The sequence below is a fragment of the Sorex fumeus genome, unplaced genomic scaffold (assembly GCF_029834395.1).
Source record: "Sorex fumeus unplaced genomic scaffold, SorFum_2.1 ptg000086l, whole genome shotgun sequence".
In the NCBI taxonomy this organism is placed as follows: Eukaryota; Metazoa; Chordata; class Mammalia; order Eulipotyphla; family Soricidae; genus Sorex; species Sorex fumeus.
The window spans coordinates 38,184,239-38,256,327 of record NW_026606143.1 but is presented as its reverse complement, the minus strand read 5'-3'; the positions used below and the strand labels follow the sequence as shown (position 1 = coordinate 38,256,327).

General features: G+C 47.3%; 1 protein-coding gene across 1 annotated transcript; it reads right to left on the bottom strand.

Annotated features, from left to right (window-relative positions):
* Nucleotides 1-28,384: 28,384 nt before the first annotated feature.
* On the bottom strand, nt 28,385-45,768 carry GEMIN8 (gem nuclear organelle associated protein 8). The gene is made up of 4 exons (XM_056131247.1): nt 45,697-45,768; nt 36,340-36,382; nt 35,365-35,830; nt 28,385-28,902 (listed from the first exon to the last, which is right to left on the bottom strand). The coding sequence occupies exons 2-4, from the start codon at nt 36,349-36,351 to the stop codon at nt 28,643-28,645; spliced, it is 738 nt and encodes a 245-aa protein (XP_055987222.1). The 5' UTR covers nt 36,352-36,382; nt 45,697-45,768; the 3' UTR covers nt 28,385-28,642.
* Nucleotides 45,769-72,089: the final 26,321 nt, after the last annotated feature.

Here is a 72,089-nt window from a genome sequence, read left to right as displayed (position 1 = left end):
AGTTAAAGCAGTGTTCCATCAAAGAAGACACGGGTGACCGACCCCAAGCACACTGCCATCTTAGGGAGTTCAGCCTGCTTTTTCAACCCAGTCCTACAGAGACATGAGGCAAAAGTTAGCTAGTCCTTCTCCCTTGGTTCCTAAGTGGCATATATGACAAAGCCTAAATAATAATGGCTTCAAAAAGAAGTTCTGTTCTCTGTCACAAAATGTAACAGTTTTAGGGCCCACTCCAGGCTGCTATGGTGGCTCTGTGGTGACCAAGTTCTTATACTTTCAAGCAAATGATTTCCATCCCAAGGTTTCTTCATGATTCAGGAAGATATATGAAAAGAAGGAACATAGGATATCCTGGAGAACCACACCAGGAGATCATAGACCTTTATTGACAAGGCTCATTAACTTTGGTCATTGGAATGAAGTGGCGTATGCCAACTATCACCAATGGGGAAAAAATGAAAGAACACAGGCTGGAGAGTTCAATGAGCTGAGCACATGCTTTGCAGAGCTTGATCTGGAATTGTGTGGTCCCGTCAGCACCACTGGGAGTGACCACTTAGGCACTAGGCTGGGAGTATCTCCTGAGCACTGCCAGGTGTGTCCCAAAAAAGAAAGGAAGAAAGGAAGAAAGGAAGGAAGGAAGGAAGGATGAAGGAAGGATGGAAGGAAGGAAGGATGGAAGGAAGGAAGGAAAGGAAGGAGGAAAAGAAAGAGAGAGGGTGACTCTTAACTTTAAGATGACCCCTGACAAAAGACAGATTCAACACTGCTGCTTAGTTTACTGTACAAAATACAGTCACGTGATCATATTAGCTGTGAGGGAGAATGGGAACTATTGTCTTGGACGACTTTGTGTGTGTGTTTATATTTTGGGGAATCACACTCAGTGGGCTTAGATGTCACTTTTAGCAGTTCTAGCATGGGGACACATTAACTGATCATGTTTTTACCCTGAATAATCCATCATTCTGATACTCAACATGAAGGGGAGACTAGACATTAGGCAACAATTTGCAACTTTCCTTCACTCTCTAAGCTTATGAGTTTTCAGGGATAATATAAAGTAAAAGAAATAAAAGATGCAAAAGCATAGCATATAATAAGTACTTTATCAATACTTCCTTCTCTAGCCTTTCCTAACACACATTCAGAGTCGTGGTTTCATCTGTACAAACAACATTAACAAGGAACTTCTGTCTATATTATTTTCCAAACCTGAGTCTCAAGTTTTATTCACTTATATTTGTTTGTTTGATTTTGCTTTTTGGGTCATGTCCAGCGATGCACAGGAGTTACTCCTCGCTCATGCACTCAGGAATTACTCCTGGTGGTGCTCAAGGGACCATATGGGATGCTGGGAATCATCCGAGGTTGGCCACGTGCAAGGCAAACGCCCTACCTGCTGTGCTATCACTCCAGCCCCTATTCACTTATATTTAAAAGAGTTGATTAATTCTAGATAAAGAAAGGTTTGTATGTGGCCCTCTTTAAGTGAATATCGTTTGGCTTTAAAAAAAAAGGTTAAGGATTATACGGCCAGATCTGCGATGTTTAGAAATCCATGCAGCATGATAGTGTCTGATTGTGATGTGCTGTGCTGGATGGGTAGGTGAAGAACTGTGTATGTAAATTCTCAGGCCAAACAACAGGAAAAAGGTGAAGGACATGAGCTAATGGTAAGAATTCTTGATTTGACTCTGACCTTGCCTCATACTAGCAGCTTTGCTTTTAGCATCATACCCTTCAGTACAAATGAAATACAAAAAGGGTGTACCCCAGAGTTGTGGGGAAGATGAAACGAATCATAGAGCCCAACTGCCTGGCTGGAAATGTGGCGTATGTTAGGTGCTCAAAAGACAGTGTATGTTTTAAAGTAACAAAATAGGAGACTAACACCCAAGAGTGGCCGAGATTAGTACCAGGAATTTTACTCCATGGCTTGGAGGCCAGCCACACATGCTAGGGGAAAAGGGAGCTCAGATAGAGAAGGGAACACCAAATAAAGAGTGTTGGGAGGATCCTCCAAGGATGGGAGAAGCATGCTGAAAGTAGACTATAGACCAAAACATGATTGTCACCTATTGCCTCTTTTGCAAACCACAACACCCAATAAGAGAGAGAGAAGAAAGGGAATGCCCTGCCACAGAGGCAGGGTGGGATTGGGGGGTTAGGGGGGTGGGAGGGATACTGGGATCCGTGATGGTGGCAAATGGGCACTGGTGGAGGGATGGGTATTTGATCATTGTATAATTGAAACCCAAGCACAAAAATGTGTAAGTCTGCAACTGTACCTCATGATGTCTTACTAATAAAAAATTTTTTAAAAAAATTTTAAAGGTGTATGTTTTATGAAGGGGAAGAGGAATCATTCTTCACATGAGAGAGAATTTTTTGTCCATGTTTTAAAGAGTGATAAGCAGAATTCTAGGATTTTTATATGGCGCGCATGCCCTTTAAGAGGAGAGGTTCTTCAAATCCCTGTAGAACCTGGATGCATGATAGATTCCTTCCATGATTAGGTCCAGCAAGGGACAAAGGGAAAGGAACTGTGCAGATATGATTAAGTTCCATAATCAGTTGTCTTTGAGTTCATGAAAGGGGAATGATTCCAGGAGGGCCTGACCTAATCGAGTGAGCTCTTTCCAAGAATTCTCTTTGCAGGCCTTAAGGAAGAAATGGCAATACTGTGGAGTGAGCCTTGGCAGGGAGTGGCAAGCAGCCTAGAGTGGATAAAAGTGGTCCTTAACTCTGATAGACCAAAGGAAAGCCAAGCCTTTCATTTATAAGGGTAATAACCAAGTTTCGCCAAGAGCCAAGAGCTAGTGAGTTTGGAAGAGGACTCCAAGAAGCCTAAGGCCGCAGTACACGTGACAACTTGATTTCAGCCTTGTGAGTTCTGGCCCATAGAACCTGAGGTCATAATCTGTGTTGATAATGGTACTTGATTATTACACTGCTCTAGAAGGAGCACAGCTGGATTCTTTCAGATCAGAGTAAGCAAATTGTGGATTTGTCCTTATGCCCAATCCAGCCCACAGCTGACTGTGTTAGAAAAAGGTGTTATTGGTCCAATGCCATGCATATTTGTCCACATATTTCTGCCAAAAACAAATGTTCTTGGGCACTGTAGTAGCACTGAGAAGTTGTGGAAACTTAAAACATATTTCTGGGGTACCACCTGAAAATCCTCAGGGCTTACTCCCAATTCTGTGCTCAGGGTTACTTTGACAGTGTTTAGGAGAATATATGCAGTGCCCATAATTAAACCAGGATCAGCCACATGTAATGCAAGGGTCTTATTCATTGTACTATCTTTCCAGCTCCAAATAACAGTTTTTGGGCCTCACCTGACTCCGTGCTCAGGGATCATTCCTGGTAGTACTCAGGAAACCATATGTGATGCCAGGATTTGAACCAGGATCGTGCTCGCATTCACATGCTAGGCAAGTGCCTTAACCTTTGTACCACTCCTCCAAGCCAGCTAACACATGTCCTATTCTTTAAAGGTAAAGGTAAAGGCCCTCCCGTTGATCGTCGATTTGCTCGAGCGGGCCCAGTAACGTCTCCATTGGAGACTTTGTTGTTACTGTGTCTGGCATATCGAATACTCTCGGTAGCTTGCCGGGCTCTCCGAGAGGGGCGGAGGAATCGAACTCGGGTCGGCCATGTTGGCCGACTTGTAAGGCGAACGCCCTACCCGCTGTGCTATCGCTCCAGCCAAAAAAAAATTTTCAGGTCCTGCTCTATAAGGCCTTCAGAGAAATATATCATCACAAGTAGCTTACTTAGCTAGTGAAACTCTAGGGGAGCAGAGAGGTAGGTAAGGGAAGCAAGCATTCATGCAAATCATTAAACTGGGTGTTTTTGTGGATGTGGAGTTTACTTCTGTCAGAAAGTGCTAGAAAGCTGTATAGAACATGCACCTTGAGCTCACTAGAGCAGCATTTCTCAACTGGTGTCATACAAACCCCTATGGACCCTCGGGATATTTCAAGGGAGTCATGCATTGAAAACTGCATAAGTGGGGGAGGAGTTGGATCCACAAGACTAGGAGTCCAACTGGCAGGACAAAGTGACCACAGTAAGGGAATAGGGTCAGAGGGGGCCATGGTTGGAAAATAAACACTGGTTGGAAAACAAACACTGCCCTAGATGAGCAGTAAGGGAACTTAAGGTGTTTATCTATCAACTCCTGTCCATTGTGGGCTGTCACTTCCAAGAACACTTGAGCAAAAAGGTAGAGAAACATTAATGGTACAGAGAGTTGTGAGTCAGTCTTAAGTGGTAAGTCCTGATGGGCAGAGGCAGGCAAGGAGCAGGGTGCTCTACAAGAGGGACAAAGGAGGGAGCTGGAGCAATAGCACAGCGGGTAGGGCATTTGCCCTGCATGCAGCCAACCTGGGTTCGATTCCCAGCATCTCATATGGTCCCTGAGCACTGCCAGGGGTAATACCTGAGTGCAGAACCAGGAGTAACCCCTGTGCATCGCCGGGTGTGACCCAAAAAGCAAAAAAAAAAGAGGGACAAAGGACATATGGACACATCCAGCATCCCTCCACATCCCCATTGCCCACCCGAGAAACCCTGTGCCCAGCATGCTCATCTCCTGCCATATTTAACAATCAGATGTGTAAGATAACATTGGTCTGTCCTTTCTCCCTTGCCACAGGGAGCTTAGGTTTATCGGGTTACACTCATCACAGTGCTCCCAAGTCACTCCCATTCCTCTGTGCTTATCTGTAACCTCTTCTCTGTGCCCTCTTCCCCAAGCAGTCTTTCACCTTTTCTCCCTAATCAGACTGTTAACTTGTAAGGTCATATCCTTCTAGGACACTGAACTTGTATTGTGAGTTAAATATTGTCTTTCCCCTTTCCTTATGTCTTTTGCATAGTTTATATTTTAAAAAGCAATGTCCTTTTTGTATAGACACAGGAAGACAGTTAATATTATGCTCTTGTAACTTGGAAGTTAATTGACTCCGAATAGTATTTTTCACTCTGGGGCATCTGCTTTCTCAACTTACGCCTCAGTTGCTCTTAGTTCCTCGCACCCCAAAAGCAGGGTCCCAAGGAGGGACTGAATTGACCCAGGCAAGCTGTTCACTACCCTGGCATTGAAATGGGCCAGGCCAAAGCACCACAATACTTAGCTATAAGTTAAGAGCATGGTCATGGACAAATGCTATCATGATCCAAAAAGTAACGATGAGATTAGGATCCTGCTAAGGTTAGGAAAGACTAATGTGGCCTGAGATCTATAGCGAGATGGCCCCAAGAGAGCAATCCTATAAGATTAATGTATCTCTTATTGTGTTAATACAAAATGATTAATATTATGAATGTATGTTTGTTGGACTAGGGAGAGGAGAAACACACCATAGTTGGAATTTCAGTCTTGGGAAGGTTGTCTTATGGTATGAGTATTTGTCCTAGAAGAAGCTTCCTCTGAGGGAAGGATTTTGCCTCTGTTGATTGTATGACCACACCTATGTGTAAGCCCCAACCCCTTTGGGATTTAATGAGGCTGTAAGAGTGGGCTGGGGGATGCAGAAGGAGAATGAAGTAGAATGGAAGCAGAAGCAGGAAGGAGAAGTATGAAGGAGCAGAACCCAAGAGGAGGATGAGGGGGATCGGGAGAGGCAGAAGCAGAGGGAGAATCAGAGGAGAATGGAGATGGGAATGGAATAAACTGCAACTAACACCAACTAGCCTGACTCTCATTCCTTCCTCCATCCGCCCATCGCCATTGACCTCCCCGGGGTGGGGAAAATGGCATGAGACCACCGAATATAGATGGCAAGAGAGAGAGAGAGAGCTTCAGTGAAGCCTCATTCGTAATTTATTTTTTGAATACACATCAGATATGCTATTCCTTTTCTGGGAGATAAGGCAAGCTTGGTTCAAGACTTCTTGAATTACGGCTCTTTGAGAGTTGCCTGTTTACACAGATGGCCTGTTTCTCTTTTCTCACCCCTGGGAGAGGAGCTGATGGTGTGGGTGCTGCTCCAGATAGACAGGAGACCATGGCTAAGTTCAAGTTAGTGGGAATGAACTGGAAGTGCATTTGTTGTGGATTTAAAGCCACATTTATCAGTAACAAAGCTGGCATTTCCATATTCATGGGTTGAAATCCTGGATTTATTTTTCAATTGATCTGAATTTGGATGTAGAGGGGGTTGCAGTTGATAAGATTCTTGAACCTATGGCTAACTGTCAAGTCCATAAACTTACTTCCTTCAGTTCTCCACATTACCTAAGCTTTTACTACAAAAGACTAAAAATGCCCAATTTGTGAGTGCACTGTGGTTCTATTTGTTTAGTACATTTGCTTCCCTATATGAAATCAGACTAAGTACAGAGTATTGACTGTTGCATCAGAAATCTGCCTTTCCAGCTAGTACATAATTTTTTTTTCCTGGAAAATGGAGAATATAGTGCTATTTACTGGAAAGTGCTCTTAATGGACTTACACTCTTCATAACCTGGGCAAAATGGCCTCTGTGACTCCAACAAAATACACAATATTATAAGACAAATGATAGACATGCTTGTCAACCTGAAAGAGTGGCTTGCACAGAGAGAGCCATTTACCCAGAGAAAGCAGGACAAGTCAGAGGTAAGAATAGTCACGCCATTTCTGATTTTTTTTTTAGAAACTTGAATTATATCCCCCTTTGCTTAGCACTTCATGCATGGCCACAAGCACCTCTCTTGGCTATGTTATTTCCATTTGGTAACAATAGTTCTATTTTACTTAAAAATAAACATGCTAAAACTATTTCATGAAAGAGACAACATAAATCGGAAAAGACTGACTACACATGGAGACCTAGGAAAGTCAGAACAAAACAGTCATTATGAATGTGATGAAGGCGGGCCCTGAGTGGCATGAGTGGATGAATGGTGGGCAGAAGGGGCATGGCCAGTGTCCCTGTTGAATTATACAGGGTCCCGACTGGGGATTCTCTCACAGGAAGGCTGAAGTCTTCAGCGATCTGACAAGATCAGGAGCCGTTGGAACAGCCTTCAGATCAGTCAAGAAATTAGCAACTGAGGCTGGAGTGAGCACAGTTGGGTAGGGTGTTTGCCTTGCACGCGGCCGACCTGGGTTTAATTCCCAGCAACCCATATGGTCCCCTGAGCACCACCAGGAGTAATTTCTGAGCGCATGAGCCAGGAGTAACCCCTGTGCATCGCTGAGTGTGACACCCCCCCAAAAAAAAGCAAAAAAAAAAAAGAAGAAATTAGCAACCTTTTCTGGAAAAGGCAGGGCAGAGATGGTGTGCTTAGCATGCTTCCCAAAGTCCTCTGCAGACAGACCCCTTCCATTTCCACTGCTCCACACCCTCCTTCTATGTATAGTCTGCCATGAAGTTCAGAACCCAGCTGCCATCTGAGGATTCTGGGTGGAAGGAGAGAGCATAAGGAAGCAAATGACTCCAGGGCGTATGCGTATTCCATCTGTCTTTTGAGACAGGTACTGGGACCCTTTTGCTCAAAATTTCTTTTATTTTTAGGATGTGTTACTTTATTTTTTTACATTTTTTTCAGCGCATATGCTTCCTGAGCTCATGTGCTGCTTGCACCCAAGTGGCCGAGCCCATGTGGTGTCCGAGCACATGTGTCACCCACTTCTCCCCTCTTGAGATGTGTACTTTCATGCTTTTGTGTCTAATGCTAGGATGTGTGTAAGGGCTCTCTCCACCCTTGGAAGCCCGTGTTCTCTCTTGAGTGTGTTTTTCTCTCTCTTTCTCTCTCACTCTCCCCCCCCACCTTAAAAACCCTCCAAAAAAACCATTTTTTTCAAAGACCTTTTTTTTTCCTTTTTAAATATTTTTTAAAAGTTTGATGGGGGGTGGGAGGGATACTGGGATCCGTGGTGGTGGGAAATGGGCACTGGTGGAGGGATGGGCATTTGATCATTGTATAATTGAAACCCAAGCACCAAACATTTGTAAGTCTACAACTGTACCTCACTAATGTCTCACTAATAAAAATTTTTAAAAAAGTTTTTTTAGTGAATCACTGTGACATGATTGAACAAAGGGAGGACAGTGCTGCAGTGTTACCATGAGATACAGTTACAGACTTACAAACTTTCGTGATTACCTTTTAGTCATATAACGATCGAGTACCCATCCCTCTACCAGTGCCCATTCTCCACGACCAATGTTCCCAGTATCCCTCCCACCACCCCCACCCCATCCCTCCTGCCTCTGTGGCAGGCACATTCTCTTTTACTCTCTCCTTTTGAGTGTTATGGTTCACAATATGTGTACTAAGTGGCCATCAGGTTCGGTCCATAGTCTACGTTCAGTACCCATCTCCCATCCTGAGCGGCTCAAAACTTCTTAGGCAGAGCATAGTAACAGACCTACAGCTAACTACAAGGGAGGCTGGGAAATGTACTCTTTCCACATTTTCAACTAAAATCCACGGTTTCAATTACTATGGAAGAAGGGGCATTGAATATACAGTCTCTGCCAGTAATGAGCCAGAAATTGATCACTAGGATGTGTTCTCCATGTGTTGTTCTCAAATGCTTGTCCTTGCAACCAGTGCCAACCCACAATAAAGTATTCAGTAAGCTCTGTTGAAACGTAAACAAATGTGTGCCATGTGGCGACTTTTTATTGTTGTTTTGAAAGGACTGTTCATGGGAACGTCTAGAGAGCTCCCAAAGACATTGTTTACTTCTCCCTCCCTCAGACACATGGGAACACCCTGCCGTGCCTATGCCTGACTGCCTGAGACTGCTTTGCCAGAGAATATGGGGCCACGTTTTCTCTAGTGTCTCATTCTAGAAGCCCACAGTGGGAAACAGAGCCTCCCTGAGAGTCCCTGTGTGGGGTCTGGAGTAATTAGAAATGGTTTGGGCTGCAAATCAAGAGGCTTAAAATATGGAGTGAATCATATTTAACAAAAAGGATGGAACTAGACAGCTCATTCTTTGAGTCACAACGGACTAGATGTGGCAAAAGTATTCTATTCTCTCAAGGATGGTCCTTTGCTGTCTCTCAGGGAGGGACAATCTTGCCAGAACCATTTATCTTAATAACTCATTGGACAGAAGTGGGGCACATGGTGCCCTCTAAACGACTCCATCTGACAAAGGGCAGAATTGCCATGGCCAATGCAGAACATTCAGGATTCATTTCCTGTTACCCAGTTACCTGACCTATATCCTGTCAGGCTGTCACCCCACGTTTATTTGTATCCTCTCCTTGCATCAGATTCTTTGGGGGCAGTGATTGGAGGTTCACAAAGGATACAAAATGCATCTAGGTACATATAAATGGCCCCTGACAACTGTCTCCCACAAGGAACCACTTTCTCTGGGCTACGATAAGCTATGAGAGGCTCACTGTTTGATTTATCTCCTTTGCCAATAGTAATGGTGCTTATGCAAGCGAGCACCGATCAGTTCTTTGAAGGGTGAAGCTTCAGGAGCTCCAAACCTCCAAGATGACTCTTATTTTCTCTCAGAATCGCATCCGTTTCCCCAGGAGAGTAGATGGCCAGGCAGGAGTGGAGTGACAGGGAGACTAATCACGCATCAAACTCATCCTTGGGGATCAGTATCCCCAAAGAGACCACAGCTCTATTAGACTTTGTATCCTCAGCACCCAGCACATTACAGGTACTCAACAAAAGGCATTCAGGAAAGCTAAAGGACCTCTTCCAGGGGAGTAAAGATGCATCAGATACATCAAGATACTTGAATAATGACCTTTGCTTTCACAAGTCAGAAACCAGACACACCAGCTAAGGCGGAGACAACTAAACCAATCTTTGAGTCTCTGAGGATTAAGAGTCATTTTGCTTTCCTAATACTGAGCATGGAAGGAAAGGACAGAATCTGAAAAATGTTCAAGAGAGAAAGAATTGTCTCCAGAGCTTTAAGGCCCAACTGAAAACTGGTTAAACTGGCTTGTACACTCCCTCAAACTGTTGTACTCAGCATAAAAACAACCTGAGACATACAGCCTCCTCTGAAAGTTCTGGCTTTCAACACAGCTTGGAGGCTATTGTCTATACCTGGCAGAAACTTAGATACTTCACTAAGATGCTCAGAGAATTATAGAGATTTGGCATACAATTTTCCTCTCTGAAGATAACCCCGTTTAATGGGCATGACATATGATGTGGAGCATCTTTCACATGTCTCTTTGCCACTTATGTATCATCTTTGCTGAGAAATTTTACATCTAGGTACATGAGACTATTTTACCCCTGTAGTATTTCATCTGGTTTTTGTCATTGGGGGTGAGACTGGGCTCAAGAAATGAGAAAAGATGCTCTTCTGAAAGAGATTACTTAGCAAAAACTTAGTAGAATTTCTTTATTTTATTTGTGAAGAGGTTGGGCCAACCCAGGCAGTGCTCAGGAATTACTCCTTGCTCTGTGCTCAGAACTCACTCCTAGAGATCCTCAAGAGACGAACTAGGGTTCTGGGGAGCAAGTCAGGGTCAGCTGTATGCAAGGCAAGTGCCTTGATCCCATACTATCTTTCTGGTACCATAATTTCTTCTTTAAATGTCTGCAAGAACTCACCAGTGAGTCTATCTGGGCGTGATGCTCTTTACTTAGTGAAGAGTACTACATAGTTTTCATTATTAATTTTTATATATAGATTTGGCATCATCAATTCATCTATCTCTTCTTGGGTGAGTTTTGGAAGATTGAGTCTTTCAAAGAATTGGTGTGTTTCAGGGGATTGCCCTGCCACAGAGACAGGGGGGATGTGGGGATGGGGGTGGGAGGGATATTATCCATGGTGGTGGAAAATGGGCACTGGTGGAGGGATGGGTATCTGATCATTGTATAATTGAAACCAAAGCACAAAAAATTGTAAATCTACAACTTTAAAAAAAAATAAAATAAAATAAAGGGAAAAAAAAAAAGAATTGGTGTGTTTAATCCATATTTCCATATTTGCAGGCACACACAGGTTCCTGTGGTTCATAGTATTCATTTTAATACTTTTAATTTCCATGCAATGTATGGAGATGTGTCCGTTCTTTTCTAAATTAGTACTTTGCACCTTTTTTCTTACTTTAGCATTGCTGGTTTGTATTTTCCATTTTTTCTTTTGATTTGTGTGGCTCTAATAAAATATTTTATATGATTTCATTTTTTATTGTTTTTTAAAGCCTTTTGGGTCACATCCGGCGATGCTTAGGGGTTACTCCTGGCTTTGCACTCAGGAATTACTCCTGGCAGTACTCGGGGGGACCATATGGGATGCTGGGGATCGAACCCAGGTCGGCCACATGCAAGGCAAACGCCCTACCCACTGTACTATCGCTCCAGCCCTATGACTTCATTTTCTTTCTTAGCTTATCAGCTATACATTTTTAGTGGCAGACATTGGGATTAAAATATGTTCACAACTAACCCCAAGTGCACATTAAAATAACTATATACTACGTTTTTGGGTAGGGTGAGTGCCTTGTAACAAAAAATGAAAACAAAAACAAACAAAACTTCAATAAGTCCTTGGTCTTATTAATTTAACTTATATATAAGCATACAAGTATATAAACATAATTATGTATACATGCATACAAAATTAGATTATTGCTACTGTTGTGAACAAACTGTTACCTGGTATATTAAAAGTAAACTAATCCTTTGGCATATTGCTGCACCTGGTTCTGTGCTCACCATATGTGATGTTGACAAGTAAACCATTGTAAGAGCCTCAGTATTCAAGGCAAGTGCCTTACCCTCTATACTATTTGCCACCCTGATGTAAAATTGGTTGTGTATATCGTTCCACTGATTTGCCTTGTGCTAACTCATCTGGTACTGCTCTGATCACTCATCTAGTCCAAGAAAAAGCAAGAGGGATGGAGGATTTCTTCCTGATTTTCTACATATGGAGGGCCTGAGACCATAGAATTTGTACTAGAAGATAGCACAGGTGGTAAGCTCTCTGCTATCAGTCTCGGCAATAACAGAATTTGCTACCAAAAGAAAAGGCAACAAAAACAACGAAGGGATTACATCTAGCTACATCAAAAAAGCTTCTTTACAGTAGAAAATCAGCAGTAAAATGAAAATAGAATAGAATTGGAGAAAATATTTTCAAATTACAATATAATCTGTGGTTAATATTTCAAATATATAAAGGCCACATAATCCTCAATAGCAAAAACACAATGTAATTAAAATAAAGGCAGGATATCTGAATAGGCATTTTCCTAGCCAACATATTTATGAAATTATTATTACTATACTAACCAAAGCGGAACTCTCTGAGACCTTGGACTCCAGGCTCGGCAGACCCAGGGACAGAGCTTCTCTGCTTGCTCCCACTAACCACAGGTGACAAAGGGATTCTAATCAGGAGCCCCACCCTACCCTGCCCTGTCTGCTTCCATCAACCACCCAGGGATCGAATTGCGCACAGGAGACCCACCCTACCCAGATAAGTACCCCACTGGCAGACTTCCACTACTACTTCCACTTCCACACTACTTCCACTACCCAGCCGTCGCCACACTCCAGGACGCTTTCCAGATCTGCGCGGCTGCGACACATCATAAGACGCTAAATACCCATCTTCCGGAATTGTCTTACCGTATTTGATAGGGTTCAAATATGGTAACACCTACAAGGGTGATTAGAGGTCGCCCCAAAAGCCTCTATCCCTCTCGGAAAGACTGGCAAGCTACCGTGAGTATTCCGCCCGCATGGAAGAGCCTGGCAAGCTATCCATTGTGTATTCGATATGCCAAAACCAGTAACTACAACTGGTCTCATTCACCTGACCCTGAAGGCCTCACCAACATGGCAGCACTGAGAAGGATGAGAAAGGAGAGGCCGACAAAATCTCAAGGCCAACCTAGGCTGCCACAATGAAGGAAGACAAAAATGATCATCTGTACTTTCAATGCACGTACGCTAGCATCAGATGCATCCATCGAGGACCTGATGGTACAAGCGCGAATGATCAAGTACGACATCATTGGTCTGACCGAGACAAGAAGGCACGAATCTCACCATGCCGTTTTCGACACTGGAGAAGAATTGTTCCTCGGAACATGCGATAAAAGAGGTGTTGGAGGCGTCGGTGTCCTTGTCAACACAAACTTGGCCAAGAGCATTGATTCATTTGAATGCCTAACAACCCCAATCGGACGTTTACATTTGAATAGATGTGGCTCACTGCCTGCAGTTTCTATCTTCGTTGTCTACACACCAACATCTCATTATGATGAAAGAGAAATCGAGAAGTTCTACATGGAGCTAGAGAAGTTCTATAAAGAAGACCACACCTTCTACAAGATCATTGTGGGTGATTTTAATGCCAAGATAGGACCGAGAAGATCAGCTGAAGAACTTCACATCGAGACCCATGGCCTAGAATGGAATGAACAGGGTGAGAGACTGTCTGAGTTCATCATGTCGACCAAGACCATTTATGGTAACTCAGAGTTCCAAAAGGCAGAATCTAAACGATGGACATGGGAGTCTCCCGGTGGACGATTCCACAACGAAATAGACCACATCATATTCAATCGACGGTTTTGCCTGACCGATGTCGCTGTTGTCCCAAAATTTCGAACGGGATCAGACCACCGTCACCTTCGTGCAAAATTCTACTTCACAGAGCGGGGAGAAAGGGCTGCAAAGTTCAAAAAGAGAACTCCCAGAATGACCACCAACTGGGAACTCTTTGGTACTATTGCGGCAACATGGGAAGATGCCATTGTTGACAACATTGACGAGGAATACGATCGACTGGTTCAGCACCTCCATGAATGTGCGAGGAACGCCAAGAGAGAGATAGCCACAAAAAATCGCCTATCTTTGAAAACTCTTGAGCTAATTCACCAGCGTGGTTTGGCGCATGCCTCAGGCAACCACAAGCTAACGTCTGAGCTTGCAAAGCAGTGCAGAGATGAGATCAAGGAAGACCTCAAAGAGAGAAGAGCAGAAGTACTGGTAGATGCGGCAGAAGCCGGGAAAAGTATTCGTAACGCCCACCTGTCCTTCGCCAACTACAAGACCAAGATGACTGCCCTCCGACGTCCTGATGGATCCATCACATCCTCCAGAAGGGCAATGGAGAAGATTATCCATGACTTCTACTCAAATCTCTTCGATAGCCATGTCCACTTGCCGACATACCAAATTCCACAGGATGGATAGGTCATTCCCAACGTTCTCCCTTCCGAAATCCAACACGCCATTTTGTCGGTAAAGAAACAAAGAGCACCCGGCCCAGACAAGGTCAGACCTGAACACCTGAAGAACCTGCCGTCAGTACTCATCAATACACTGGCTCGGCTCTTCACTCGCTACCTGTCTGAATGCAAGGTTCCGTCCCAATGGAAAACCAGCAGGACTGTACTACTGTTCAAGAGGGGAGACATCCATGACATTGGCAACTATCGCCCGATCTGCCTATTGTCTGTCATCTACAAGTTGTTCACTCGAGTCATCTTAAATAGGATTGGCAGAACACTAGATGAAGGACAACCATGTGAGCAAGCCGGGTTCCGCAAAGGATTCAGCACCATCGACCATATCCACACAATAACCAAGCTCATTGAGGTTTCTCGGGAGTTCAAGATGCTGTTCTGTTTAACGTTCATTGATTTAAAGAAGGCCTTTGATTCTGTTGAGACGGAAGCGGTCATTGAAGCCCTAGCCAATCAGGGCATTCAAGCCCAATACATCAGGATCCTCCGTGAGCTGTATTGCGGATTCACTACCAGGATCTCACCATTCTACAAAGAAGTGATCGTTGATGTCAAGAGAGGGGTTCGGCAGGGTGATACCATTTCACCGAAACTCTTCAGTGCCACCCTCGAGAACATCATGCGACGACTGGAATGGGAAGGAATGGGAGTGAAGATAGATGGTCGGCAACTACACCACCTCCGCTTTGCTGATGACATTGTTTTAATAACACCAAACATCAGCCAAGTGGCACAAATGCTGGCCGACTTTGACCGTGAGTGTGGAAAGGTAGGACTACAGCTGAATCTTACGAAGACAATGTTTATGAGAAACAGCCTCGTTCCTGACACCCCATTCGCTCTCAACGGAACAACCATCTCCGAATGCAACAGCTATGTGTACCTAGGTCGAGAGGTCAACATGACAAATGACCTGGCACCCGAGCTGCGCAGGAGGAAGAGAGCGGCTTGGAACGCCTTCAAGAACATTGAAGAAATAGCTAAGAGGATGAAGAACCTCCGGCTCCGGGCACATCTCTCTGATTCCATTGTTCTTCCTGCATTAACATATGCCTCAGAGACCTGGGCCCTACGCAAACAGGATGAGAACGCTAGTCAGGTCTCCTAAAGAAGAATAGAAAGAGCTATGCTTGGAATATCACGTTTCACTCAAATGAGAGAAAGAATCCGGAGTTCTGACATCCGTCGATGATCAAGAATCAGGGACGCTGTCTCATTTGCCAAGGTGTCGAAAATCAGATGGGCTGGTCACGTAATGAGATTTAAAGACGACCGTTGGACTAGAGCTGTTACTGACTGGATTCCACAGGATGTCAAAAGACCGCGTGGCCGCCCACCTACCAGATGGTCAGACTTCTTCGTCAAGATCATGAACGATCGGTTTGAGGCCCTTCATGTTCCCGGAGTGAACAGATGCCATTGGGCTACACTAGCACGCGACAGGGACAAATGGAGACGTTACTGGCGCCCGCTCGAGCAAATCGATGACTAACGGGAAGTTAAGTGATTAAGTGATTAAGTGATTAAGTGACTAACCAAAGACCTGGGAATGTGGCTCAGAGGCAGAGCATTTGCCTTGTATGAGTGTTATTGTGAGCTAAACCTCCACCATAAAAAATCCACCACAAATTAAACTATCACTATTAGGGAAATGCAAATCAAAAACAACAAGGAGATACTACCCCACACCCATGAGAACGGCTGTCTTCAAAAGTACAAGAGATAAGCAAGGGGGGGCAAGGCTGTGGAGTATGGGGACCCCCTATGTGGAGGATGGGAATGGAAATTGCTGCAGTCACTCTGGAAAACAGCAGAAAAGTTGCCTAAGAAACCAAAGGTAGAACCACTCTAGGACGAGCAATGAAGAAAGTGAAATCACTATCTTGAAAAGATGGGTTCTCCCTGTGCTCATAGCAGCAAGCATTCCAATAACTAAAACATGGAAACAACCTAAGTGCCACTGATGGATAAAGATAAAGAAAATATGATACCCAGAGGAATATTACTCAGCCATAAGAGAAGGAAGTCCTGTCGTTCGTAACAACCTGAATCTTGATTGAGGTCATTGGGCCAAGTGAAATAAATAGTTATGATCTCAGTTATATGTAGAACCTGAATTTTGTAGTACTGAGGATTGAACATAGGTTTCATGCATACACGGCATGTATTTTATTACATGCTGAGCCATGTCTCCGGCCCTTATACGAGAATCTACCATTGCCAATGAAAAACAAACTAGATACAGAGAATATATTGATGAATGCCAGAGGTGGGGTTGAGGGGTAGGTGAAATAAATGACAAGGGTCCAATGGTACAAACTTTGTATTATGAGACTCAGGGTGAGATATATAGAGTAGTGGCTATATTTTATAATACCGCATTGCTTATTCGAAAGTTGTTAAACCTTAAGGGTTCTATAGTTGTAAAGGATAATGATCACACCAGATAAGAACTGCATGCTGAAAGTAGGCAAAGGAACAAACATGATAACCACTCAGTATCTATATTGCAAAGCATAATGTCCAAAAGGAGAGAAGGGGACAGAGAGAGAGAGAGAGAGAGAGAGAGAGAGAGAGAGAGAGAGAGAGAGAGAAAGTGCCTGCCATAGACAAAGGAGGTGGGGTGGCAGGAGAGAAACTGAGGACATTAGTGTTGGGACATGTACACTGGTGGAGGGATGGGTTTGGGAACAGTGTATGACTGAAACCCAATCATGAACAGCTTTGTAACTGTGTATCTCATGGTGTTTTAATTTTTAAAATAAGAGTTCTCATCAGGCCAAAAGACAGTCTAGCACGTAAGGGACTTGCCTTACATGCTAGTGCTTTGGCTGACCCCACTTTGATTCCCAGCTTTGCATATGGTCCCCTGAGTATTGACAGGAATACTCCTGAGCAGAGAGCCATGAACAGCCCTTGAGGGCGACCCATTGCTGGGTGCAACTCAACATCCAAAAAAAGAAAATAAAAGTTCTCATCAGAAGTAAAGTTTGTAGTTATAGTGGTAATGGATGAACTTATTGTGGTGATTATATCATTATACACACATATCAAATTCTGTTATATACTTAAAACAGAAACAGTGCATGTATATTACATTTATAAGCATTTTATTTTTGTTGCTTTACTTATTTGGGGTACTTTGGGCCACAACTGGCAGTGTTCAGGAGTTACACCTGGTAGTATTTGTGGGACCATATGTGGTACCAAGGAACCACTGAACCCAGGTGCAAAGAAAAAAGTTGGAATTTTGCTTGCAAAAGAGGTAGCCAGATAAGTTAATAAGACAGACCGTTAAATGATGGGAATTGGTTTTCACTTTATAAAGAGCCCAGATTTTCAAATGATAATATTTGAGAATTGTTTTTAAGCATCTGATTAGGCCTTATTCTTTTTGCCAAAGTGTCATAAATGGTACTTATTCTCTCAGCCTCTGCATCACTAATCACCATTTCGTGGGCTGTGCCACTTCCCAAAGAACCATTTTTGGAACTCGGCATAAGGAAAGTAATCAGACTTCTTGATTTTTCTTTAGGGCAGGCTAACTCTGAGTTCCTCTTGCACCGAGATGCACAGCTCTAGAAGCTCATTCGTGGGCATACAAAGCCTAAGTGAATTCACATGCCTATTGAGTCTATTTTCTTTCAAGTCCACCCTTCCACTGGTTAGCAGCCCCGCTCTTTCAGACAAGTAGTCATCTTGCACGTCTGACCTTGCAGGAGCGGGGGTAGATGTCTGCATACTAATGAAGGAAGAGAAGTTCTTCACAGAGTTCTCCGATTGTTCTTTTCTCTTTGATAACCTCCATCCAGAAGCCCTAAAAGCAGCTGGGAGAACAGAACTTTTCGGTACAGGTGGGTTAAATGTTCCAAAAGACTGAGCCTAGAGGAATGAATTCCTAGGCAAAGCATCGTGAACGACTCAAGGGATTCAAAAACAACTTTCAGAGGTGGGGAGACAGCACCAAGCGCTGGAGCACATAATTTGCCTATAGGAAGCCCAGTGGGAGCCACAGTACCACCTGGTTTCCTGAGTACCACCGGAAGCAATCCCCAAGCACAGCACCAGAAATAGCCATGGAGACTGCTGGTTGTTGTCCCAAACTAAAATATATAAATATGTATGTATATGTAAAACTATATGCACGTACACACATACATATGAATATCGAGCTCTAGAATTAGAATCTTATTAAGATATAAGCACCATAGGATTTCACTCATAGGTGTGAGGTACATAAGGAATCGAACAAGGCAGAATCTCCTACCCCCATGCCAGGTTGTCTTCACCGGGGCCCCCTCGGAGGGGAGGGGGTTGAGTTTCCCTCCCCACCCCAAGCAGAACCTCAACAGCTGAAAACCTCCAGAACACAGCAACAACCATGGTCAAGGCCACTCTCCACACGCTCGGACAAGTCTCACCCACGAAGGAACCGGCAGAGGAACCCAGGTATGTGGGGCCGGTGGCTGAACTCTCCAAGACTGCTCAGATCGGAACTGGGCCTCCTACACCCAGATCCCCAGTTTTCCAGTAGCTTGGCAGTCACACCCACAAACTGGCCCCAGCGCCATGTAATCTCATCAATGGCTAAGATCCAGAGACTATAAAACAGAGAAAGCTCCCAGAAGAGAGTGACACAGTTTTTTTTGGAGCACACGGCCTCTTATACTGATGTACCTAAAGCAGCACACATGTGTCTGGTTTCAACATACTTGCTTGTATTATCTTATATAAGGGCCTAAAGGGCCCCAGAATGAAATCAACAACATTTACACACTTCCCTCTTATTGTGGTCGGAAGATGCTTGCTGGTTGGGTGGGTGTTTGAATACTATTTGTAATGAACTATTGTGTAATGAACTTTATGAAAATAAAATGTCTAAAAATTGTAAGAAAAAATAAAGAAACTGGACAAATAGGTGAAGTGAATAAAAAATAAATAAAATTGGTAATTTCGAAGGTCTGGTTCCACTGTTACTGAGAATTCATCAATTGAGAGACATGGTGAAGGGTCTACAAAGAGTTTTACTGGCAACACCAGCAGGTTGGAAGATGGTGGACTCATGTCCCCATCTTGTCACAGGATAGTCACAAGAAGAGGGCTTTGTTTTTAAATGTATTGAATCACTATGAATTATAAAGTTACAAAACTATCTGTGACGGGGTCCCAATGTTCAAGCACCTGTTCCTTCACCAGTGTTCACTTCCCTCCACCAAAGTCCCCAGCTTCCCTCAGAATGCCTTTCTGACAGGCAGGTTTGTTTTCTTTTTTCCCTTTAGGCACGTTGGTTCACAATACTGTTACTGATGGGTCATCATGCATATCACTTTACCTCTTTTCAGAACCCAAATTGAGCTTTCATATGATGCAGCAATTCCACTTATGGGATTATACCTTAAGGGGCCCCCAACACGATGCAGAAAAGCCTTTTGCACTCCTTACGTTCACTGCAGCACTGCTCACAATAGCCCAAATCTGGAAACAACCCAACTGCCCAAGAACAGATGAGTGGCTGAACAATGATATGTATACACAAAGGAGTACTATGCGGCCATTAGGAAAGATGTCATGCCATTTGCTGTTACATGAATGGATCTGGAAAGCACCATGCTGAGTGAAAAGATGCAATTTAAAAAATTTTTTTTATTAGTGAAACACCATGAGGTACAGTTGTAGACTTACAAATTTTTGTGCTTGGGTCTCAGTTATACAATAATCAAGTACCCATCCCTTCACCAGTGCCCATTTTCCACCACCACGGGTCCCAATATCCCTCCCACTCCCCATCCCCCCCAAAGATGAGATTTTTTTAATAGGGAAAGAGCAGGAAAGAAAGGGTGGGCCGCAGACCAGTGGAAACCAAAATGCACAATAAAACATCTTATGGGCTGGTTCCCTGAGGCACATTCTAGCTTATCTACAAACCTAAACTAAGTAAGGATTAGACTTTTGAAAAGGACAAAAATGAGAAAAACTTTCCTAAATATAGACTTTTAGGACAAAGGTAAACTGAAGTCAAATTATCTTTAGGCTTTGTAGCAAGGACAGTTATCCTTGTGGAACTTTGAGCTTTGACCTGGATTCACCTTTGTATCTATATGACAAAAATTAGTGGTCAGCAGGAAAATAGGGGGGACATCTGTTTCATGGGGGAGCTCTGGCTAGTAGACACAGATTGCCAGCGATATGTGCCTAAAAGTGAGATGCTCCCTGGTAAGTAAAAATGACCACATGCAGAGATAGATAAATGGGACTATCTTAAACTAAGAGACTTCTGCACCTCAAAAGAAACAGTGACCAAAATACAAAGACAGTCTACAGAATGGAAAGGATATTCGCCGAACACACATCTGACAAGGAGCTGATATCAAGAATATATAAAGTACTGGTTGAACTCCACAAGAAGAAAATATCCAACCCCTAAAAAAATGGGGCAATGAAATGAACAGAAACTTTCTCAAAGAAGAAATCCGAATGGCAAAAAAGCACATGAGAAAATGTTCTACATCATTAATCATCAGGGAGATGCAGATCAAAACCACAATGAGATACCATCTCACACTTCAGAGACTGGCCCACATCCAAAAGAACAAAAGCAACCAATGCTGGCACGGATGTGGCGAGAAAGGGACACTCCTTCACTGTTGGTGGGAATGCCGACTGGTTCAGCCCTTTTGGAAAACAGTATAGACAATTCTCAAAAAATTAGAAATTGAGCTCCCATTTGACCCAGCAATACCACTCCTGGGAATATATCCCAGAGAGGCAAAAATGTATAGTCGAAGTGACATCTGCACTTGTTTGTTCATTACAGAACTCTTTACAATAGCCAGAATCTGGAAAAAACCTGAGTGCCCAAGAACTGATGACTGGTTAAAGAAACTTTGGTACATCTACATAATGGAGTACTATGTAGCTGTTAGAAAAGATGAAGCCATAAAATTTACATACAAGTGGTACTATATGGGAAGTATCATGCTAAGCGAAATGAGTCAGAAAGAGAGGGATAGACATAAAATGATTGCATTCATCTGGGGGCATAAAGTAACAAAATAGGAGATTAATACCCAAGAATAGCCGAGATCAGTACCAGGAGGATTACTCCATGGCTTAGAGGCCAGCCGGGCATTCTAGGGGAAAGGGCAGCTCAGATAGAGAAGGGAGCACCAAATAAAGGGTGTTTGGAGGATCCTCCCAGGAGGGGAGATGCATGCTGAAAGCAGACTATGGACTGAACATGATTGCCACTCAATGCCTCTTTTGTAGACCACAACACCCAAAAGGAGAGAGAGAACAAAAGGGTATGCCCTGACACAGAGGCAGGGTGGGAAGGGGGGGATGGGTGTGGGAGGGATACTGGGATCCCTGGTGGTGGAAAATGGGCACTGGTGGAGGGATGGGTATTTGATCATTGTATAATTGAAACCCAAGCACCAAACATTTGTAAGTCTACAACTATACCTCATGGTGTTTCACTAATAAAAATTTTTAAAAAAATGACCACATGCCACCCAAGCAGAAAAGTGCAGTTGGTGTTTGATTAACAATACAAAGTGCAAACACTTCCAAAAAGGATATGTACAGAAGATGTTTCAATAATGGTCAACATCCTGTCTGAATTTGACAAAAGCACCCAAGATGGAAGGTGTCAGCATTTTCTTCAGGACGAAAAAGAAATATATAAATGCTGACACTGCTTTGAACAGTAGGCTTGCATGAAAATAGCCAAATGCAGACCAAGAGTGGGAAGAAAAGTCCCTTACCTTTGCCAATTCCTCCGTTGGCAACCTCTGCTTTATGCTGCGTTTCAGGCCTTGGTTCTTTTCCTTCACCCCAACAAACTACTTCTGTGAGCATCTCTTGCAAGGCAAGGCAGGTCTATTTTCATCACCTTCCCTCCATCGGGCTATTCGAGTCTTCCTCCTTCCTGCTGGAAGTCTTAGGTTCAGAGTACCAACCTGAGGATTTTTCTCTCTTTCTGAAATTTCGCTATTTTGCTGCTTTTGCTCCTCGCTTGCATGGGCTTCGAGAAGTGGGTACCATTCTCTGTTACTCTGTATATCAAACATTTATCCCCTGGATTCTTGCAGAACTGTTTATCTTTGATTTTCTGTATGTCCAAAATGGCATGTCCAAAAATCGTTTCTTTGCAAATTTCTCCTGCTTGGAGTTCTTTGAGCTTCCCGACTCTGTGCTTGGGTGTCTGTCATAAACTTCAGACAATTTCCATCATCCCTGTTTCAAATACTTTTCCTGTTCCTTTCTCTCTTCTGGGATTCCCATCACATGCGTATTTCACCTTCAGTAGTTCGCTCCCCATCTCCAGATATTTGCTTCAGCTTTCTCGAATACCTTTATTCTGTTTGCTTTCTGATGTTGAGGGATTCAATTTGCTCTGGCCTCTAGGCAGAGTTTAGCCCTCATAACCCTCAGCTGTGTCCTGTCTACTAATAAGCTCATCGAACACAAACTTTGTTTTGTTGCAGTGCTTCTGATAAATTCTTTTTGGTGTTTTCTAAAGATTTCTGCACCTCTGTTTCCATTGTCCGTCTGTTCCTGCATGCCTATTTTACCTATTAGAGTGCTTAGCATTTTAATTATAGTTCTTTCAATTACTCAGTCTGATAATTGTAATATCCCTGCCATGTCTGGATCTGATGATTGCTTTGTCTCTATAAATTATTTTTTTCTTTTATGCCTTTTGGTAGGCTGTGTAATTTTGCCTTCATAGCTGCACATGATGTCCTGGATCAAAGGAACTGCTATTAGCAGGCTTTTAGTAACCAGGTGATCAAGCCGATGGTGGGAAGCCTGGAATAGTCCTACAATTAGTTCCGTTTTGACAGCATCCTGGGCCTCTCTACATTGCTTCTTATTGCTCCCACTGTTTTGAAGAATTCCTCTAGCTTTACGAGAATCCATTTCGATTAAGAAGATTAAACATCTATAACGATCATTTGAACTGAGCCTAAGGGAATCTGTGAAGCAGACAGTCATGAGGAAATGAACCCCCAAAATTGCAGATTAGTTAACACAGCAAGGAGATTGAAAGTTGGGGGGCTTCTGCCATTGGAATGACCCTCTCACCCCCTCACACTTCCAGCTGCGGTTTGCTAGGCTGTGATCACACCCCAGCAGCTGAGGCTCCAGCTTATAATGTCAAAGGCTTCCTTTCCCTCTTTCCCCTGCTGTTAATCTGAGGGAGTTTTTCACCACTATTTCTTGTGGGAATCTGGTCGAGTTCCTGAAGTCTTGCAATATTGAGGCTCCCCTTGCCCCCATGACCGGGACTCCCAGGAGTTTATAGCTCTGAGTGGGCAGCCATTTGTCATTTATAGCTCTTGTCCTTCCCCTCACATTTTCTACAGGTTCTGCCCTTGGCTTGCCTATGGGTTACTAGTATTTGCCTGTGTCTTGATCCTCGGGGTGGTGTCTACGTCCTATCCTCTGTTATGTATCCCAGAAGAGTTATTTGTCAGTCTTTAGGTTTTCATTTTTTTTTTTTGGCGGGGGAGGGAGGAGCACACCCAACAGTGAACCATGTGGTGCTGGGGATTGAACCCAGGACTCCTGCATGAGAAGCAAGAGCGCCCCCTATTGAGCTCTCTATCATTCTAAGGCTTTTCACTTGGGAGCTGGAGTAGCAGTTCCTGAACTCAGCATTTTCAACGGTGCCAAAGATGGAACCCAGGGCCTCACATATGCAAAGCGAATGTTCTACCACTGAGCCACACCCTCTGCCCCAACTCAGTGCACTTGGAACCAGAGAAACGTTGTTGGAAACCTCAGCAAACCAACAAAGAAAGGTGGACACGCACACTGCACTGTCTGCACTGTCCTCCCATTGTTCATCAATTTGCTTGAGCGGGCCCAATAACGTCTTCATTGTGAGACTTGTTGTTACTGTGTTTGGCATATCGAATACGCCACGGGGAGCTTGCCAGGCTTTGCCGTGCAGACGAGATACTCTCAGTAGCTTGCTGGGCTCTCTGAGAGGGGTGGAGGAATCGAACCTGGCTCGGCCGGGCCGGCCATGCACAAGGCAAACACCCTACTGCTGTGCTATCACTCCAGCCCACTTACAAAAATCCTTGAAAACTTGGCCTTGTAAAAAGCAGTGGTCTGGATCCCAGCAGACCTCACCTTAATCTACTGCCCGGAAGCCACCTTGTTCAACTGGTGAGAGATGCTATAGGGGAAATGAAGGCAATGGAGGCCTTAAGCAGATGAGGAGCCTTATGGAGAGGGAAAGTAGGAGTGAATGCGAGAAGGGTTTGCATTGCAGGGTAGTAGCTTCCGGTTCTGGTTTGGTGGGTAGGATTGAGACAGTGCTTTTCTTGTTTTTGAGTATTGTTCTTGTTATTTCTGCTGTGCTGGGTCACAGGCCAAGGTACTCAGGGTCCAGGTGATGCTGGGCACGGAAGCCAGGGGCATGGGCTATACCACATGAGGGCACATACCTAGCCCTTAGAGATACCGAACTGCTTTTTGCCATTTGTTTGCTTTTATGGTTTGGGGGCCATACCTGGCAGAGCTCTAGGGGCCACAGCTGGATTGGTGCTCACTCCCAGCAGTGCTCAGGGGACCCTGTGATGCCAGGGATTGCATTATGGGCCTCCTGCATGTAGAACGTGCACAGCAGCGCTCCAAGTCGTTTCCCTGGTTGAGACACTAAGTTTCTGATGGCTTTTTGAGGCTGCTGGCCCCAGGACCACACTTTTGAGTTGCAATCACTGTATCACTGACGTCCCATTGTTCGATTTGCTCAAGCAGGCACCAGTAATGTCTCCATTCGTCCCATCCCTGAGATTTTAGCAGCCTCTCCTTACTCATCCTTCCCAATGCTGCCATATTGGAGGCTCTTTCAGGGTCAGGGGAATGAGACCTGTTATTGTTACTGTTTTTGCATACTGAATACGCCACGGGTAGCTTGCCAGGCTCTATTGTTTGAGTTGCAATAACCAGTAAAAGTAGACCCATGGGGCTGGAACAAAATGAGCGTGGATAAGAGCAGAGAAACGATGTGAAAAATAACAGTGGAGCAGGTCTCGCTCCCCTGAGGTCTTGTGTTGGGACCCCACTAGAGAGGGGAACAGAGAAGCCATGTGGCCGGGTGGCCACAGGGAGAAGGAAGAAGTCCATAATGCCAGTGGGGCATCTGGTGGCTTGGGAACAGGAGTGGAAGAGTGAACACTGCACCTGGAAGGAGCTGCCATTTCTGCCCCACACCTCACATCCACCTCCTTCCTCCAGGCCCCGCTAATCCTAATTTTCCTGCTTGAAAAATGACGGTACTCAGGCCAGGCCTCTGATACCTTACAGGGGTATCAGGATCCAGAGTCCAGCACTGAAAATACTGGAGACTGTCTTTTTCTTTTGGAGTCATGCCTGGCGATGCTCAGGGGTTTCTCCTGGCTCTGCACTCAGGAATTACTCCAGGCGGTGCTCGGGGACCTTATGGGGTGCCAGGAATTGAACCCAGTCGGCCTCTATATGATGCCATCCCTTCATGAACCCATGACTTTAGCCCCAGGCATCAAGCCGTTCCTCCTGCAAGATGGTGCGGGCTGTGAAGAGGAGCTGTAGAACATTACACATGCAGGCGTGCCACCCTGCTGTCTCCCACTCAAAGGCCTCACTCAATTGTATGTAGAAGATGTTCTAGGAAGGCAGATTGCTTGCAGACACTGTTGTTCTATCACATCACTTACCTTGATGCTTCCCAGTGAGGAGTCCTTGAGTCCATGTGGAGCATTCGGGAAGCTGGAGGAAATGCCGGTCCATGCACCTCACCCCAGACGACTGGATCACAATGTGAGGGGAGACCTAAGGACCCTTTCTGCACAAGCTCCCAGGTGGCTCTTCCAGAGGTTGTCTGAAATGTTTTGGACCTCAAAGAGAACTAGTCCATATTTGTCACCTACCAATCTGGAACCGTGGACTCAATTCTGGCTGTACTTTAGGATCACTTGGACTTGCATAAAAATAGCCAGTGCTGGGGCTGGAGCGATAGTAAAATGGTTAGGGTGTTTGCCTTGCACATGACCAACCCAGGTTCGATTCCCAGCATCCCATATGGTTCCCCGAGCACCACCAGGAGTAGTTCCTGAGTGCATGAGCCAGGAGTAACTCCTGTGCATTGCTGGGTGTGACCCCCCCAAAAAAACTGTTCTTGTCCATCGTTTACAACTAATATTGTCAAATGGACCTTTCTCTTAACTGTCCTCCACCCTCCACACACTTGGGGTAATTTTTCTGCATCTGTATTGCAAACCATAATGCCTAAAATGAGAGCAAGAGGGAGAAAGAGAGGTGCCTGCTAGAGGCAGCCATGGGTGCGGGGGTGGTTTGAAGGGGTGGAAAACTGGGGACATTGGTGCTGGGAAATTACACTGGTGGAGGTATGGGTGTTGGAACATTGTATGACTGAAACCTGATCATGAACAGCTTTGCAGTGCTCTATCTCATGGTGATTCAATTAAAAAAAAAAACGGTTAAAAAATAGCCAGTGTGAGGGCCGGAGAGGTACCACAAGGGTTAAGGTGCTTGCCCCCCCCCCACCATGGCCAGCCCCCGTTCTATCTCTGGCTCCATCCCTGGGGCTGCACGAGGTTCTCTGAGTACTGTCCGGAGTGATCCCTGAAATCAGAGGCAGGAAGAGGAACTGAGCATGTTCAGGTGTGCCCGAAGTGAAAATACACTAATAAAAATAGCAAAATCTTGGGACTCCACTGCCAGAAATTTTCACTGCACAGGGCAGGGATGGGATCCTAGTGACCCTAACGTGCAGCCAGGCTGAAGAACAGCAGGAGTCTGGCAAAAGAACTGCCAGTCTGTGTGCCATGCACAGCTGTGCTTCCTGCCTCTTGCTCTTCTGGCCCTGGGGTGCTTAGCTATGCTCTCTCCATGTTGCCAAAGCTATTTATTTGAAGACTATTTAGCCCAAATGCAGCTTCACCAGAACTGCTCCAGGTTCTTTTCTCTCAATTCCCTGAAGCATCTTATTTGCAGTTTTCTTAGCACCGAATTCTCTGCTACCTTCAGCCATCACTTACCTTTTTTGGATATTCTGGGACACAGCGAGCCCCGAGAAGAGTGACTCACTCATGGTCACAAAGCCAGCACTGGGGACCAACTAGGTGGTCTCTCTGGGGAAGGCAAGAGAGTCCTTTGTAAAGAGAAACGTTTCCCTTTCAAATCGCTTCAGAACCTGCCACAATGAGAGGCTTTGGGTTTTGTATTTGTGTCTGAATTGCCTCTATTTTCTATTTAGGCGTATGAGTTTAGAATAAGAAAAGAGAAATCGTCAAGATTTGCAATTTTAGTCATGTCATGTGTCACCCCGGGGGAAGTTAATTCTGATTTTGGTCTCCAATACCCAAGCACAAATTGCAGCTCCAGTAATAAGATGAAAGCTTGGGAAAATAAGCACCTGGGGCTGATGAAAGTAATGTGTTTGTCTCGGGGCTGAGCCGCAGAGCTGGTGTTGGCGGGGCCTGTCAACGCCAAGCCTCTGCAGCCACCTTTGATGGATGTGCTAATCTTGGGGGGGTCACCACGCTGGCCTTGGCAAAGCACTGCGATCACTTATTGAAAAGGAAGCTGGTTTTTATAAATGGACATTCCGTCCACTTTCAGATTTTCATTCTCAAAAAATGTATTTGCTTATCAAAATCATGTTTGTGATGCAGAGTCTGCGCTTCATTCTACCTTTTCTAGAACAGAGACACACAGGTGAGCCGCTGGAGGGGGAGGTGGAACTGGGTGTTCCTGGCTCTCAGTTTTGTTACACCCTAGCTCTGGAGCGATAGCAGGGAACAATGATGTCCGACAAGGGATTTCAGAGCATCATAGACACTGCTAAGCGTCTGCGGAGAGGCCCGAGCTGACCCTTGGCCTGTTCCAGTGAAGAACGTTTTATTGAAACACATCCTTTATCTGTGGCTGAAGTTATGCGTGGCCACAAAGCAGGGCATCTTTAACCCGGGGGCCCTTGGGAGGGCAAGCACTACATACTGGCCTCCCTGGCCTGCTGGCAGCAGGCTTGGCTGTTGGGGGCGCGCTGAGTTCGGGTGCGAGAGGCTGACCTGTGTCTGCAGCGGGGCAGTTCAGCGGGGTGAATAACGATGGGCAGAGACAGGCAGGGAGCTCGGAAACTTTTAATGACCTGGACCCTAAGCTAATGAAAATAAAAACCCACAGAGGCAGACACGGCAGTGTTAGGTGAGGAAAAAATTCCCTTCTGCCGGCAATGGCCCTCCACCCTGCTGACCTGTGAGTGAGCAGAACAGCACCCTTACCCCCAGATCCAGGTCACGCGGCCCCCGTCCCGTTTCTCAGGCCATTCTCTGTGCGGGGAGGGGGACGTGGGGAGAGGGGACGTGGGGAGGTGGGGGAGGGGAGGGACAGCGGGGCCCCTGGGGCGGCACTCAGAACTTGAGCGGGATGACCGGCCAGTACTTGGGCCGCTTGCGGTCGCAATGCTTGTCAAAGCTCAATTGCATGGCCGCCTCCATGGCCTGGATCTTGGTGGCGCTGTCCCCGTAGAGGCGCTGCATGTCATCCAGGCGCCGCTCCCACACCCTGTCGTCGGGTGGCCCTGCTGAGCGCTGAGACCAATTGTGGTACAGGTCATGGTCAGCGTTCACGTAGTCTTCCAGGCGCTTCTCCTCCAGCAGCTGCTGCCGCTCTGTGGACAAACGGGTGGGCAAGACAGGGGTTACTGAGATCTGGCGTCCCTCATGGCCGTGAGAGGGGCAGCAGGAAGCCACCCCCTCACCCCTAGCTTTCCCTTCAGGCGCGCTGGACTCGCCGAGAAGCCCAACAGAGTCCAGTGCATGTTGCTGCTGTCTAGTCCGTTAGGAAGCTCGCCTGGTCCCCTGCAGCGAGAATGCATAACCCGAGGTCCCAAGCAAATGCATTTCACCAAGCCTCTCTAATGCAGCCTCTGAATGCAGGAGGCACGTGGCTCCCTCTCCTCTCCTCCCCACGCCTGCCCACCGAGTGCCCTGCTGGGAAGGACCGACTGAACTCAGTCTGTTCAAAATGCCGCCCCCAGCCAGCAGAGATGTACAAACCTTTCCCGCGAGTCACGTGTGGCGAGAAGGAGCCCATCTCACCATCAAAGGGCAGTGGGGGTGGGTGGGGCGGGGAACCCCGATATAATATGGAAATGAGTGAGTGCCAGTATGAGGAAAGACACTGGTGACCAACGGTGCCTGCGCACATGTGGGACACGCCGGGGGCAGGCAGGGAAAGGCAGAGGGCTGGACAATAGTGTGAGGGAGAGGCTTTCTAAGGCATCTGAGGACAGTCCAAGATGCACATCTGTAGTTGCTACTGTGACCAAGAGAAAAGCTACCAGAGGGGAGGGAAGATGGCCATAGGGAACCCAGAGGATGCTATGAATTATTCGTACTGAAAACCAAGTATCAAAAGGAAAGTTCATGTATGGACAGAGACACAATGGTGAATGAATGAGTATGAATGGGCAGATACTGACAGAACAGCCAAACTCCCGCTCTTCAGAGACCAGAGCACTGCAGAGTCTGAAGAAAGGAGTTTTCTACCCCGGGGTAGAGGAGCTGGAGCTAGAGTGGGTTATGCATTTCCATCCTTGGCAACCCATAGGGTCCCTTGAGCACTGCCAGGAGTAACCCCTGAGCATCACCGGGTGTGACCCAAAAAATCAAAATAAATTCATAGATGAATAAAATAACCCTGGGGGGAGACTGCAAGGATTCTGCCTGGCCACGTGGACGTGCTCATCTCTGTCGGCTCTGTGATTTATTACGGAAGGCAGTAATATACAGCCAAGCCAAATGGCTGTCAAACAAAATCTAATATAACTGCTATCTCGTCTTTGGAAAGCGTACAACTGACTCACCGTGAAATGCAGAACTGAGCCAGGATATTGGGCTAACAGGAAAAGAATGAGAAAGCAAGAAGCATCTCTCATGTTCGGTCTGGGCAGCAAGAATGAAATAGCAGGACGCCGTCTGTTCTGTCTTCTGGGAGGGCACATTCTATGCCCCCAGGAGTAATTTTTTCGCAGCTGTGGCATTCCCACATTCACCAGGGCCAGAAGGCTTCCTGTGCCACCTACCTGCCTTGGCCACTTGTCTGATCGGGAGGGCAGCGGCCCATGCTGGGATAGCCGAGCGCTTACGGGGCTCTCACCCAGAAAGCTGGGCTTCCCGGAGCACAGGCCTTCTTGCCCAACTCTCCGGGACTAGGCGGCCTTACCCATAGACCGCGCGCCTTCACAAATGCTTAAGTTCCTCTCTAAAGCGGAGCATGGGGTGAGCTGTTTTCAGGAACATGGGAATGAGAACTGCACCTTTTGAGTTTTGCATCTTGCTCTGGCTTGTCATCTGACAGGGTTCTAATGCTGCTTCTTTCTGCTTCTCTTCTGAGCAAGTTGAGCTGCCAGGTATAGGAAGGATAAAACAAACACCATGTGGGGCCTCGAAGGCGAAGGCTCTGCCCACAGGAGTGCTGCTCTCCCTCAGGGTGGCAAGGTGCCTTCTTCCCGCCCGGGCTGTCTCAAGGAACGTGAGGCCTGGCCCTTTTCCCCCAGCTCCCTGCCTTGCAGGAAGTTTGCGAGGGTCCTGGGGACCTGAGAAATGGGTGTGAGGGCGGAAGAGTGTCTCACTCTCGGGAGGGCCACTGTTACCTTTACTCACCCTGAGGACAGCTGGCTGACACAGAGCAGGTGCTCGGGGCGTGACTGCCCAAGCTGCCTAAAGGCCCTGCTGCACTTTTGTAAAGAGCTGCCTCTTGCAGATGCTGTTAAAGGAAAATGATGACTGGGGTGGTGTTGGGATTGTGAGAAACCGTTAATAGCTTTGTAAACGAGAGAATCTCAAAAAATTAAAAGAGAAGAGAAGAGAAGAGAAGAGAAGAGAAGAGAAGAGAAGAGAAGAGAAGAGAAGAGAAGAGAAGAGAAGAGAAAAGAGAAGAGAAGAGGATCTTGAAACTGAGGCTCGAGCCTCCCAAGGTCTCTGCCTGGGCCATCCTCAGCCAATATGGGAAACACCTGATGGAGGTGGTGACAGTTTCAAGGGTCGGCGGGAGAGCCCCTGGAGAGAAAAGCATCATGGGAAGTGATGCTAGGGTACCCACACCCCAGAAACCCCATGCAGGCCAGCTTGGAGGATGAGGCCATGAGTGTCCCAATGGGTTTCCCTCCGACCCCCTGGTTCTCTGGGGCGGGCCTCGGGAATGCCTGGACCCGCAGGAATGCAGGCACCACCGGCATAACTAGCACGGTTTCTGGCACGCCTTCCAAACTCAACCCAAGGCCTGGCACAGTGATAAGAGTGTCGTGAACCCTGAAGGCCGTGGGCAGCGTGGCCATGTGCCCAAAGCTCTCCCCCTGCTCTCTGGCCATGTCTTCTCATGGATGGCTTGTCCACCTCGCACAGCATCTGCGGCAAACACATGGGGCAGAACTGGCCCCAGCAGCAGAGGCGGCTCAGGCCAACCAGAGGTGCACGCTGAAACCCAAACTCCAAACTGTCCACTTGGGTGGACTCAACTGCACCAAGCCGATGTCTCCCCTCCAGTGTAGCAATATACCGGGCCCCACAGAGAGTAGCACAGCATTACCCCATTGGCCACCATCCTTCCAAGTCCAGAGTGCCTCCTTTCCCTATGACTTCCCCGGGAGCCCTCCTATGACATCTGGCTGGCTGTCTCTCTCCATGACACAGCAGCTGAAATAACCATGGGCCTCACTGTGGACAGCTCTTCTAGGCATCATGTTAAAGCTGATTTGGTTTCTATTCCCATCTGGGCTTAAGCTATTGGGGAACCTGTCCACATTTTGACCCAACAGCGACTCCCCAAACAGAGGCTATAAATATCTGGGTTAAGCCTTGGATAATAGTGACCCTGTTCATTTTTTGGGGGGAAGGGAGGGATGTCTTCCGTTGAAGTATTGGGAATAGAACCCGGCAAATTCCGTGGACAGCTATTTGAACGAAACACAAAGCCTCTTTCTAATCAAACTGTAAACATTTCCCCTAAGGAATAATAGCAAACGCGGTCTTCACAACCACAAGCTTCACAACTGACTACCATCTGTCATTAGTGATGCTACCACTGGGGCTTTGAAGAGTGGGGGAGGGGGGCCTCTATGAAATGATGCCCTGTGACATCATCAGGTGATGCCAATATTCACAGCAATTTTGCATGTCCCAAGTGGTGCTCGGGCGGTTTGGGGGCTCCGCCCGCTGATTCTTGGCCAGTGGGGTCAGCTGTTCAATGTGAGAGTTAGAGGATGTGGTGCTGTGCCCGTGGTCCATGAAGGCCACCTTGGCAGTACTAAGGGGCCTCTGGGGACCATATGTCGTGCTCAGAATCAACCTGGGCTGACAGCATGCAAGGTAAGCACCCTACCCGCCAGACTATCTCTCCAGCCCTATTAATCCTTTGGGTAGAATTTGACCTGAGTGAGGCAAGAGGCAGGAATAGAGGCACTGCTCATTTATAGCCCAAATTCAATTACTTTGATTTTTTCCCTTGTACAGGAATACCGTATTTCATTATTTTACTTCTCCCTCATTCCTAGCAAGCTTTTCTTGAATAACTATGTCAGGTTTATTTGGAATTAGCTGGCAACTCCAAATGGCCTCATCCATAATTATAACTTCTATCGCTGTGAACCACTCTGTGACTAAAAGAGTCACTCTTCTGAACAGGAAAAGCATCTTCTCCTACTTCCTGCTAGGACCACAGACCAAATGCTGTGGGAGTTTCCCTTTCGCAAAGCTGGAATATTGTTTGGAGCAAATGCTGTCAGGACTTGCTGTCAGCAAATTTCTCTCACTTGGGTTCAACTTTTTAATTAGATGATAGTTATTCTGTATGCTTTAGGTAAAAAGGGAAACATTTCTTTCTATACAGATCAAGGAAAGGTCTTCTGGCGGGGAGGAAGAAGTGGACTAGAAGTGTCAATGGTAGAGGGTCTTGGGCATGTAGGTGCAGTGATTTTGTATATCAAAACCATGAATGTCGATGTCATTGTAACCATGTTGCCTAAACTACTGTAAAAATTTAAAACAAAAAGAAATTATGCTATATGTAATAGAAGGCACTGTTTTAAATATAATTTCTTGGACAATATAGCGAACTATGGGAAAAAACCCAAATAGAACTAGTTTACGACCCAGTGATACCACTTTTTGGCATCTATTCCCAAAACAATGGAACATTCATTCAAAGGGATCTAGGTACACCTATGTTCACTGGCACATTTAGTACAATAGTCTAGATACAGAAACCATCTAAATGCCCAACTATGGATGAATGGATCAAGAAGTTGTGGTGTATATACACAATGGAATACTATGCAGCTCTGAGAAAGCACAAAATCATGCACTATGCAGCAATATGGATGGATTGAGAGAATATAATGAGTGCAGTCAGGTAGATACAGGATGCTCTCTTATCTGTGGGACTTAAAGGTACACAGTCAGGGAGTGACAAAGGGAACATAATGGGAGAACTGAGTCATACAACTGAGTTGCAGGGGCAGGGGCTTGAGAGGAAGGAGTGTTGGGGTCCTTGGGAGAGGGAGGTGGGTACACTGGTGATGGGTGGGGTGTTGGAATTATGTGCATGAGAAATCATTATCAATAGCACTCTATAGAGGCCAATAAAAATGAACAATTCCTTAGAGATACTGTCTAATATGATTAAAGTCAGCAGATTAGTCAAAAAAGGATAAGAAAACAACAGGGTGGAAAGTTTACCTAAGAATCTCAGGTTAAAAAGTTGATTGACCAATTCCTGACATCCACTGGAGGAAAATTTAGATAACTGAAGATGAAAACAAAACCTGCCCATTGCCACTCACCTATGTTTCTGTTTAGTAAAAATTCTAGGTAAAATATGTAATTAGATCTCAATTAAAAGAAATGCTAATCCTGGCCACTGATTAGAATAGAGGGGTTGGATAGTATAGTGGGTAGGGAAATAGTCTTGCATGTGGCCAACCTAAGTTTGACCACTGGCACCCCTTATGGCCCACAGAGCCCACCAGGAATATAATGAGCAACATACCCTGGGCACTACAGGGTATGAGCCCAAAACCAAACCAAACCCAAAACCAACCCCACCCCAAACCCTGTGGTTATAATAGAGAAAAACATTTGTATACTTGTAAGAAACACATCAAATGTCAAGACTTTGGTGAACTAAAAGCAATCTGAGATCTTCGTAACAAGTAAGGAATAAAAGAGGAGCCAAGAGAGTAGGGCAGGGTTTGATCCGGGGTGCCCCCTATGGGCTGTCCTGATAGGAGGGGCCCCCATATGGACAGCCAGGAGTAAGTTCTGAGTACAGTCAGGCGAGTCCCCCCAAAAACAAGCCAAAGGAAAAGGAAAAAAAAAGACAAAAGGTCAATTTTCCTGCTTTCTCATGGGATGACCGTCACCCCAATTCTCCAACCCCAGGACAGAGGCTGCTGTGGGTGCGGGCTGAGCCTCGTGTGTGGCCACTGTTTAGGGGTGTCTAGTCCAGGCCGCTTCTCCCTGGAAGGGAGTGGCGTAGTTGAAGATGCACCCTGGTTTGACACACTGAGTTGGGAGCAGCAGTTTCAGGATCCATCCAGCAAGTTTGTTTTTGATTTGGGGGTCACACCTGGCAGTGCTCAGGGCTTCCGCCTGGCTCTCTGCTCAGGAATCACTCCTGGTGGGCTGGAGGGAGCATGTGGGATGTCGGGGATCGAACCTGGGTTGTCTGCATGGCAGGCCAGCGCCCTAGTCTGCTGGACTATCATTCTGACCCCAGGATCTACCAACTTTGATAACAAAACCTCGTCCCTACCTTGGTGCTAAAGGAAGAGGCTCAGGATTTAAAGCCACACAAAGCTTGGGTTGACTGCTAACTACAACCCAGATCCATCACCCTCTGACAGCGTACAACTGTCATTTGTAAAAAGGCTTGTTGGAACAGCTGACAATCAACAAATAGTCCATCGGACCTGTCTGTAGCAATTGAAACAAAACCAGGTCTTGTAGGGTAAACAAGGCCGGCTGTGCCAGTATGGGTTTCCTCAGTTTGGGTATGGCCTGGACTCGTGCGTGCCCACAGCAGGAGTCGGAAAGAGACAGGGCAGAGAGGGGAGGCCGCAGGGTGTACTTACTCCGCTCCTCCTGGTGCTTCTCAGTCTGTGCAAAGTAGTCACGGAGCTCCTGGGTGATTTCCATGTTGCTGACATCGCATTCCACCCCTTCAGAGTCAGATGACGAGGACACCCACACTGATGATGAGGACGATGATGGTGATGACGATGGCGATGATGCCGACAGCTGGGTTTTGCGTTGTGGCCGGGACCGCACCTTGCGTCTGGGTGGGGAGGAGCTGTGCTGGGAGTCCCAGTCCTCCACGGGGTGGCCGCGGTGCTGAGGAAGTTCCCCGTCCTCGGCATCAGACGTGTGGGCCTGAGCTTCAGCGGCCGAGTACCAGAGGGCACTGTAGTAAACCTCCAGGGCCTTCCTGTAGGCGAGCTGGTGGCTTCGCATCCACGTCATAGCCTGATGGTAATGCTTCCAGTACCGTTCATAGGCGGGGTGAGAAGCCCACTTCCTGCTGGGGGCCTCCGACCTGGCCTGCAAAATGAAGGGAGCTGGAGGGGACTGCGAGAGGAATCTGCAGTGTGGAATCAACTGGCCCAGGTGCTTGCCCGGAGAGCTGGCAAACCCTCTAGGAAGAAGGCTAGGGGCAGCGCCAAGGCTGGAGGTACAACAGGCACCCTGCTCTGGAGGCCAGGGAGATGGCCCAGCTCCGAGTGGCATAGGAAGGGACACCCGACCACCGTTTGCTAGAAGCTGCAGCGACAGGTCAGCTGCCGCGACTACATGCTGCGCCCTCTCCTTCTGCTACGGTCAAATGAGAGGCTCCAAGTTAGAAAGACGCTCCCCCCTCGCCTGGCCCCCCCACTACCTGTCGGCTGAGGGCGGCATCTCAGGGCCTGTGACAAAGGAGGCCTCCCGAGGCACCCAAAGTTGCTTCTGCTTTCTGCTGGCGGATGTGTTGTTTTGGTCTGCTCCAGCTCGGAATGAGAACCGTCAGACTAACATGACCCGTTTTTCTCTGACATGGAAAAGAAAAGGCTTACCTTTGCCGACATCTTTGATGGCGAATGTCCAAATGCCGGGGCACTAGCACAGAAGCAACAGGAGAGACATTTGGTGAGCACGGGAGGGGGGGGGGCACATGCAGACAACCAGAGCCTTTCCCTTCCTCCTACCATGCCCCATGGTGCTGTGCGGCCTGACCCTGGCAGTGGGAGGGGCGCTCACAAAGGCAGGGGTGCCCTTGGGGCTAGACAGTGGCTCAAAGGGCCTGGAGTTCCCATTTCAAGGACTTGCTTCCTGATGGGAAAAGGAAAGTGCATAGGAAGACACGTGCACATAGTGTGGAGTTAGTCTAAATGAATAACACAGCGCTGTAAGCATTACTTAGGAAAACGAAACCCTTCCCCCCTGCCTAGTTAAGCCTGGTTTCTTGGAGATTTGAACGCAAGAGAATAGATGCTGCCAACCCACTTGAATTGGGTCTTGCCTAAGAAAGAGGCTTCGAGGGGCTGGAGGTAGGTAGAGCAGGTAGGGCGTTTGCCTTGCACGTGGCTGACCCAGGTTCGATCCCCAGTATCCCATATGGTCCCCTGAGCACCCCCAGGAGTAATCCCTGAGTGCAGAGCCAGGAGTAAACCCTGCACATTGCTGGGTGTGACCCAAAAAGAAAAAAGAAAGAAAGAAAGAGAGAAAGAAAGAAAGGAAGGAAGGAAGGAAGGAAGGAAGGAAGGAAGGAAGGAAGGAAGGTTGGTTTCGGAAACGGTTCTCTCCAGCCTGGCTGTGCCCTGCGCCTTAAGCAGTGCGCCCTCTTCAGGCCAGGCTTTGCACAGCAACCAGCCCAACAGAGATGGGAGCCCTCTGGGCCGGACCACTGCACCTTGGCAGGAGGGGGCTGCCGTGCGTAGTCTTGGTGGACTGCTGGGACTCCTTCCTCCTGCGTGCCTCCTGTCATGTTCAGAGAGAGACAGCAGGAAACAACACCTACAGCCCAGGCTTAAATCTACATCTACCTTCTACCACGGATTTAAAACAGTCAAGCATTTTCTTTCCCAAGTTTTGGGGCCCCATCTGGCAGTGCTCAGGGATCACTCCCGGTGGTTCTCAGAGGACCATGCCAGGCCTTGAGAATGCAAAGCATGTGCTCCAGCTTACTGAGCTCTCTCGGCTGGAAGAGTATTTTTTTCCTGTTCAGGGGTTCAGAGCAAAAAACAAAACAAAACAAAACAAAAAAACAAACCAGCTGACACTAGGATGCACTTAAAGAAAAGTTAACTGTATCCTGAAATGCATAAGAATTTCACCATCTGAAGCAAGAGCACTAACTCACCGTGAGACTGAGCCAATGGCTACTTCAGTTCGGAAAGTTTGGAAATCAGATACCCATGGCGTCCTAGCTTTCCTACTGCACTTAATTATAGGATAGAGTTTTAAAATCCCCAAGCCTTAAGAAGTAAACTTGACTTACTTTGTAATATCCAGCAGATATTTTGCTATGGTTAATGGTGAACACCGAGATGTTCAATTTATTACTTCTAAGATTTAGCCTCAGGAGGACTATTCACTGTGTTTGGTTTTATGGGTCACACCCAGCAATGCTCAGGGGTTCTCCTGGCTCTGTGCTCAGGAATTACTTTTGGCGGTATTCAGGGGACCTTATGGGATGGCAGGGATCTAACCTAGGTTGGCCGTGTGTGAGGCAAACGCCCTGCCCACTGTAGAATCGTTCCGGTCCGCTATTCACATTCTTTTACAATAAGGTAAGTCTTTACATCCGGGATCTCCAAGAGGGTGGCAATGGCCATCTGTAAATCTAGTAGAAATGGCCAACATTTCTCCCCCCCCCCTTTATTTGGGGGTGGGCCACACCTAGTGGTGCTCAGGGGTCACTCCTGGTGGGGCTTGGGGGACCATGTAGGGTGCAAGAGATCATTAAACTCAGGTCGGCCATGTACAAGGCACGCATCCTACCCGCTTGACCTATCATTCCTGCTCAAAACAGCCCACACTTTTTAAAAAATTTTTTTTAGTGAAACACCATGAGGTACAGTTGTAGACTTACAAATTTTTGTGCTTGGGTTTCAATTATACAATGATCAAATACCCATCCCTCCACCAGTGCCCATTTCCTACCACCACAGGTCCCAGTATCCCTCTCACCCCCCATCCCCCCCACCCCACCCTGCCTCTGTGGCAGGGCATTCCCTTTTGTTCTCTCTCTCTTCTTTTGGGTGTTGTGGTTTGCAAAAGAGGCATTGGGTGGCAATCATGTTTGGTTTATAGTCTACTTTCAGCATGCTTCTCCCATGCTGGGAGGATCCTCCCAACACCCTTTATTGGTGCTCCCTTTTCTATCTGAGCTCCCCTTTGGCTGCTCGACATTCAGGAACACCGGAGACATTAGTTAAAGTAAGCCAAGTGTAGTGAACGTAAACTGAAAAAACAACGGAAAAATAACTAACAACTGCACTGAAAATATAAGTGTAAACTAAATTCACATTACTTTTTGACTATAATTTAAAGGTTGAAAACACGAGCAATTACTTGAAAACACCCGTTAACTGCTTTCGAGGCTACTGAAGAAATATTAAAAGTCAATATAATTAAGGGACTAATGACCCGGAGAAGTTCAAGTGACACAGACGCGATGAGAGTAGAAATCGGTACAAATTTCGGCGGTGAATTCCCTCCAGCCAGGTTTCAGATTTCTATCTCTGAAGTTGGAACAGTCAAGAACTGGTCGCACATCCTGATAAAATGTCAATTCCATGTGCATCTTAATCAAACCTGCTCCCGCGATTACCAAGTAGCCTGTAAAGTAAGAAAGCCGAGGAGCCAGGCCTGGAGCGAAAGGATAGCGGGAGGGCACTTGTCTTGCATGTGGCCCACCCAGGTTCCATCCCCAGCATCCCAATGTGTTTCCCTGAGCACCCCCAGGAGTAGTTCCTGAGTGCAGAGCCAGGAGTTACCCCTGAGCACAAGTGGGTGAAACAAAGTGGCTATGAAACAAAAATAAATGAAACCAAAAAAGAAAAAAAAAAAGAAAAATCTAAGAGACATCTGTGGGTCTGGAAATTGAAAACTGCTCATTTTGTAGTTTGGGGGCCACGCCCAGTGGTGCTCCTGGCTTACTCCTGGCTTGGCACTCAGGGATCACTCCCAAAAGGTTTTTGGGAACCATATGGGGTGCTGGGGAATCGAACCTAGGTCGACCATGTGCAGGACAAGCACCCTACCCGCTGGACTACCACTCCTGCCCCTCCCTGTTGCATTTTTATACAAATAAGCTTAACCCCTGTACTCTTTACTATGAAATACAATTATGTATTTTGGGGTTTGGCGCCCCTCCGGGTGGTGCTCAGGGCTTACTCCTGGCTCTGTGCTCAGGGATGACTCTTGGCAAAGCTCGGGGTGCCAGGGATTAAACACCGGTCAGCTGCTTGCAGGCAAGTGCCCTACAAGCTGTACTGGAGCTTCAGCCCTGGAAAATGAAAGTTCTGAATCCAGATATCGAAGGCTCACGAATCAAAGAACCAGATTTCATAGAACCAGATCATTGAAAGCATCACTTGTCCCCACACTGGGAAAGTGTGACAGTCTCAAACAGGTAAAGACACACGAACAGCATTGGACACAGCTGAGGGCATTGGGAAGATGTGCTTGTGTGTAACTGGCAGCCTGGCTTCCAAAGGAGTATTCCCAACGGCCTGAATATTCATGAGAAGGGTTCTGAGGTTCTATTTCATGCGACAGAAGTTGGGGAAGGTGCGATAAAGCAGAAAACTATTTGAATTCCAAGTGGCGTCCAGAAGCCTTCCCCTGTTCTAGGCTCAAAGGGGCAGATTACTTATTCATGCTTTTAATCCAACAAATAATATGCAAGAAGTGCTATCAGTTTCTGTGGCCTCAGAGATCACCTGTACTATTAGTGGAGCACTTTGGCAAGAGAGAAGCCAGACACCAACCTCCTTCCCCTAAGCTGAAGTAACTCAAGAAAGTCAAGGGCGGGCCAGAGCCATATAGTACAGCAGGTTGGGCTTTCACCTTGCATGTGGCTGACGTGAGTTCGATCCCTGGCATCCCATATGGTCCCCTGAGCCTCGCCAGGAGTGATTCCTGAGTACAGAGCCAGGAGTAACCCCTGAGCAATGCCAGGTGTGACCCAACAAGCCAAAAAAAAGAAAAAGGAAGTCAAGGGCAGCATTGAGACCTGGAGCCATTCCGGCCCACGGCTATATTGTGGGATCATACCTGGCTGGGCTTACTCCTGGCTCTGTGCTCAGGGATCCCTCCTGGTGGTGCCTAATGGACCATATGGGGAGCAGCGGATGAAACTGGCTGGTGTGCAAGGTAAAAGCCTTAAGTCCTGCAGAATGAATCAGTCAGCCAAGGCACCAAGAGACCAAAGCCAGGAAGGAAAGGCGTATTTATGTTAATGAGGAGAGAAGAGCATCTCTGGCCTGGAGGTGATTCAATGCAGGCAGCAGCATCTGGACAACCCAGATCATCAGAACCATATCTACTGCCATTCTCCAGTGAGTTTAGAGTCTGGAGGTTATAGGAGTTTCATGCTCATTGCACTCTCAGCTGTATTATTTTCCCTTCCTTGGTTCTAAGACCTGTTGTACCAAACCCTTTCACACTATAAGTTATTTCTAAGATTCTGAAAGTCACGTAGACAATTTGATTAGAAACAGTTCAGGAGAATGAATTACGAAGTAATAATTCATTGCTCAAAAACAATTAGACACGGTGCTGCAAACAAAATCCTATGGAACATTCTCTCGAGGAGGGCACGGAGTCTGCTAGATGCCAATGCACTCAAGCAGCAAGCAGGGTTCTGAGTGTCTCACCCCTGGCAGAAGAGGTGACACCCCCTTTCTGGCCAACGGGCATCACTTGGCTCTCTAAAAAAACGGGCCTGACTTGCTTCGAGAAGCTGATGACACTTGCCACACAGCCAGCTGAACGACCTGGGACGTCACAATGGCAATCACTGGTGGCATCAAGGTTCCATTTCCGGACCCCGCTACCATACCCAAGAAAAGCCAGCATCGTTCGAGCAGACGGAGACGCTCTTCCGGTGGCCTGGTCTTTCCTTTCCACCCCTCACCGCCCTGTGAGCATCTCCTGCTCTTTGACGGGCCTCTCGGGGGGCCAGCGCTGCTCCTTTTCTCCTGGGAGAGAGGAGCTGAAAGAAAAGAGGTTGGCAATGGCAGGCAGGCCCGCAGCCACAGCACTACCAAGCGGGCGGTTCTCCCAGGGAGCACAAAGGCCTAACAGTCCAGCCCCAGCTGAACCCCGGCGAGGACAGAGAGCGGATTCATTGTCCGTCCTCAACCACCCGGGAAAGGAAGGAAAAAAACAGCGTTGATGTCATTCAGTGGACCGCCAAGGCCCGCAGGCAAAAGACAGTGTCTCTGAGCCATACACTTACCCATATGCAGTCACTCTTCAATGACTCGTTTATCCCGGAAGATGCCTATTCCAATGCATAAATATACATGAAGAGCGACACACAAGAGCTTTGTGGATCTCAGTGCATGAAATGGGCCTGTTTCCATCAAGCGGGTAAACAATCCCACAAATAAGGAATGAGGCTTTGTTTTAAGGTGATGGCATCGTATGTCCTACTTGGAGACTTATAAAAGACACGATCTAGGCAGCCTCACGGCAGCCAGACAGGATAGAACCACACGTTCCCTTCCAGACAGTACGGAACCCTCTTGCCTCCCTTAGTCTGGGGTCCTGGGAGGCAGAGGCCCAGGAAGTCACCAGCTTTGCCTTCTGCTGAGAAACCCACCGGAAGTCGATTCTGAAATGAGAGTGTGCGGGCCAGAGTGCAAACACTCAGACAAGGCTTCCCGCCATTTGGTTCTGGGGGCCAGCTAATTTGGGGGAGGGGGGCAGCTGTGTGTGGCCTTACTACTTGTTTCACTGCAGAAAGAAAGGGGTCTGCTGGAGAGCAAGCTGCATAAACGATGGAGACGCGTGACAGTCAGTCGAATCTCTCCAGATACAAGAATAACCTATCAGCAAAGGTTTCCAGGACTGCACACAAAGGACACACTTTTGCAACCAGGGTAAGCCACCAGATGAGGTTTAGGAGAGCTGCTTCTTCCCTCACTTCCAATGAGGCTGATGGGTTCATTTGGCACTCAAGGGCGCCCTCCTGTGGCTTTGGGTGGTTCCTGCCTACTATCTTGCATCCCCAAGAGGGCTCGAGGGTGAGGGGCCTTCATCCCCTCTGGATGACAAATCATCCAAGATCCATATATTAAAATGTCTCTTTGTTTTTGGTCTGGGGCCCACACCTGGCACGGCTCCAGGACCAGTCAGAGTACAGTGCTCAGGAGAAACTCCCACTGGTACTCAGGGCCTGTTGTGGTGCTGAGGCTCAAATTCTCACCTCCCTCATGCAAAGCATGTGCTCAGCCCATGGAGCTGTCTACTGGACCCCCCAATGCACCTTTCATCCAGAAACAGGCCCCCATCAATACTTGGGGGTGGGGGCGGGGGTTCAGAAAGCCTGTACCACTGTCTGTAAGAGCCAGCCTTAAAACCAATGAACAAGGGAGGTGAAAAATCACTTACAATTCTTTTGTAGTCACCCCCCCCCCCAGCAACCCCAAGTCCAATTCACTCTTTGGAAGTTGCAATAAGAATATCACAAAAGAAGGCACAGCAGGGAGGAGACGGCAGGGAGGAGACACAAAGGCTGGAGCTAACAATTCTTCTTTCTTAAATAGAAATAACATTCCACCCACAGCTGGGCATTGTTTGCTTTGTCAGCAAGGCCTAGGGATTTGTGAATACATTTATTCCCAAGTTCACCAAATCCCCATGTGACCAGGGCCGGAATCAGAAGTGAAATATGAGGCCACCCCAAAACAAAGTTTCCCTCTGACTCAACAACAGGCCATGGGAGAGCTGGAAACTGGGCTCCCGGGGAAGGCTATAAAATAATAGGGTTCAGGGGTGGAGGGCGGGGAAAGAAGACAGTCATAGAGTTCAAAGCAGGAAAGAGATGAAGTCCCTCTCCCGCCAAGCACAAACGCCCATGCAGCAGAACCTAGTGGAGCAATACAGGAAGAGCTGGAAAGGGCCGGAAATGCAAATTAGGAGTGTATCAGGTCCAGGGCCGGATGTGGCTCCCGAGCACTGTGCAAGCTTTGGACGTGAGCCCCCACTTCACCCCGGGCACCCCATCTGCCACTTGTGGAAAGTGGCTCAGACCAGTAGGCTTCAGGAGTTTGACTTCTGTAACACACATGTGAGGTCCATGTTAGTCTCCTTTCCGAATTTAGCCCGCCCTCATCATCTGGTCATCTCATCAATTCTACAGATGCAGGGAAATCTGTGACCCATTTCTTTGAAGTTTCCTATTTTTCCTTTCAGCATGAAAAACCACAGTGCCTGTTTCTTGCCCTTGGATACTGCCTGCTGTTTCCTGGCAACTGGTGCTTACTCAGTTTACCACCCTAAACTTGTGGGGTAGCAAGGAATTCAAACCGCGGCTACAAAGTTCTGGGGCTTTCCGAGAACTGGATACAGAAATACACCCTATGTTTACAAAGATCTTTCCTGGGCCTCCGACGCTTGATGAAGATGAGTTAAACCCCTTTTCGCTGTTTCTGGATGGGACTTAGCACTGACAGAGCTCATGTCGCCTAGTCTCCCCAACCCCATGGCCTCCAACAGTGCTCCGTACTCCCCCCTCCCCCACCGCCAGTCGTCCACCGTTGGATCCTAAACATCATACACCTTCAGCATCAGTAAAACCGTGTCTTTCTCAGCGGGCCCGCTTTCCCTCGCACCCAGCCCATTACTAGCCACCTTTCAAGACAGGGTTTCTCAAAATAGAAGACTAGCACCCAAGAATAGCAGAGTACCAGGTTTTAAGTACCAGGAGGTTTACTCCATGGTTTGGAGGTCAGCCGCACACCCTGGGGGAAAACGCAGCTCAGATAGAGAAGGGAGGACCAAATAATGTGTTTATCTCCAAATAAATACTTTATTTGGAGATGCGTGCTGAGAGTAGACTCTAGACCAAACATGATTGCCACTCAATGCCTCTTTTGCAAACCACAGCGCACAAAAGGAGAGAGAGAACAAAAGGGAATGTCCTGCCACAGAGGCAGGGTGAGATGGGGGGGACGGAGGTGGAGTGGGAGGGATACTGGGATCCATGGTGGTGGAGAATGGGCACTGGTGGAGGGATGGGTCCTCGATCATTGTATAAATGAAACCCAAGCACAAAAGTTTGTAAATCTACAACTGTTCCTCATGGTGTTTCACTAATAAAAATCTAAAAACAAAACAAAACAAACAAACCAGGGTTTCTGTGCAACACCCCCCAAAGGGGATTTGACTCTGACAAACTTCTAGAAGAAACCGTATTCGGTGCTGTTGGAGGTGACTTTTAGCTCAGTGTCCACTCTCCCCAGAAGAGTGGAGAACCAAGCATGGGAACCAATAAGTGTGGGGATGAATGAAACCCAGGCCTCCATACGCGCATGCGCAAGGCCTACTCAGCCCCTTGGGCTCTGCTGCGTGTGAAACGACTTTTTAAATTTTCGTTTCGGACCACACCCGACAATGCTCAGGGCTTACTCCTGGTTCTGCAGTCTGGGTATCACTCCTGGCAGGGTCGGGGAATCCTCTGGGGTGCCTTGGTCGAACCCGGGTCCCCCGTGAGCCAAGGCAAGCACCCTAGCTGCTGTGCCATCTGTCCTGCCACGACCCCCCGCCCCCATTCAAGGGTTCTCCCCAAACTCCCAGCCAGAAGGCCAGCGAGTGCTCCTGTTCAACTCTTCAGGGTACTACGGCCTGGAGTAGTTAAGAGTGGCGGGCACGGCCGACGACTGGGCCTGGCGTGGGGAAAGCACTGTGAAGTTCACCCCAGCACGTCGGGGGAGGAAAGGGGTGGGCAACCCCTGATCGGGGCTGCGGAACGCACTGCTCCAAGGCAGTTTTGGCATGCAGGTTCAACTCCACCGATCGGTTTCACCGCCAAAGCGGACACCGACGTCGCGCCTGCGCAGAAGCAGGCGCGCGTGTACGCGCCGTCGGCCAAGTTCCACCCGCGTCACCCCCGCCCCCCCGCCTCCTCCCGGGGCCCAGGGAAAGAAGGGACGCGCTGATGTAAACACGAGGCTGCCGGGGGGCGCCAACAAGACCCCACGGCGTCCTGAGCCAACCCAGGCCCAGACGGCTGGGTTCGAACCCGCCGCGCGGCCGCGCCTACCGGGATCGGGTTCGAACCCGCCGTACAGGGATCCGGGAAGTCGCCCCCCAGGACGAGGGCATCGGGCCCCTCCCACACGATCGCCGAGAACCCCCCTCGCCCCTAAACCCCCACGGCCGGCCCCGGGCTGCGCCCCCCGCACCCCTTTAGTCACCTCGTGGCCGCGGCCCGGGGGTCCCGCGCGGGGAGGGGCGTGCTCTGTTGCCGAGCGACGGGCTGCGCAGCTTCCGGCGGGGCCGGCGGGGCCGGATGTTCCAGGAGTGACGTCACGTCCGGCCGCGCTGCGTGGCGGGCGGGGCTGAGTGGCGGCGGGTTCCGCCCTCGGGGTGGCCCGTGGGAAAGACAGAGGCGGGCCCCGCCTCCCGGAGCTGGGCTGGACTGGGGCGATCGGTCCTCGAGCATCCCCCGCACGCTGACGCCTGCTCGCACCCTGCCCCTTCCAGCCCTCCCCAGGCCCCCTGCATCTTCCCTGGTATTTGGGGGCCACACCCAGAGATGCTCAGGGCTGACTCCGGGCCCTGCACGCAGGAGTCACTCCTGGCGGGGCTCGGGGATGGACCCGAGTCTGCCTCCTTGGCCCCAGCCTGCCGTTATTTACTGGGGCGGTGCAGAGCTTAGGTTGGGGGCATCGCAGGAACAGTTTCTAGTTTGATCCCACCGCTCCCTCCTCCTCCCCGCCCATCTTGGGTCCTGGGTCCAAGAGCTCGGAACACCTGACTCGGTGCCTGCCTCCCCAAATGGCACCAGCGACTCCTGCAAGTGCTAATTTCTACCTCTCAGCACAGTCCCAACTCATCCCAACGCTATGCTGCCATGCCTCTCCGGTGAGCGAGCGTTGCCTGAAAGCGGGAATGCTTTGCCCTGGAACTTTTTACTCCTGGGACTTTATTCCAAGTACAGCGGGTAGAGCTCTTGCCATACGCAGGTTTCTCGCACCGCATAGGATCCCCAAGCTCTGCCAAGAGTTAATGCCTCAGTGCAGAGCTGGGAGTAAGCCCTGAGCATCCTTTGGTGTGGCCCAGAATCCCCCCGTTTTATTTTAAATAAATCAAAGTTTGTCAATAGACCGTTTAGATTAGATCCTGAAGACTTTGTTAAAAATTATTTAATTTTTAAATTTTTTTATTTTTTAATTTTTGCTTTTTGGGTCACACCCGGCGATGCACAGGGGTTATTCCTGGCTCATGCACTCAGGAGTTACCCCTGGAGGTGCTCTGGGGACCATATGGGATGCTGGGAATCGAACCCGAGTCGGCTGCGAGCAAGGCAAACGCCCTACCCACTGTGCTATCTCTCCAGCCACTGTTAAAAATTATTTTAAAATGTCCTTCTAGGGGCCGCAGTGATAGTACAGCAGGTAGGGCATTTGCCTTGCACGCGGGCCGACCTGGGTTAGATCCCCGACATTCCATATGGTCCCCAGAGCACAGCCAGGAGTAATTCCTGAGTGCAGAGCCAGGAATAACCCCTGAGCATCGCCGGGTGTGATCCAAAGAGAAAAAAAAAAGTCATATCTCCATTTGATTGAGAGGCTTTTATAATGGATATTAAGTCTTGGCAAAAGATTTCTCTGCATCTATTAATATATAATTAAAGTTCTTTATTAAAAGAGTTGTGATACTTGTTGATCGTTGAGTCTTGGGCATATAATATTCCAACACCAATCCCACCACTAGTGTCCACTTCCCTCCACCAGTGTTGTCATGCTCTGGCTCAGGCCCCCAAACCAAGCCTCTTCACAGGCACCATTCGAAGTCCAGTGATTGGGGCTGTAGTGATAGCACAGTGGGTAGGGCATTGCCTTGCATGTGGCCAATAGGGGTTCAGTCCCCAGCATCCCATATGGTCCCCTGGGCACCTCCTGAATGCATATCCAGGAGTAACACCTATCATGCTCAGGGTTTACTCCCAGCATCACAGGGTGCCTCCAAGCCCCCCCCCCCAAAAAATCAAGCCAAATGAAATTTGGTGATTGGCGATAGTTTAGTTCTCACGTTGACAGCGTTGTTGAGTCTGTGCATTGGGCAGCTATACCGCTCTCCAACATCACCAGAATGACTGAATCTCCTGCACCCTGCTCACTTTTTCTCATCTTCCTCCCCTTCTGCAACTTTTTTCCTTCTCTTTCTCCTCCCTGAACTTGGGTCAAGGATGATCTCGGCACCCCCCCCCCCTTTACTGCACTGCATTCTCTCTTCCAGTCATTGCACACACCACAGAGAAGTGAGATCGCCTGTGTTGGTCCTTCTGACTTCCTTCACTCAGCAGGATGTCTTCCACTCCCACTCCATCCTATGCCAGGGTGTTTATCCTAGGTCCTTGCCCATGGTCCGGCTTGAGATGTGCTCTCCTTACAGTGGGAGAGAAAACTCTCTCCCCATCCTAATGAATGTCTGGGCTGGGTTAAAGGAAACGGAGCTTAAACATGCCTTCATTTTAAAACTCTGGGGTGGAGCTGGAGTGATAGTACAGCGGGGAGGGCTTTTGCCTTTCACGCGGCCAACCCAGGTTCGATTCCCAGCATCCCATATGGTCCCCTGAGCACCACCAGTGGTGATTCCTGAGTGCAAAGTCAGGAGTAACCCCTGAGTATTTCCAGGTGTGACCCAAAAAGAAAAAAAAACCCTCTGGGAACATGACATCTAGAACATGAAATAAAAGGCACATGTGAGGGTAGGCTCTTTGCCCTGCCAGACAAGATGAGTTTGGATCTTGTCTAGAACATGAACACGCCATGGAGAGCCCAGAGAGCACATGGAGCAGAAACAAAGGCATCCACGGGGCGCTGGTGCCTGCCAGGAAAGTACGGTATGAAGGGAGGCAGGTACTTCTGGGGGTATGGAGGAAGGGAAGGAAGGAGAGAAGAGGGTAAGGCGGTGTGGTGGGACCCTAGGAGGGCCTCTCCTGGGGAGAGAAAAGCAAGCACGACTGGAAGGGGTTGCTTCAAGTGATCAATTCTTGGAGGGTTGTGGGCCACTGCTGAGGATGACTTCATTATCAGATAGTAGAGCTTGTCTCTTAGACAGGGTCAGGAACATCTGGAAGGGAGGGAGGGAGGGAGAGAGAGAGAGAGAGAGATCATTGGTCATTGGTGGTGGGAAATGGACACTGGTGGACGGATGGGTGTTGGATCATTGTATGACTGAAACCTGGTCATGAACAGCTTCATAACTGTGTATCTCACAGTGAGTCAATTAAAAAAATTAAAAGAGAGAAAAAAAGAATGTCCAAAGTTCCCCTTACCTGGTCCTAAAGGAAGAGGCAGAAACCTCATTTAGAAATCTACTCGCAAGGCTGGAGCACAGGGGGTAGGGCGTTTGCCTTGCCCGCAGCCAACCCAGGTTCAATTCCCAGAATCCCATATGCCCCCCCTCCCATAGAATCCCATATGCCCCCCCAGCACCACCAGGAGTAATTCCTGCGTGCAGAGCCAGGAGACCCAAAAAGAAAAAAAGAAAAGAAATCTACTCGAAGCCACAAGGCGTGCCTCAGGGGATGAGTCTTTTTTTTTTTAATTTTACTGAATCACCATGAGATAGTTACAAGCTTTCATGTTTGGGTTACAATCACACAATGATCAAACACCCATCCCTCCACCAGTGCACATTCCCCACTACCAATGTCCCTGGTATAACTCCCCTTTCCCACCCTCCCCCTGCCTCCATGGCAGAGAATATTCCCGATACTCTCTACTTTGGGGCATTATGGTTTGCAATGCAGATACTAAGAGGTTATCATTTTTGGTCCATTATCTACTTTCAGCACACATCTCCCATCCCGACTGGTTCCTCCAGCCATCTTTTTTTCAGTGATCCCTTCTTTATTCCAGCTGCCTTTTCCCCTTTGCTCATGAGGCAGGCTTCCAGCTACAGAGCAATCTATCTGTCCTGTGTATCTACTATCCTTAGGTGTCAGCCTCATGCTATGTTGTCTTATACTCCACAAATGAGTGCAGTCCTTCTATGTCTGTCCCTCTCTTTCTGACTCACTTCACTTAGCATGATACTCTCCATGTCTATCCATTTATAAGCAAAGTTCATGATTTCATCTCTTTTGACAGCTGCATAGTATTCCATTGGTTATATGCAGATCCTGCCTTCCCAGCCTGCTGGGGAAAGTGCCCCCCTGCCTCCTCCCCGCCTACAATGTCCAGCTGGCAACTTTGCAGGTGAGGCAGCTGCGCTCTTTGTCAGACCCGCCACTGTCTCCCATCTTCCGAGCTGCGGGACCATGAACTGCATCCTCGAGGCATGGGGATGGGACCGGTTATTGGAAGCATCTGGGGCCCAGCGCCGTGGAAGGAGAGGCTGTGCCGGCAGAGGCAGAATCGGTTCTGTCCGATGGGGGACGAGTCAGACCCAGGACCCAGGGCTGACCCCGCCTCGCTGCCTGCTCCAGGCTGCCCTAGATGCTGCCTTGGGTCCGGGATGGGGGCCTGCAGGAAGGGGGACCGAGGGCCTCTAAGCTGGGGCTTCTCAGCCTCCACCCTTCTCTTTGGGAACAGGACTGCCTCATCTCCTGGGGGCTGTCATCCATTGCCCTCCCAAACAGTCATAGCCACGACCCAAACTGATACCATTTAGTTCCAAACGGCCTGTGGGAAGGGCGCCAAGTTCCCCCAACCCCCCCCCCCCCCCCCCCGTGAAGAAGCAGCACTGAAAGGTCATGAGGCAGAAGTTATTCGTGAGGGATTGGCTCTGAACCCCAAGCCTGGCCGTGGGTGGCCAAGAGAAGGTGGCCCGAGCCGGCTGATTCTGCCCCAGCCCTGCTGTGCCAGGCTCTGGGGGACACGTGGCTGTTGGAACAGGAGGGCCTATTCTTTGTTGTTGTTATATTTATTAATTTGTTGCTTTTTTGGGTCACACCTGGCGATGCACAGGGGTCCCTCCTGGCTCATGCACTCAGAAATGACTCCTGGCGGTGCTCGGGGGACCCTAGTGGTTGCTGGGAATCGAACCCGGGTCGACCGCGTGCAAGGCAAATAGCCCTCCCCGCTGTGCTGTCGTTATTTATTTTGTGATCTTTCTTCAATCTTTATGGATTGAAGTTCTGTGAGTTACAATACCGTTAATGATGATTTCATGTGTACTCAATTAAACACTGCACTCATCACCGGAGTCGCCGCCTCCATCCCCAAGGTTCAGAAGTCCCCTCCTTTAACAGCCACCCCATTTCCACCCACTCCCCTCACCCCCTCTTGCACCCACCATGTGAGTTCTGTGGAGGATCATGTCTCCTAGTACTGTTAGGAAGCTCTAGTCTTACGGGTTCGAAGTCACCGCGTGTTTGGTGGCAACACCGAGTAGCTACAAAGCCTCCCCTCGGCTGCAAGGAAAGTACCGAGCGCGGGGAAACTGCCCAAAGGAGGCTGTCGAGGGATGATCGCTTGTGTTTTGGCTCCACCTGGTGGCCATTTGTAAACTCCACATGCCTCAACCTCTTGTATTTTATTTATCTTGGGCTTAAGTTGAAACTATAAATCAATTATACATAACTCTTCAGCGGGGTTAACAGTGATTTAGAAGTGACATCTGCACTTGTTTGTTCATTGCAGCACTGTTTACAATAGCTAGAATCTGGAAAAAACCTGAGTGCCCGAGAACAGATGACTGGTTAAAGAAACTTTGGTACATCTACGCAATGGAGTACTATGTTAGAAAGGATGAAGTCATGAAATTTACATACAAGTGGTACTACATGGGAAAGTATCATGTTAAGTGAAATGAGTCAGAAAGAGAGGGATAGATGTAGAAAGACTCCATTCATCTGGGGAACATCACGGTCACGGTCCTCCCGTTATTCATCGATTTGCTTGAGCGGGTCCAGTAACGTCTCCATTATGAGACTTGTTGTTACTGTGTCTGGCATATTGAATACGTGACGGCTAGCTTGCCAGGCTCTGCCGTGCGGGCAAGATACTCTCGGTAGCTTGCCGGACTCTTGGAGAGGAACGGAGGAATCGAACTCGGGTCGGTCATGTGGGCTGGGTGCAAGGCAAACGCCCTACTGCTGTGCTATCGCTCCAGCCCCTCGGGAACATAAAGTCACAAAATAGGAGACAAACACCCAAGAGTGGCCAAGATTAGTACCAGGAGACTTGCTCCATGGCTTGGAGGCCAGCCACACATGCTAGGGGAAAAGGGAGCTCAGATAGAGAAGGGAGCACCAAATAAAGGGTTTTGGGAAGATCCTCCCAGTATGGGAGAAGCATGCTGAAAGTAGACTATAGACCAAACATGATTGCCACTCAATGCCTCTTTTGCAAACCACAGCACCCAAAAGGAGAGAGAGAGAAGAAAAAGAATACATTGCCACAGAGGCAGGGTGGGATGGGGGGATGGGGGGTGGGAGGGATATTGGGACCCATCACAAAATCAAATCATAAATCATCCTGTTAATTGTCGATTGCCTCGAGCAGGCCCCAGTAACATCTCCTTCATCCTAGCCCTGAGATTATATTCAAGGCTCTTTAGGAGAATGAGACCCATCATTGTTACTGATGTTTGGCATATTGGGTATGCCATGGGGAGTTTGCCAGACTCTGCTGTGTGGGCAGGCTACATTCGGTAGCCTGCCAGTTTGTCCAAAAGCAGGAATGAGATAATAAGATGTCATAATAAGATGTCGCGCGGCCGCTGGTGGTGGCTGGTCCTGGAGGTCTTTGGCTGCTGGAGCCATGGTTGGGACGGGGAGGAAAGCTCAACCCGCTCCCCTCCAACAGGCCCTGGCGAGGACAGCCAGGCGCGGGGGCAGGAGACTGCACTGTTCTCTTCCGGGAGCTGGTTTTTATAGTCTCTGAGTCTTGACCGCTGATTGGATTACACGGCGCCAGGGGGCCAGTTGGTGGGTGTGACCCCCGCCTACTGGAATTTGGAGGATCTGGGTGGAGGATGCTCGGCCCCAATCCGAGTAGGCTTGGAGATCTCGGCCCTGGAACCCGCGTGGCTTTGTCCCTCTGCCAGTACCTTCATGTGTGCGGAGAGTGGTCTCAGCATGGTGGTGGCTGGTCCTGGAGGTCTTCGGCTGCCAGAGCCCTGGTCTGGGCGGGGAGGAAAGCTCAACCCGCTCCCCTCCAACGGGCCCCGGCGAGGACAGCCAGGCGCGGGGGCAGGAGACCCATGGTGGTGGACAATGGGCACTGGTGGAGGGATGGGTATTTGATCATTGTATAATTGAAATCCAAGCACAAAAATTTGTAAGTCTAAAAAAAAATTTTTTTTAAAACAAATGGTCACGGTCCTCCCGTTGTTCATCGATTTGCTCGAGCAGGACCTGTAAGGTCTCTATCATGAGACTTGTTACTGTGTTTGGCATATTGAACCCACATGCAGAGTCCGGCAAGTTACCCGTGATGTATTCAATATGTCAAACACAGTAACAACAAGTTTGCTCGAGCGGGCCCAGTAACGTCTCCATTGGAAACTTTGTTGTTACTGTGTTTGGCATATCGTCACGGGGAGCTTGCCAGGCCCTGCCGTGCGGGCGAGATACTCTCGGTAGCTTGCCAGGCTCTCCAAGAGGGGCGGAGGAATCGAACTCAGGTTGGCCATGTTGGCTGCGTGCAAGCAAACGCCCTACCCGCTGTGCTATCACAAAAAAAAGAAAAGATGAAGTCATGAAATTTACATGGAAAGTATCATGTTAAGCAAAATGACTCAGAAAGAGAGGGATAGACATAGAAAGATTGCATTCATCTGGGGAACATAAAGTAACAAAATAGGAGACTAACACCCAAGAATAGACGAGATAAGTACCAGGAGGTTCATTCCATGGCTTGGAGGCCAGCCGCACATGCTAGGGGAAAAGGGAGCTCAGATAGAGAAGGGAGCACCAAGTAAAGGGTGTTGGGAGGATCCTCCCAGGGTGGGAGAAGCATGCTGAAAGTAGACTATAGACCAAACATGATTGCCACTCAATGCCTCTTTTGCAAACCACAACACCCAAAAGGAGAGAGAGAGAGAAGAAAAAGAATACATTGCCACAGAGGCAGGGTGGGATAGGGGGTGGGATGGGGAGGGGTGGGAGGGATACTGGGATCCGTGGTGGTGGGAAATGGGCACTGGTGGAGGGATGGGTACTCGATCATTGTATAACTGAAATCCGAAGCATAAAAAAGCACAAACCTGAAGCATAAACCTGAAGCATAAAAGTTTTTAAGTCTACAACTGTACCTCATGGTGTTTCACTAATAAAAATTTAAAAAAAAAACCCAGCGATTTAAAGAATCTTTTCCTATAACGTCCTTTCCAAATGTCTCCATAGATGGCCAGAAGGCCCTCTGGGGGCGTGGAGGAGGGAAATGTCCCCTGAAATAAACTTTCGGTGAAGAAGAGGGAGGAGGAAGAAGGGGAGGAGAAAGGAGAGACAAGAAGGAGAAAGAAGAATGCGTGCCATAGAGGCAGGCTGTGGGGGAGGGGTTCGCGAGGCAAACTGGGGACATTGGTGGTGGGAAATGGACACTGGTGAAACGATGGGTGATGGAACATTGTATGACTGAAATCTTTTTCTCCCCTTCTAAAAAGTTTATCTTTTTTTTAAGGAATCACCGTAAGATACAGTTACAAACTTACAAACTTTGTGATTACATTTCAGTCATACAATGATCGAGTACCCATCCCTCCACCATTGCCCACAAATGTTCCCAGTATCTCTCCCGCGACCCCCATCCCATCTCCGCTGCCTCTGTAGCAGGCACAGTCCCTTTTACTCTCTCTCTCTCTCTCTTTTTGGATGTTACGGTTTGCAATACCAGTACTAAGTGACCATCATGTTCAGTCCATAGTCTACTTTCAGCACGCATCTCTCATCCTGAGTGAGCCCTCCAAGCATCGTTTACTTAGTGGTCCTTTATCTCAGCTGCCTTTTTCAGCCTGTGAGGCCTGAAACCCAATCTTAAACAACTGTGTAAATATCTCACAGTGATTCAAAAAATATTTTTTAATGATAAATAACTCTTCAGAGGGTTTAGCCATGCTTTAAAAGATTTTTTGAGGGCATAGAGCAATAGCACAGCGGGTAGGGCGTTTGCCTTGCACACGGCCAACCCGGGTTCGATTCCCAGCATCCCATATGGTCCCCTGAGCACCGCCAGGGGTGATTCCTGAGTGCAAAGCCAGGAGTAACCCCTGTGCAATGCCAGGTGTGACCCAAAAAGCAAAAAAAAAATTTTTTTTTGAACTGACGTCCTCTTCAAATGTCTCCATAAGTGGCCAGATCACCCTCGGAAGGCGTGGAGGATGGGATGCATGTCCAGTTCAAGACCATTCCTTTAAATAGAGCATCTCAAAGGCCGGGGCAGGTAAGTCTGCCCTCCACGGCAGCTCAGTGGGCTGGGCTGGGAATGGCAGACACCTGTGGCAATGTCCTGCTCCCTTCCTAACTAACTCCGGGAGAACTTTGCTGCCGCCTGTCCCAACCTCTGGAGATGAGTCCAGTGTAGAGCTACCAAGGGTCAGTGAATAGAGTGTGGGGTCTTTTGGGGGCGGAATGATGCTAGAACTTTGGGGTGGGAGACATAAGAGTCATACACATATGAGTTAAAATATATACCACTGAAATTCTATAGTACTTCAAATAAATGAAATAACATTTAAAAATTAAAAAATAACAGTTGTTACGTTTGGTGTATTTCCCCCACTTTTGTTCTATATTCATAGATTTTGAACCTTCAGTAGATGAGATTACTCATAGCACAGCGATAGGGCATTTGCCTTACAAACAGCCAACATGGCTGACCCGAGTTCGATTCCTCCGCCCCTCTCGGAGAGCCCAGCATGCTACCGAGAGTATCTCGCCTGCATGGCAAAGCCTGACAAGCTCCCCGTGACGTATTCGATATGCCAAACACAGTAACAACAAGTCTCATGATGGAGACGTTACTGGGCCCACTCGAGCAAACCGATGAGCAACGGGAGGACCGTGAAAGAAGATTATGGTATTGGTACGTCACAAAACCAACCAACTCATTTGCGAAATACTACTCAGAATTCAAGTATTGATATTTTTTTGGATTTTTTTGCTTTATTTATTTATTTATTTTTAAATTTTTATTAGTTGAAACACTATGAGGTACAGTTGTAGACTTACAAATTTTTGTGCTTGGGTTTCAGTTATATAATGATCGAATACCCATCCCTCCACCAGTGCCCATTTTCTACCACCACGGGTCCTAGTACCCCTCCCATCCCCCCACTCCCCTCCCCCCATCCCACCCTGCCTCTGTGGCAGGGCATTCCCTTTTGTTCTCTCTCTCCTTTTGGGTGTTGTGGTTTGAAAAAGAGGCATTGAGTGGCAATCATGTTTGGTGTATAGTCTACTTATTTTTTTGGTTTAAATATATATAGGATTATAAAGCAATATTACGTGCAAGTGGAAGCACAAGTAGTAACACTTGTGTCCAGCAGAGGGCGCAGTTAAATAGTCTAATTAATGGAGCAATACACATACAGAAAAGGGTATACACTAGAGTGACATATGTCAGTACATGTAAATGGGACTGCACAGCTCAAGATCTCAAATGTAGTATTCCAGACTGCACTTCCAATTCTATTTGTTTACATTGTGTTGTTTGGGTTTTTTTTTCGGTCAGCTTTGGGGCCAGTGATGATCAGGGCTTACTCCTGCGTCTGCACTCAGGGATCACTCCTAGCAGTGCTCGGGGGACCATATGGGATGCTGGAGGGGGAATCCAGGTCGGCTGCATGCAAGGCAAATGTCCGGCCATCTGTGCTATCTTTTTAGTCCCTCATTTAAAAGCTGTAGCTGCAGCAAGATCAGGATTAGGTGAGAGTTACTCTCTAGATAATACAGTCAGTTTCCAAGTGGAAAGATATCGCAGTGGGCCTATCTTCCACCCCCTTGAGCATAGTTGGGGGCCATCCATCCCCATGCAAAGAGGTAGAGTACCCTCCTCCCCCCAAAACACCTGTGGGTGTGAACCAAGGACCACACACATAAATAGTAACTTTCATTTCAATTGGGTAAAATAACTTGAGCACACCACATGTGAGCATTGTTTCCTATAACATGTTTTCAGTTCTCATGAGATCATCGGCAGGTCATTACACTGGAGTTAAACACACTTGTATATACGGAGCAATGGACCCTTACTTTTTTCTTTAGTTTTAGTTTTTGGGTCACACCTGGCAATGCTCCTTACTCTTGGTTTTGCACTCAGGGATCATTCCTGGAGGGGCTGGGTGGGAGGAGGCCTTGGGGTGCCGGGGATTGAGCCTGCAAAGCAGGCGCCCTACTTGCTACACTAACTCTATGTTCCTAGTCTTTAAAATGCTCACGACAATCACGACCATCCTGTTGTTCGTCGATTGCCTCGAGCAGGCCCCAGTAACGTCTCCTTTGCCCTAGCCCTGAGATTTTAAAAAGTACCATATTCAAGGCTCTTTCAGGGTTAGGAGAATGAGACCCATCGTTGTTACTGGTATTTGGCATATTGGGTACACCACAGGGAGTTTGCCAGACTCTGCCGTGTGGGCAGGTTACATTCGGTCGCCTGCCAGGTTGTCCAAAGTAAGAATGAGATAATAAGATGTCGTGCGGCCGTGAATGTGGCCGCACGCTTCCGGGAGCTGGGTTTTGTAGTCTCTGGGTCTTGGCCGTTGATGGGATTACACAGCGCCAGGGGGCCATTAGGTTGGTGTGACCCCTGCCTACTGGAATATGGAGGATCTGGGTGGAGAATGCTCAGCCCTGATCTGAGCAGGCTTGGAGATCTCAGCCCCGGGACCCGCATGCCTGTGTTCCTCTGCCGGTACCTTCGTGCGTGTGGAGAGTGGTCTCAGCATGGTGGTGGCTGGTTCTGGAGGACTTCGGCTGCCGGAGCCCTGGTCGGGGCGGGGAGGGAAACTCAACCCGCTCCCCTCCAAGGGGCCCTGGCGAGGACAGCCAGGCGCGGGGGCAGGAGACTCTGAAGCCTTTAAAACATTAAGGACAAATCAGGTTAATCTTTTCAGATCCTGGAGTCATGGATATTGTACATGGTGATCTATTGAGGTGACATGGATAGAGTTTGGTTCTAGGGGAAGACCCGCATCATTCCTTGCCGCCGGTGTGACCTGGGGCCACTCCTACTTCTCAGTCTCTGTTGGGAGAAGGGCAGTGATGGTTTCCTCTGGATGCTCTGGGTGTCAAGGCAGATGTGTGAATCGTGCCTGTTGCACGGACTGTCCACCAGATGACAGCAGAGGTTCTTGTTTTCTCTCAGGCGTTTGGCTAAAGAGTCTGGGGATGTTCAGGTCATTGGGCAGGACAGGTGAGGGGTTGGATTTCAGCTGCTCTGGGGAGCAGGGTTTTGATTTCTAGCATGACCTCATTTTTACCTTATTTTACCTGGCCAATCAGGGTGCTCTTCAGATAGGGTTCTTATTTTTTGCTATATTTTGAGTTCCACTCGGGGCCATTTATCCTTTGGGAGTAATTCAGAGTTTGTAACAGTGGAAACAGCTGTGGAGGGTGAACTGTCATGAGGATGAAATTATGAATGTGCACAGTGCGACAAATGCTAAGTAGAATTAAAGCAGAATGACTAGTATCATGGTTAAAAGCATGTTGGCAACGAGAGTTTATGTAGCTGGAATAAGACGGCAAAATTGATTGGCAATAACCTCGATGTGCTCAATTTCTCTGCACATCTCCTTTGGAAATCACATCATTGCTGCTACAGTGAGATCTGCAGAGGATAACGCTTCTAAAGAGGGTTTCCTGCCTTGACAGGAAGCCACATTCTCTCCCACGCTAGGGGCCAAGTGGTGTGGCAACCTGAAGGTTTGTTTTGTTCTGGTTTGGGGGCTACACCCGGTGATGCTCAAGGCCTACTCCTGGCTTTTCACTTAGAAATTACTCCTGGTGGTGCTCTGAGGGGGGGGGTCTTAGGGGATGCCAAGGATTGGACCCCAGGTGGCTGCCTGTAAGTCAAGTGTTCTACCCGCTGTACAATCTCCCCAAACCGAACTTCTAATTAACAGTGTGGACACTCTCACTTCTGTTAGTTGCTGAGAGCTACTTTAATTTATGGATAACTTGTGGATCTGAATTTTCCCTGGGAACCCATCTTTATGCCTCTACACTTTAACCGGAGCAAACACCATTTGGGTAGAAGTCTTTCTAAAATGGACTGTAGCCGTGGCATTGAGCCACAGGCCTGGGGGCTGGGAGATTCTGGTACTTTCCCTGCTTCTCCGAACCATTTCCTGCACATACCTTAGTCTTTTATTTGTGTTTCAGGCCTCCAGGATGACTGACTGTTTCTCTCCCGCCCTGGACGACACTGATGCCATCATGTTCATGTGCCTGGTCAAGTACAAGGTCATTTGTCTCTGTGGGCAGAATCGCTCTGAGTTTGGAGTCCTACATTCCTGCTCTTTCTTCATTTTCTTTGTTTCCTTTCTTTGGTTGCTTGGTCTTTCTTTAAAAATCTCTTTATAACCAATCATGGTGCTTTGAAAGTGTTCCTTGTGCTCACGTATCCAAAGCTTGACAAGTGTTTGCTCTGCTCTGATTTTCCTTGTTGCCTATTTCGCAGGAAGTCTGTCTGTATCTTCTAATGCCAATTCTGCTCTTGATGTGACTTGGCACAAAAGCACCCAGTCCAGCTGAGCAGAACCAAGCGTGGTGCTTGGCAGGGCTCCCCGCTGGACCAAAGGACGTGGGCACTGTCTTGGGTGAACCCAGGTGGCAAGACTGGTTTCTCAGGCCCTGGCTGTTCCCTTCAGAGGGTGAGGTCTCTAGGAAATGAGGAAACTGACTCTCAGGAACCTAGCATGCTCATGAGGCATAGTTAGGGCGATCGGTGCTTGTAGAGCAATGGGAACTGAAGGCAGAGGGAAACAATCCAGTCATCCCCAGCCCAGGCTCCGGACTGCACGGTTCCTGCATTTGACCCCATCCTTGGCAGTATAAACCATCATGTCCTTCTCCCACTTTGCCTCCAGGATAGAAAGCAACAATGGAAAGCAGAAAAGCAGAAAATCAGAACGTCCTGACTCCGTGCCAGGCTGTCTTCACGGGGGCACCTCTGAGTGGGGCGGGTTGAGTTTCCCTCCAGCCCCAAGCAGCACCTTGGCAGCTGAAAACCTCCAGAACCCAACCGCAGCCATGCTCAAAGCCACTCTCCACATACTCGGATGTGCCTCACGTATGAGGGAACCTGCATATGGTATGTGGGACCTGTGACTGAGATTTCCAAGCTCACTTGGAATGATACTGGGCCTCCTCCCCCCAGCTCCCCAGTATTTCAGTAGCTTGGCAGTCACACCCACAAACTTCCTCTGTGCCATGTAATCTCATCAACAGTCAAGATCCAGAGACTACGAAATAAAGCTCCCGAAAGAGAGCAACACAGAATGTCCTGGGCACACAGTCTCTTATACTCTAGCTCACTGATGTACCAAAGGTAGCACACATTTTACATGCTTTTAATCTCTTATATAAGGGTTTAAATGGTTCCAGGATGAAATACAACAATCTTCACACACTTTCCTCTTATAGTGGTGGGAAGGAGCATGGTGGTGGGATTGGTGTTTGAACATTATTTGCAATGAACTATTGTGAATAACTTCATAAAAATAATATTATATATTAAAAGAAAAGCAGAAAATCTACTCCCCACAAGACGAAAGAAGAATAGGTGTGCCTCCAGGATCTCCGCCCTTAGCCAACCAACAGATTGCATGTGTTTTGAATTGATGAGCCATATTCTGAATGTATAAGGCAGGTTGCCAGATGCTGTGGTGACTCAAAAGAAGTGGACACTTATGCTCCCTCGTCTTGTTTAAAAATATTTCATTTTTAAATTCAAGACACCGTGATTTACGATACTGTTCATGATAAGGCTGCGTGCATCCAACATTCCTATTCCTACCCCCCAGAGTGTCTGCTTCTCTCCACCATTCTCTCAGGCCCCCTGAACCCCTTGCCCCCCTCAACCCTTGGGAAGCCCAGTCTTGGCCTCATGTTTTGTTTTTTTACAAAATAATTTATGGTAGGAGTTGACCATTCATGCAACTAAAGTGGAATTAAATACATTGATAAAATTAAGTCATATCTAACCCTATTATAATATACATGTATATATATATATTATAAAAGTTTAGAAATTTCTACTACCCAGGGCCAGGACTATTTTCTTTTAGTTCTGATATCTAATGTAAGACTCAGATTCAACATTAGCCACCAAGAATAGGCAGAAACTCTTTACTTGCTGTGGATAGTCATACCTATAAATACTCCTGTTGTCAAACAGTTCCAGGAATCCAACCCAGGGCCTCACATATGCAAGGTATGCACTTTAACTCTTAGCCACATACCCACCCCATAGGTAAGAACTCCTTTTTTTTTTAACTTCAGCTGTCAGTGCTCAGGGCTTACTCCTGACTGCACTCAGGGTCCATTCCTGCCAGTGCTTCAAGGGTCACATGAGGTGCCAGGGATCAAAGCAAGCCAGCCATATGCAAGGCAAATGCCCTGCCCACTGTACTATCCCTCCATGAGCTCTTTTAAAGACAGCTTCCATCATCATTTATTAAACACCACCTACTCATTTTCCCCCAAATTTTATTTTATTAAAGCACCATGAGTTACAAAGTTATTCATAGTTGGGTTTTTGACATACAATGTTCAATCACCCATCCTGCCACCAGTGGCAACTTCCCTCCCACAGTGTTCCTAGGTTTCCTCTCCTGTCTATTGCTAACCTGCAGCAGGTCTGGACTGTGTGAGGAATAAAATGAGAGTGTTTGGAGGTAATAGCAGTGTGCTGTGTGATTGGGCGACAGCTGGTAGGTTGTTAGAGAAAGCTAGTTGAGACAACAGTTGATCTTTTCCACATTTTGAAAACTGTATTAATGGAAACCTACAATGTCCTGTTGCCAATCTAAATAAGTTGCATACTGGAAAGTGACACTTCCATTTAATTTGAGATTATTCATGGTGGTACACACAAGGATAATTTTGAGGGAAAGTGCCTCCTCGAACATGCTGGGAGAATTCAAAATAAAGTGTGTATGTCCCTGAAACTATCCCTCACAATATTTTACCCTATAATTTAAGAAATCCTTTCATCATATTTTAATATTTATGAAAGAGGGGCTGGAGAGATAGCACAGCGGGTAGGGCGTTTGCCTTGCACGTGGCCGACCCGGGTTCGATTCCCAGCATCACATATGGTCCCCTGAGCACCGTCAAGAGTAACTCCTGAGTGCAGAGCCAGGAGTAACCCCTGTGCATTGCTGGGTGTGACCCAAAAAGCAAAAAAATAATAATATTTATGAAAGAATCTTTGCCATCTTTCTGCTTATTTTCTATTGGAAATGATGATGATAGACAAGATGGCTTCAAGGGTAGAATCCTGAGCATACATTCCCTCTGGCTGTTGAATGCTACAAATATCTCCAAAATGTTTCTGTGGTGCTGAGATAGAACTTAGGTCCTTGCATATACAAGGTATGCATTTTCCCACTGAGCCATATCCATGGCCTGACAGCTATACATTTGATGATCAGTAGTCACTCAATGAAAGTTGCGAATGATGTGTGGATTCAATGTACTAGGTAACCATGTTGTTTTCTTTAACGCTAAACAAATATAATCCATTTAATATGCAAAATTGATCAGACCAAGAGAAGTATAGTCCTAGTTTAATTGTTTATAGCAGTCATTCTTAGCTTTGCATCCATGCAATAACTACACTTTACTATAGTTTTAAGAAACCCTAAACCCAAGCCACATCCCAGCTCAATTAAACTAGTATTTCTTGAGGCTGGGACTCAGATTGATATATATATATATATATATATATATATATATTAGTGAAACACCATGAGGTACAGTTATAGACTTACAAATTTTTGTGCTTGGGTTTCAGTTATACAATGATCAAGTACCCATCCCTCCACCAGCGCCCATCCTCCACCACCACAGGTCCCAGCATCCCTCCCACCGCCCATCCTCCCCCCATCCCACCCTGCTTCTGTGGCAGGGCATTCCCGTTTGTTCTCTCTCTCCTTTTGAGTCCTGTGGTTTGCAAGAGAGGCATTGAGTGGCAATCATGTTTGGTCTATAGTCTACTTTCAGCATGCTTCTCCCATCCTGGGAGGATCCTCCCAACACCCTTTACTTGGTGCTCCCTTCTCTATCTGAGCTTCCTTTTCCCCTAGCACGTGTGGCTGGCCTCCAAGTCATGGAGCAAAATTCCTGGTACTAATCTGCACTCCTGGGTGTTAGTCTCCCATTTTGTTACTTTATGTTCCCCAAGATGAATGCAAGCTTTCTGTGTCTATCCCGTTCTTTCTGACTCATTTCGCTTAATATGATACTTTCCATGTAGTACCACTTGTATCTAAATTTCATGACTTCATCTTTTCTAACAGCTACATAGTACGCCATTATGTAGATGTACCAGAGTTTCTTTAACCAGTCATCTGTTCTTGGGCACTCAGGTTTTTTCCAGATCCTGGCTATTGTAAAGAGTGCTGCAATGAACAAACAAGTGCAGATGTCACTTCGACTATACTTTTTTGACTCTTTGGGATAGATTCCCAGGAGTGGTATTAGATTGCAGTATATTTAAAGCTCACTAGATGATTTTAATATGTAGCTGGATTGGGGAAATAGTGCTTCATAGCCTATCCCTATTTCCCTCTCTTAAGCTTAAGTGCATTAGGGACTGTGGCAATCTCTGACAGTCTTTTTTTCTATTTCTTTTCACTTTATTTATTTATTTAATTTTTATTCTAACAGTCTCGAGCGGGCCCAGTAACGTCTCCATTGGAGACTTTGTTGTTACTGTGTTTGGCATATCGAATACATCACGGGGAGCTTGCCAGGCTCTGCCGTGCGGGCGAGATACTCTCGGTAGCTTGCCGTACTCTCTGAGAGGGGTGGAGGAATCGAACTCCGGTCAGCCATGTTGGCTGCATGCAAGGCAAACGCCCTACCGCTGTGCTATCGCTCCACCCTGTTTTTAGGGACAGGGTGTTTTTAGGTTTTAACAGTCTGTTTTTAGGGACCATTTCTTTTGCTTTAAAAGAAAGAAAATCGGTCTAAAAGAATAGTCTGCTTTATTTTTCTTTAATTCCTCATCTCTTTTCCTGTGCTCTTGTTTTTCTGCCACTGGTCATTATAGCATGCTAGCCTCAGTTGGGCAGTCTTGGTCAAGAAGCTAACATGGTTTGCAATCAATCTTCATACTTTTGGCATACAAAGTTATTGTACCTCCACTATTGCCAAAGCTCCAAAACCCAGGTCAGAGAGATTGTTCCACTTGTTGAAGCACGTAAGTGACTTGGGTTTGATTCTTGGCACTGACTGAGTCTCTGAGCACCACCAGGAGTGACCCCAAGCACAGAGTCAGAAGCAGCCCCTGAGCACAGTCAGGAGTGCATCCCCTAGAAATTGGGAGCTGGAGAAATAGTACAGGTCTTAAGGCACTTGCCTTGCATGCAGTCGACCCCAGTTCTATCACTGCCACCATATATGATGCCCTAAGTATTGCTGAGTGGCCCTTGGGCTTAGAGCCAGGAGAAGTTCCTGATATTGATGGATGTGGGCCCAAACATCCTCCAAAGTGCCCAAATGCGTCTACTACTGAACTTATGTCACTACTAGTATGTGCCATCCCTTCCCATTCTACTCTTAACCCACCTCACCCAACTTGGTAACCTCAATTATGATGGCAGAAAATTAGGGTTTGTTTTCATTGGACATTGTCCATTCCTTTGCTTTATTTCTTTATATACCACATATGAGGGAGATCATCCAGAATTTGTCCTCTCCCCCACCCCCCGAGACCTACTTCACTTAACATGATACCCTCTGCTTCCATTCAAGCTGTAAGAGAATTAGGGTTTCGTCTTTTCTCGTAGCTAAATAGTATTTCTTTGAATATACAAACCACATCTTCTTTATCCATTTATCTATTGTTAGGCATTGGATTGTTTCCAGATTCTTGCTTTTGTAAATAGCACTGCAATGAATATAGGTGTGTGCAGATCTTTTTAATGGTTTTGCATTCTTGGCAAAATCAACCTTTTTTTTTTTTTTTGCTTTTTGGGTCACACCTGGCGATGCTCAGGGGTTACTCCTGGCTCATGCACTCAGGAATCACTCCTGGCGGTGCTCGGGGGACCATATGGGATGCTGGGAATCGAACCTGTATCAGCCATGTTGGCTGCGTACAAGGCAAACTCCCTACCCACTGTGCTATAGCTCCAGCCCCAAAATCAACCTTTTTAATGGTTTCAAAAATCATCATTCAAATGGATATACCATAATTTGTGAGACCAATTTTCTATCTGGGGATAAATAAATTGTTTCTAAATTTTTACCATTATAGTTTTTCCTGCACAGACATATTCTAATATTTGGTTTATGTCCTTAAGCTACATTCAGGGTCCCTTTAAAGTTTTAATCTCTAAACAATTCACAAAGGTATTCAGAGTATAAAATATTGTATAATAGAGGAAAGATTTTTATCATTGATTAATGTTATCAAAGATTTAAACTATCAGAAATCTCCCAATAAAGAGAATTCAAACCAACTAGCGGACACTAAGGTGGCCACTAAATGCATCTTTGACTAGAGATGGAAAGGTTCTGACTTACAAGGGAATAAAAATAGAATTCCCAGTGTTTAGTACTGAGATAAAGGTAAAGGCCCTCCCGTTGATCGTCGATTTGCTCGAGCGGGCCCAGTAACGTCTCCATTGGAGACTTTGTTGTTACTGTGTCTGGCATATCGAATACTCTCGGTAGCTTGCCGGGCTCTCTGAGAGGGGCGGAGGAATCGAACTCGGGTCGGCCATGTTGGCCGCTTGTAAGGCGAACGCCCTACCCACAGTGCTATCGCTAGTACTGAGATGGTGCATTTAAACTTAATCCCTAAAATTAGATTTAGTTTAACAGGAAGCATAAACAAAAGAAGAAAGAAAAAACCCTCCCTGGGAATAGTAATCATCTGTCTAAAGGTCCCTGAGGAGTGCCTCTGAAAAAATTCTTAGCAAGGCCCAGCTAACTCTAGTGGTTGAGTCCAAGGAAAAGCACCTACAGCAATTCTTTTTTTAAAAATGAAAATTATTTTCTTTATCATTAATACTACATTTCTGCAATACTTCTAATAGAATGCAAAAACCTTAGTCTCTCCTTTTGGGGGTTGGCTGCTCAAACAATTTCCAAAACATTGATATCATTAGATTTTGAATGTTTTTTTTTAAGTTACCTACCCCCCAAAAGTTTCTGATGCCTTCCGATTCAAAATAGCAAACATATAATCATAGGCTGAACCAAGATTCAGGTCAAGAATGTACATTCTAATTTCTGCCATGGCTAACTTTTCTTCACTTGTACCCTAAAATTATTCTTAGGGCTTAAATTTTTTAAAAAAAATTTATTAGTGAAACACCATGAGATACAGTTGTAGACTTACAAATTTTCGTGCTTGGGTTTCAGTTATACAATGATCGAGTACCCATCCCTCCACCAATGCCCATTCTCCACCACCAATGATCCCAGTATCCCTCCCACCCCCCATCGCCCCCATCCCATCCTGCCTCTGTGGCAGGGCAATCCCTTGTGTTTTCTCTCTCCTTTTGGGTGTTGTGGTTTTCAAAAGAGCCATTGAGTGGCAATCATGTTCAGTCTATATTCTACTTTCAGCATGCATCTCTCATCCTGGGAGGATCCTCCCAACACCCTTTATTTGGTGCTCCCTTCTCTATCTGAGCTTCCTTTTCCCCTAGCGTGTGTGGCTGGCTTCCAAGCCATGGAGTAAACCTCCTGGTACTTATCTCAGCTAGTCTTGGGTGTTAGTCTTTGATTTTGTTACTCTATGTTCTCCACTTACAGCAATTCTTAATGCCCAGGCCCAGGTTCTGAAACCAGGATTGCACCCCAAACACTCCAGGGGGAAGAGTTACGTGGTCTCTGTTTCCCTTGTTTTTTTCTTGTTAGTGTATAAGTACTTAAGAGTAAGATTCCTACAAATCTGCAGCAGGACTTTTCAGTGGTCTCTTCCACTCACTTTAGAAAACCGAGTTTGAAAGGGAGTGACATGAATTCCAGATACATCAGTTAGACACCTTGGATTTCTGTGCATTTACAGAATCCCCCTATATTCTCCTTTACTCCATTTATATGCAAAGATATGCCATTGAACTAATTTGAATGTCACGGAATGGACTATTTTATTTTATTTTTTTGCTTTCTGGGTCACACCTGGCGATGAACAGGGGTTATTCCTGGCTCTGCACTCAGGAGTTACTCCTGACGGTGCTCAGGGGACTATATGGGATACTGGGAATCAAACCTGGGTCGGCTGCATGCAAGGCAAACGCCCTAACTGCTGTGCTATTTCTCCAGCCCCAGGGACTATTTTTTGGTTGTGAAAAATGAAAATGATTGAGAAATCATTGTCAAATATGACCGACATATTCTTGCACAGTTATTCAAGACTTTCTTGAGAGGCAGGGAAGATCCTTTGGGCAGGAGTTAAAGCACTTACCCTGTAAACTGCAGAACCCAGTTTAATCGCTGGTGCCAGCCCCCTGAGCAGTGCAGGAGTGATCCCTGAGCACAGAGTCAGAAACAGTTCCTGTGTAGCACAGGGTGTAGCAAAATCAAGACAGGATGCCAGAGGAACAGATTCAGTTCCAAATGGGTTGTGTGGTCCAGTCCCATAGTTCAGAGTGTAAGGCATTTGCCTTGTATGCAATCGACCTGGGTTCGATTTCTGGGGATTCCTGAGCACAGAGCCAGGAGTAAGCGCTGATACAATGACTGGTATGACCAAATCCTCCAATCTCCATCCCCTTAAATGGGTTGGGTGTTAGAAGAAAGACAGAAACTTGAGGAAGAAAAGTTGTGCTGATGGGGCTGGAGCTATAGACAAAAGTAGGGCGTTTGTCTTGCACGTGGCCGACCTGGGTTCAGTTCCCAGCCTCCCATATGGTCCTCTGAGCACCGCCTGGAGTAATTCCTGAGTGCAGAGCCAGGAGTAACCCCTGAGCATCGCCAGGTGTGACCCAAAAAGGTAAAGGTAAAGGTAAAGGTAAAGGCCCTCCCATTGTTCGTCGATTTGCTCGAGCGGGCCCAGTAACGTCTCCATTGGAGACTTTGTTGTTACTGTGTCTGGCATATCGAATACATCACGGGGAGCTTGCCAGGCTCTGCCATGCGGGCGAGATACTCTCAGTAGCTTGCCGGGCTCTCCGAGAGGGGTGGAGGAATCGAACTCGGGTCGGCCATGTTGGCTGCGCGCAAGGCAAACACCCTACCGCTGTGCTATTGCTGACCCAAAAAGGCAAAATTTAAAAAAAAGAAAAGAAAAGAAAAAAGAAAAGGTGTGTTGAGTGGAAGGAGCTCAAGGTAGAGGAAGTCTCTGAGGAATTTTCTAGACCCGAGCTTTATTACTCTTTCCCATTTGAGAAAACTGTCACTGTCACTGTCCTCCCATTGTTCATCGATTTACTCGAGCGGGCCCAGTAACGTCTCCATTGTGAGACTTGTTGTTACTGTGTTTGGCATATCCAATACATCACGGGGAGCTCGCCAGACTTTGCCGTGTGGGCGAAATACTCTCGGTAGCTTGCTGGGCTCTTCAAAAGGGGCGGAGGAATCGAACCCGGCTCAGCCAGGATGGCTGTGCGCAAGGCAAACGCCCTACCTTTTGAGAAAACCGAGAGAGAATCCAAACCGATAGAGGTGGGGAAAATCCTGAGCACAATATGACAGCAAACTTAACTGAGATGAAGCTTGGTTTGGGTGTTTGCAGTGCTGAGGAGGAATCTGCATCCTAGGATTCAGGGGACAGGGGACTGTGGGGAGAGGAGAGAGACTGGTGTCTGGCGCAATGTGCCCTGCTCCTTCTAACATCAGGATGTCGGGTGCTGACACCCTGTCCTCTGTTGGAAAGAAAGCTGTCTTGCCTTGGAAACTCTTGTGCCTCTTCAAAAAAAAACAGCTAGAACATGTCCCAAGATGGCCTTGGTGCGGGAGGAGCCTGGAAATGTCTGTTTTTTTTTCCTTTTTGGGTCACACCTGGTGATGCACAGGGGTTACTCCTGGCTCTGTGCTCAGGAATTACCCCTGGTGGTGCTCAGGGGACCATATGGGATGCTGGGAATCGAACCCTGGTCGGCCGCGTGCAAGGCAAATGCCCTACCCGCTGTGCTATTGCTCCAGCCCCCCAACCACTCTTAAGATCTGCTGCTGTGGCTATTTAATTGTGAAATGGGGCCTTCACAGTAAGTAGTCTCTCCCTCTCTTCTTCTTCCCTCCTTCCCTCCCTTCCTCTCCCCTTCTTTATCCTTCCCTCCCCTTTTCTCGAGACCTTCCTCTCTCCTCCCCTTCCCTCCCTACCCCTCCCCTTTCCTTCCCTTCCTGCCTTCCCTTCTCTGCCCTGCATTCCCTTGTCTTACCCTGCTCTGCCTTGTCCCATCCCAGCCTGTCCCCAGAGCCAGTAGAAATTCCGGAAAGGCGTGATCAGCCAATTTCTTCCCCTAAAGGAGGGCACCTGTGCCAAGGAGCAATGCCTTTCCCATAGATGGCTGAAAAATTAGGCTGATTTTTTCACAGACTGCAACTTTTCACTATGCATCATATGTCCTCTTTAAAACGGCACAGCAGATGGCAGTCCAACACAAGAAGAACGAGATGACTCTGTGACCACCTTCAGTGGTGTGGCCTACACAAGAACTAGCAGAGTGGGACTCATCTGGATCTGTGGAAAGAGCCACACCATCTGATAGAACATTCTGGGTTGATGAAACAGTTCTATATTTGTGCCAGGCAGTATAAGAACCATCAGTTACACAAATTCCAGACACCTGAAATTTGACCACTGAGAGTGAGGAACAGAACATTTAATCGTACTTAATTAAAATTAAATAGATGGAGGCCACATGAGATCAGTGAACTCCATCGAAGGCATTATAGCCCTTGAGAACTCCCGACCTCAGTGCCCTCATCTGTATATATATTTTTTTGCCTTTTGGGTCACACTCGGTGATGCTCAGGGGTTACTCCTGGCTCTGCACTCAGGAATAACTCCTGGCGGTGCTTGGGGGACCATATAGGATGCTGGGAATCAAACCTGGTTTGGCTGCATGTAAGGCAAATGCCCTACCTGCGGTGCTATCGCTCCAATTCCCTCGTCTGTATTTCTTATCTACTGGAACCAGAATTCCTCTTAAGAACATTATATTTGGGAAAATACCTTGATGGGTAGCTTGGCTGTGAAAATATAGGTCTTGGAGAAGGGTCCAGAAAGGAAATGCAGAATACAGGAATATAGACTATAGGAAGGGCCCTGTAATTTTCTATAAGAATACAGGTTGGGAGGACCATTTGGGGTGCTGAGGATTGAACTTGGGTTGGCTGCATGCAAGGCAAATGCCCTACCCACTGTACTATCTATTTGGTCCCAATATTTTTATTTTGAAACTAGGATTGGGCTGGAGCGATATTACAGTGGTAGTGCGTTTGCCTTGTGCACAGCCAGCCCAGCCGAGCTAGGTTCGATTCCTCCGCCCCTCTCGGAGAGCCCGGCAAGCTATCGAGAGTATCTCGCCCGTACGGCAAATCCTGGCAAAGCCTGGCAAGCTCCCCGTGATGTATTCAATATGCCAAACACAGTAAGAACAAGTCTCAAAATGGAGATGTTACTGGGCCCGCTCAAGTAAATCAATGAACAACGGGAGGACAGTGACAGTGATACAGGATTAATAATACTAACTTTAAGTGTTGTCCAAAAGACAAACTGAGATGATTTGGTGGGTGGCATGCCCAGCTGTGTCAGGGATTATTCTGCATCTACTCAAGAATTGCTCCTAGTGGTGCTCTGTGGTGGTTGGGATTGAGCCCAGGTCATCTGCATGCAAGGCAAGCACCCTATTTTCTGTACTATCTCGCCAGCTCTATATGAGATAACTCTTATAAGTAGTATTAGTTCAATGCATCACACATGGCAAGAGATAAATAAATGCGAGTTAAGCTTCAATATAGTATAAGACAATTTAAAAATGAAAATTATGGGAATAGAAATTGGTATGATTTTTGGAATATGCTATGGAAGTTCCTCAAGAGGCTGAAGATACAGCCACCAGATGACCCACAAATCTCACTTCTGATCTCTCTGGAAGAAAATGGAAACACTGATCCCAAAACATATATAGTGCCACAATGTTTAGTCCAATGTTATTTACAGGAACTGAGCTATGGAGGCAGATAAAATGTCCATCAATAAATGACTATATATTGAAGATGAGGCACAAATGTAAAATGGAATTACTATGACATGATAAAAAGATGAAATTTTGGTACTGTAGCACTGCACTGTACTCCCGTTGTTCATCGATTTGCTCAAGCGGGCCCAGTAACGTCTCCATTTTGAGAATTGTTGTTACTGTGTTTGGCATATCAAATACGTCACGGGTAGCTTACCAGGCTTTGCCGTGCAGGCGAGATACTCTCGGTAGCTTGCCGAACTCTCCGAGAGGGGCAGAGGAATTGAACCCGGCTTGGCCGTGCGTGTGCAAGGCAAACGCCCTACCACTGTGCTGTCGCTCCAGCCCAAAATTTTGGCATTTGAAGTCAAATGTAAGGAAATCAAGGGAACCATGTGAATCAGAAGTAAATCAGAAGGCAAGAGATAATTTCACAACATGAGGATATGTTGTGAAATTATCTGTCCTGACTGTCCTCGCTTGCCGGGACCCCTTGGAGGGGAGTGGGTTGAGCTTTCCTCCCTGCCCCGACTAGGGCTCCGGCAGCCAAAGACCTCCAGGACCAGCCACCACCATGCTGAGACCACTTTCCGCACACATGAAGGTACTGGCAGAGGGACAAAGTCACGCGGGTTCCGGGGTCGAGATCTCCAAGCCTACTCAGATTTGGGCCGAGCATCTTCCACCCAGATCCTCCAAATTCCAGTAGGCGGGGGTCACACCCACCAACTGGCCCCCTGGCGCCGTGTAATCCCATCAACGGCCAAGACTCAGAGACTATAAAAACCAGCTCCCGGAAACATCTTATTATTTCATTCCTACTTTGGACAAACTGGCAGGTTACCAAATGTAGTCTGCCTACATGGCAGAGTCTGGCAAATTCCCCGTGGCATACCAAATATGCCAAATACCAGTAAAAATGATGGGTCTCATTCGCCTAAATAGCCTTGAATATAATCTCAGGGCTAGGATGAAGGAGACGTTACTGGGGCCTGCTCGAGGCAATCGACGAATAACAGGATGATTTGTGATTTGTGATTGTGATTGAGGATATAAAGTTGATAAATAAACACAGCAAACAGTGGACATTCTAAAAATTAAGGCTTCCTGAGAGAGGGGAAAGGATAAAGGAGGGAGATAAGGGGAGAAAGGAGAGGGAGAGAGACAAGGTGGGGAAATAAAAAAGGTGATGGCTCTTAAGAGCGATAGCACAGCAGTTGGGCATTTGCCTTGCACGCAGCCAACATGGCCGACTCGAGTTCGAGTCCTCCGCCCCTCTCGGAGAGCCTGGCAAGCTACCTAGAGTATCTCACCCGTA

Coding starts and splice junctions, on each gene's coding strand:
- GEMIN8 (XM_056131247.1), bottom strand. Junction 28,903..35,364: donor GAAGCACCAGGAGGAGCGGA/GTAAGTACACCC, acceptor GTTTGTCCACAG/AGCGGCAGCAGCTGCTGGAG.